General features: G+C 39.4%; 3 protein-coding genes across 8 annotated transcripts; all 3 read left to right on the top strand.

Moving 5' to 3' along the window:
* Positions 1–22,576: 22,576 nt before the first annotated feature.
* On the top strand, positions 22,577–29,412 carry LOC107759368 (uncharacterized). 5 transcript variants are annotated; one of them, XM_075247240.1, is made up of 5 exons: positions 22,588–22,778; positions 26,085–26,137; positions 26,586–26,792; positions 27,563–27,658; positions 28,536–29,412. In XM_075247240.1, the coding sequence occupies exons 3-5, from the start codon at positions 26,668–26,670 to the stop codon at positions 29,149–29,151; spliced, it is 837 nt and encodes a 278-aa protein (XP_075103341.1). In that variant the 5' UTR covers positions 22,588–22,778; positions 26,085–26,137; positions 26,586–26,667; the 3' UTR covers positions 29,152–29,412. The 5 variants fall into 5 exon arrangements, with proteins under 5 accessions (XP_075103342.1, XP_075103339.1, XP_075103341.1 ...); XM_075247242.1 differs by having other exon boundaries at positions 22,589–22,778; positions 27,566–27,658; XM_075247241.1 differs by lacking the exon at positions 26,085–26,137 and having other exon boundaries at positions 22,577–22,778; positions 27,566–27,658.
* A 12,556-nt stretch (positions 29,413–41,968) lies between these two features.
* On the top strand, positions 41,969–45,175 carry LOC107759369 (fructose-bisphosphate aldolase 1, chloroplastic). Its single transcript, XM_016577298.2, has 5 exons — positions 41,969–42,412; positions 42,716–42,985; positions 43,239–43,348; positions 43,437–43,797; positions 44,661–45,175. Exons 1-5 carry the CDS (start codon positions 42,239–42,241, stop codon positions 44,937–44,939), a joined length of 1,194 nt encoding a protein of 397 aa, XP_016432784.2. The 5' UTR covers positions 41,969–42,238; the 3' UTR covers positions 44,940–45,175.
* A 793-nt stretch (positions 45,176–45,968) lies between these two features.
* LOC107759370 (NADH dehydrogenase [ubiquinone] 1 beta subcomplex subunit 9-like) lies at positions 45,969–51,005 on the top strand. 2 transcript variants are annotated; one of them, XR_001642169.2, is made up of 7 exons: positions 45,969–46,190; positions 46,280–46,321; positions 47,691–47,772; positions 48,498–48,553; positions 50,139–50,212; positions 50,554–50,651; positions 50,913–51,005. XR_001642169.2 is itself a non-coding variant. In XM_016577299.2 (6 exons), exons 1-5 carry the CDS (start codon positions 46,059–46,061, stop codon positions 50,184–50,186), a joined length of 360 nt encoding a protein of 119 aa, XP_016432785.1. In that variant the 5' UTR covers positions 45,969–46,058; the 3' UTR covers positions 50,187–50,212; positions 50,554–50,829. The 2 variants fall into 2 exon arrangements, 1 of the variants encoding a protein (XP_016432785.1); XM_016577299.2 differs by lacking the exon at positions 50,913–51,005 and having other exon boundaries at positions 50,554–50,829.
* Positions 51,006–72,089: the final 21,084 nt, after the last annotated feature.

The following is a 72,089-nucleotide window of genomic DNA, read 5'->3' as shown; positions in this document are numbered from 1 at the left end:
ATAACCTAAGTTAAGTAACTGACAATAATTAAGACATTGAATAAATTTGTCGCATCTATTATTACTAATAGGGTTGTCTCCAAATTTCTCTATTGCTCATACGACTTCATTAAAATCGCCTCCAATGAACCAAGGCATGTTAATAGTGTCATGTAAGGTCATTAGGTTAGACCACAAATTTGAACGTGTCATTTTTTGCATATACTACTGAAAGCAGCCAAGTAGTAGGGTTTGGAGGTACCTGGACTATGGAATGAATTGCTTGAGATGTGACCGCAATTTGATCTAGTTGTAAGAGGTCATCATGCCAAAGTAATGCAATGCCTCCCGACTGTCCTTCCGCAGGTGCATGAGCCATGTTAGTAAAACCAAATTCATCTTTCAAATGAGCATGACATTGAAGATGAGTTTCCAGCAGTGCCACGAGTGCAAGCTGATGATAGCTGAGCAGAGATCTAAAATTTCTCCTAAAGTCTGGCGATTGTGCTCCTGTGCAATTCTAGATGATGAACTGCATTTGTTTATTGTTGGAGTATGGTGGTGTCAGGTTCAGAGTCCCATCCACCTGTGTTGCCATCATTTGTGTCATTGATGGAATCATCACTATCCTATACTCCCATATCTCTTGATAGTTGGTTGGTCGAATATTTAGGGAACAACTTCTTAGTTCCTTGGGGCAGATTATTGCTACTTTTCTTGGATACTGCTCTTTGAGGATGTAGGATTTGTTCTCGTTGAGCAGGCATAGTATTGTCCTTGTTTCCCTTATGTCCGCCATTGTTGCTGCCACTTTGAGTTGTTCTATTTCATCTAGTTCATTGGGATTGTCCTGAGGTGGGGGTATTGGGTTCATTGGTGGAGTTACTGGTTGGTAAGGTGATGCTTGGGCATGTAATGGTGTTGGAATAGCTAGTATCGACCTGGGTTGTATCCATGGAACTATGGAATGATGTGGCATTTGGGGTGGGTAAAAGGAAGCTTTGTGGTTTATGGTAGTGGGTGATAGTTATTGTGTTGGTAACTGTTCTCCTGGCGGTGGTACTATGGTGGAACTGGTGTGTGGTAAGGATAGTTGTGCAGTATCGAAGATGGGTGCATGGCCCATAAATATTGATTGTAAATGTCTACCCCATCCTCATACCCTCCGTCACTATTTGCGCGATGTATGTTGGGTTCTGGATCATGATGATCACGTCCTAGCCGTCGATCTCCATTATGAATGTCAGTGTATGTTCCTAAAGACTCATTTCTAACCATGATTGAGTGTAAGTTTGTACTTGGGAGGGGGGGTACTAAGAGATGTATTCTGGTGGATGGTGTTGTTAAGGTTGGTTGGATGGTTGCATGATCAGTGTGTTCAAGATGATGGGGTGTTGGAGCATGTGAGTGTTCATGAAGGATATTGTCCTTCTGTGTTGGAGATTTAATGGTAATCAGTTTATTGATGTAGAGTGGAAGTGTAGTAGTATCTTTACTTGTAGTAGAGATGTTAGTGTTGAAAATAGGATTTAATGATGAAGCGGCAGAAAAAGGGTTTATTTGAGTCGGTAATTGGTGTGGTTGATTAGATGGGGGCGGTAATTGGTGTGGTTGATTAGATGGGGGTGGAGATGATGTAGCTATTTTAGTAGGGAGATCACGTGTCGTCTCTGCATGTATAGTGATGGATGTGGGATGGGCTATTAAAGGTAAAAGGTTTGGATTGGAAGAGTTATGTGTGTGTATTGGGCCTGACACAGTAGGGTATATAGGCATGTTAGCATGAGGGAGATTGGGTTGTGTAGTATCGTGTAGAATAGTTTTTTGTGGCAAGTTGGCTGAGGTGTCATCGAGTTGTGAGATGTCAGTTGTCTGTGCCACGTGGATTGTAGCCGTGATTAAATGATTCAACATGGAGGAGGAGATTGATCATGGTGTATAAATAGATTATGAGGTAAGGCTATGCCTAGTTGGGGTAACCCAATCTTTGTGGTGGCTAGTGGTGTGGTATATGGATTGGGCTGGTTGTATTGTGCCTTTGGGCTGAAGGTCGTTGGGTTTGAGTCCAGCATGTGGGTATCCTCAAATTCCTCTATTAATTCTAATGTAGAATTATTAAATTATTTAGGGGGGGTTAGCAGTGTCTTTTCCTTTGGGTAGGGGAGCATGGTTTGGGAGTTGCTCATTTGAGGACGTACTTGTGGGGTCCAGCGTAGTAGCCGCCATAGCATTGATATGTGTAGAATAGACTGTGATTAATGGTCCTCTTGTACGTGAAAACATGGGGCCTTTCCCTCTAGGCGGGCTTTTGTATTTGTCTTTTGGTGGAAAACTTACTGTTTTCCATTCGCCTGTGGATGGTTATGGCTGATGAGGGTGTTCATTTGCTTGAACTAACTGAGTAACAGTGTTGGAGCCCGTGGTTGAAGATGGGTGAGCGTGGAGTGTACTTGGTTCTCCAGTTATTGTTTTAAACGTGCATAGTGTTTTGTTGTGACCAAACCTTCCACACATGGTGCAGAGCATGTTGAGACCTTTATATAATATTTGTTGTAGATGCATACCAATGAAAACATGTGTTTTCAGTGGTTATTCCAACGGTACTTTAATGCATATTCTTGCATATCCTCCCCTAGTGGTAGCAGATGTACAAGTATCAAGCTTTAGAAGAGTGCCAATTTTGGAGCCAACTCTTTGTAGTATGTCCAAATCAAAAACACTCGGTGGGTAACTCAGGTAATCGTATCCAAATTGTTGAATAAGTGAGTTGTATATTGGAGGCGATGAATTGAGGTTCCCATTTGCGTACTGAAAGGAAATGATTAAATATAAACCAAGGTCCTTCATGGAGTGCTTTATTCATGTTGTTTTCTTTTTGGAATTTTATAAGGAAGAAGTCCGATCCCAAATCGATTAGTGGTAATTCTTCTGTAGGTTGCCATGGTGTACGTAGTTTGGTACGTAATGTTTGGTGTCCCACTTTTCTACCAAATACTTTAACTATAACTGAACATTTTATGAAGTTGTCATATTGATAATCGTTGGTGATTTTATCAGAGAAATCAATGTGTGAGTGAGCTATGTGACAAGTGATCTAGAGATGGTGGAATTGGTTGTGTGAAAGCAGTGTGTGCTTGAATGATTGTTTCGTGTCTATGGAGGCATTATTGTGTATTATGGGTGGATCAATATATGAGTAGCCGGAACACAGATATAAAGGATACACTACTGGACACAACTTCATAGACTCCCTAAGACTCTTGAACCTAGTGGCTCTGATACCAAGCTTTGTCACGCCATGAATCTGGGTCTGGACGTAACACAGAACTCAGAGCATGACTACATGTGACCGAGTGAACCAACTGGCTGGCTAAATCAACATGTGATATCATAACATACTGAATGCGGAAGATAAACTAGCACATGCTGATATACTGAAAGTCTGAATGATATAAATCAAAAGGCGGAAACACTAATGTAATTCTGGAACATATCTGTAGCAAACATTGCTTAACATGAAAAGCTTGCGACTCTGTCTAACTGTTACTCTAGTCTATGAAGCCTCTAATGAAGTACTGAAAACACTGACTGTCTCAAAATACTGAAAGACTCTAAAGTAATGATAATGCCCCGAAAGAACTAAGGCTCACCAAATAGCTGATACAAGAATCCTAGGACTCTGAATCGTCAACCTGTAAATCTTTACCTGCATCGTGAGATGCAAGCCCCGGGCAAAAGGGACGTCAGTACATTTGAATTGCACTGGTATGTAAAGCAACTGGAAGAAAGAACTGTAAATGCTGAAACTGAAACTGACCTAATAATAGAGAACAGATAACTAACTGAAATGATAAGTGTAGAAGCTAAAACTGCAAAGATAACTGATAACTGAAATGATAATTGATAACTCATAACTGAACAAAGTAAGTAAGGATATGAATACTCCCTCTTCTGAATGATGAACAACCTGTTTATCTGAATAAATAAACTGCGGCCTCAGGCCCAATATATATGTGCACAAACTGCGGCATCGGGCCTAAGTATACGTATACATAACTGCGGCCTCAGGCCCAAAGATGTATAAAGCATTAACTGCGGCCTCGGGACCAAACATGCATAAAGCATAAACTACGGCCTTAAGCCCAATTACATGTGTTCAACATTCAGGGATTTAAATTCTGGAACTGAAAATCATACTGCAATATGTGATTCAAAAGGATTCAAAGGGAATCCAAATTAGCAATAATACTCATGTTTTGGTCACTTATGTATTTTATCAAACACTTGGTGGGTATAAAGCTCCATAGCCCTCATTAATGGTGTTTCTACACCCAACAACCTATTCTCTTGCTCCTAGATAAATTCTAAAACCTCAAATTGTTATAATCAATATCATTGTTCATCACCCATAAGATAAACAACACCCTTAATCAATAATCAATAACCAACAACCCAAATCCATAATCGTTCATGCTTTTCTATCAAACTCATCAACTCATATCTCATGAACTAGAGTCTATAGTCATTAATCCAATACTATAATCAAGTAGAGGGTGAAGATATTACATTTTTGACGTTCAAATCCTCTTGAATTCGAGTTCTAGGGTTTCTTTTCTCAAACATGATGCTCCAATCGAATATATAATGATTTGAAGGGTTTACCCATGTTAAATAGGTATTGGAGAATTGAAATCAACTTAGAATCACCATTAGAACTTACCTTAGATGGTGGAGGGACGTTGGGGGAGGGTAGGTTCTTGAGAGCTTCCCTTTCTAGAGTAAGTTTTTGTGTTTTGGGGGTGTGAGGGACGAAGTAGGGCATTAAAAATGACCCCCTGGGAGCGCTCCTGCGCACCTGAAGGCCCAACCGCGCACCTAAAGGCCCAACCATGCACCTAACACACAGAAAGGCAATAACACTGCCACAAGTGCACGGCCGCGCACGGGACCATCCGGGCGTGCACCTGGCATACATATTGTGCATTGCTCTGTAAAACGTACATAACGTTTTGCACAGAGATCCGCTAGGGCTCCACAATATATCGTTGGAAAGCTATTTCAAAGGGCTACAACTTTAGTGTTTTGAGTTTTCCCAAATTCCTCACATATTTTCACTACATTCTGCTGCAATACAGACCTTTTATAAACTTAGTCGATTTTATCAAATCTTATACACCTCACTCCCCGTCTTGATTCTAAAATAACTATTTCCACCCATACGCATACCGATAGAACTTCACATGTCCAAAATATAATATTACTACTCATTTAATACATTCATACCTAAGCCGAATTTATGGGGTGTTACATTATTTCCCCCTTGGGATCACTCGTCCTCGAATGATTGTCTTGGTTGTAACTATTACTAACTATGGGCGTTAAACGGGTCTGATGGAAACATGTGAATACTGAACTGAATGACTGCTGAATTGATTGAATATTAAGCTGACTGAATAGTGAAAGACACGGAGATTATAATATAAGGTCTAAATGAAAGGTTAGTTACCTTCAATATTTCTCCGAAACACCCTCCAGCTATCATAGCATATCACAAGCCTCACAAGGGCATTATAATACACATAACATGAAACATATACGTGAATACTGGTCTGCCATGGTGTCACGGCCCAATTCTCCTATAGGTCGTGATGGCGCCCAACGCTACCGCTAGGCAAGCCAACAGTGAATTAAACCATGTTATGTCTCTTTTAATAAGTTTTCAAGTAATTAAATTTCAATAATTAAAAGGTTAAGAAACATCAAATTTAAATCAATAGACAAAAGCAGCCGTGTGCAATCATAACAATAGAATAATCCAAAACCATATGACTGCTAGTGTGTGTGCCAAGACCTAATGTCACAAGTGTATGAGCACTAAGAGATTATACAAAAACTCTAGCTACTGTCTGAAATGAAAATAGACAGAAATAAATGCAAAGGAAAGATTCGATGTGTTGCGGAATGTCTCAGGAAGCAGCTCACCATTAGGCTTCGGGATATCTAGGATGCGCACCGGTAGGACCACCAGATGCACCTGCCTCAGATACTGCACGATTAGTGCAGACGTGTAGCGTGAGTACATAAACAACATGTACCCAGTAAGTATCTAGTCTAACCTCGAAAAAGTAGTGACGAGGGGTCGACTTCGACACTTACTAAGGGCTAACGATATGAATAAAGAAATTCTAAATAAGCATGAGTTATGTAAATAATTATAGTAACTCATTAACAAGTAGGAGCAAATAATTCTTTCACATCTTAATAAATCCCGAATAAATTCTCGTCATTTAATAAGTGTAACCTCATAAGCCACAAAATAGTATCAAGTATGATTAGACTCCGAATTTTATTAAGCACGATTTATGTTGAGGTCGTATGACCCGATCTAGAATAACGTGTACACTGCCGAGGGATGTGTGTCACGATCCATAGATGCATCTATCTATTGCCTAAGCACAAGAAGAGAGGATACTTTATAAGCATTTGACTTAAACGTTACAACAAGTCTAATACATAATGTAATAAAATTTCTGTTAACGGTCAAGTAATCTGCTAATAAATTTAAGTAGGTGAAATTCGGTCTTTTACAATCCCTCTAACTAATTCTAATATAATTTAGGCACTTAAATTGACAAGTAGGGTGCAAATATTACAAGTAATTCATGATTTGGGTCTTAAACTACCCGTACATAAGCATAAATAGTAGCTACGCACGGACTCTCGTCACCCCGTGAGTACGTAGCCTCCACAATTAGAAGCAATTATTAATTTAAATCACCTATGGGGAAAATTCCCTCTTACAAGGTTAGACAAGAGACTTACCTCATCTCAAGGCTTACTTTCCGGTCACAATTTCGCTCTAAAGCCTCAACTCGGTGTCGAACAATCCAAAACTAGTCAAATATTATATAAATTAATCAATACGTGTTCAAAAGTTCATATTCTAACTATTAGAGTGATTACCCAACCCCAATTGAAGGATTCCTAAAATTCATCCCCGGGCACACATACCCGGATTCAGAAATGTTCGAAAAACATTGTTACCCATAACCTCACGAACTCAAATATATAATTTTTACTCAATTCCCTAACCGTTTTCGTGGTTAAATTCCATTTTTATCAAAACCTAGGTTTCTCATCTAAACCCATGATTTTCACAATTTTACATGTTAAAATATACCCATAATCTATGTATTTAACTCACATTGTATAGAAATAACTTACCTCAAAGTTCTAGGTGAAAACCCTTCTCCAAGAGCTCCAAAATCGCCCAAGAGGTGAAAGAAAATGAGTTAAAATTGTCTAAGTCCCGTATTAAATGGACCATTCTGCCTCTAGGACTTCCGCATCTGCGGTCCCTGGGCTGCATCTGTGGTCCCTGGGCCGCATCTGTGGAAGGTTCATCGCAGATGCGGTCCTCTCTTGGTTGGCCTAAGTTCGCATCTCCGGAATGAGGGCTCGCTTCTGCGATGCCGCTCATGCGGCAGAAGAGCCGCACCTGCGCAAGTCCCGCTTCTGCGGTCGCCTTATCCGCATCGTTGATTTTTGGCTGCCCATACTGGGCCGCTTCTATGGATGATGGCTCACTTCTGTGAGCTCGCACCTGCGGCTGGCCCTCCGCAGGTGCGATTACACCAGAAGCTGGGTGATTCAGATGTTCACCCATGGCTAAACGACCTCCGCGCATCGTCCAAATGGCATCCAGGGCCCCCGAGGCCCCGTCCAAACATGCAAACAAGTTTAAAATCATAATACGGACTCGCTCGCACCTTCAGAATGCGGAAAACAACATCAAAACTAAGAATCGCAATGCAAAACTAATGGAATCAACTTATGAACTTCAAGTTCTTCCAAATTACTCCGAACGCGCCGAGACATACTTAAACTACTCAGAATGACTCCAAAATTTGCGTGCAAGACTTAAATCGCCATACGTGACTATTCATAGGCTCGAAATCCCAAACAGACCTCGATAGCATCAAAACCCACTCCAAACTAAATTTAAAGAACTTTAAAACCTTCAAGGTGCCCACTATCAATATTAAGCGCCGAAACGCTCCCGGTTCATCCAAAACCCGATCCGAATATACGCCCAAGTATAAAATCATCATTCAAACCTATTGGGACCGTCAAATCTCGGTTCTAAGGTCGTTTACTCAAAATGTTGACCAAAATCAAACTTAGCCCTCTTTTAGCCAACCTTAAGGAACCAAGTGTTCCGATTTCAACCTGAACTCTTCCAAATCCCGAACTAACCATCCCCGCTAGTCATAAAATAGTAAAAGCACATACGGGGAGTCTTATTTAAGACTGGGAGGCAAGGCAAGCTCATAAGCAACCTTCCCAACTCGTCTCAACACCTCAAATGGGATTATAAACCTTTGGCTCAACTTGACCTTCTTCCCGAACCTCATGATTCCCTTCATCGACGAGACTTTCAAGAGAACCTCCTCACCCACCATAAATGATAAATCACGTGCCTTCTGATCCGCGTAACTCTTATGTCTGGACTGTGTTGTGTGAAGCCGCTCCTGAATCAACTTTACCTTTTCCAAGGCATCCTTCACCAGATCAGTACCATATAACTTAGACTCGCCGGGATCAAACCATCCGATAGGAGAACGGTATCGCCGAACATATAAAGCCTCGAATGGAGCCATCTCAATGCTGGACTGATAACTGTTGTTGTAAGCAAACTCGGCCAAAGGAAAGAATCGATCCCACTACCCTCCGAAGTCAATCACACATGCTCTGAGCATATCTTCCAAGAGCTGAACTGTCCACTCCGACTGCCCTTCGGTCTGTGGATAAAAGGTTGTGCTGAGCTCTACCCGGGTCCCCAATTCACTCTGTACTGCCCTCTAGAAATGTGAAGTAAACTGAGGGCCTCTATCTGATATGATGAATACAGGCACACCATGCAACCGAACAGTCTCCTAAATATAAATTTGGGCGACCTTCTCTGAAGAATATGTGGTCACAACCAGAATGAAGTGTGCCGACTTGGTCAACCTATCGACAATGACCCAAACCGCGTCAAACTTCCGTAAGGTCTGCGGCAACTCAACTACGAAGTCCATAGTAATGCGCACCCATTTCCACTCAGGTATAGTCATCTGCTAGAGTAGGCCACCTGGCCTCTGATGCTCATACTTAACCTGCTGACAATTTAGACACCTCGCAACATACTCAACTATGTCCTTCTTTATCCGTCGCCACCAATAAATGTTGCCTCAGGTCATGATACATCTTTGTAGCACCTGGATGAATAGAATACCGAGAGTTGTGTGCCTCCTCTAGGATCTTCTCCCTCAAGCCATCAACATTAGGAACACATAGGCGTCCCTGGATTCGCAAAACACCATCCTCACTAAGAGTAACCTCCTTGGCACCACCCTGTAGTACCGTCTCTCTGAGAACCAACAAGTGAGGATCACTAAACTGGCGAGCCTTCATCTGCTCAAATAGTGAAGACTGAGCGAGGACGCATGCAAGAACTCGGCTGGGCTTTGAAATATCCAACCTCACAAGTCTGTTAGCCAAGGATTGAATGTCCAAATCTACTAGCCTCTCCTCTGCTGAAATGAATGCCAAACTACCCATACTCTATGCCTTTCTGCTCAAGGCATCCGCAACTACATTAGCCTTGCCCGGATGATAAAGGATGATAATATCATAATCTTTTAGTAACTCAAGCCACTTGCACTGCCTCAAATTGAGATCCCTCTGCTTGAATAAATGCTGCAAGCTGCGATGATCGGTGTAAACCTCACAGGACACCCCATAAAGATAATGCCTCCAGATCTTAAGTGCATGGACGATTGCAACCAACTCCAAATCATGTACCGGGTAATTATTCTCGTAAGGCTTCAGCTAACGTGAAGCATATGAAATAACTAGCCCCTACTGCATCAATACACAACCCAAAACAACGTGCAAAGCATCACAATACACAGTGTACATCCTCGAATCGAAAGGCAGCACTAACACCGGTGTTGAAGTCAATGCCGTCTTGAGCTTCTGAAAGCTCGCCTCGCAATCATTGGACCATCGGAACGGAGCACCCTTCTGGGTCAATCTAGTCAAAGGTGCTGCAATAGATGAGAAGCCCTTCACAAACCGACGATAATAACCTGCTAACCCCAGGAAGCTCCCGATCTCAGTCGTTGTGGTAGGACGAGGCCAACTCTGAACCGCCTTGATCTTTTTGGGGTCTACCTTAATACCCTCACCTGATACAACATTTTCCAAGAATGCCACAGAATCTAACCAGAACTCACACTTGGAGAACTTATCATATAGCTTCTGTTCCTGCAAGGTCTGAAGCACCACTCTCAAATGCTGCTCATGCTCCTCCATGCTACGTGAGTAGATCAAAATGTCATCAATAAAGACAATGACAAATGAATCAATATATGGCATGAACACCCGGTTCATCAAATCCATAAACGCCGCTGGGGCATTGGTCAAGCCAAAGGGCATCACTAGAAACTCATAATGTCCATATCTAGTCCGAAAAGCCGTTTTCGGAACATACAAATCCCGAATCTTCAATTGATGGTACCATAATCTCAAGTCGATCTTAGAGAACACCCTGTCACCCTACAACTGGTCAAACAAATCATTAATACATGGCAACAAGTACTTGTTCTTGATGGTAGCCTTGTTTAACTGGCGGTAATCAATGCACATCCGCATAGTCCCATCTTTCTTCTTCACAAATAACACCGCGCACCCCAAGGATATACACTCGGTCTGACGAACCCCTTTGCTAGCAACTCCTCAAGTTGTTCCTTCAACTCTTTCGGAGCCATGCGATACGGTGGAATAGATATAGGTTGGGTACCTGGAGCCAAGTCAATACAGAAATCAATATCACGATCTGGTGGCATGCCTGGAAGATCAAAATGAAACACATCGGAGAACTCCCGGACTACGGGCACTGAATCAATCGCCAGAGTCTCTGCGGTAGTATCTCAAACATAAGCTAGATAAGCCAAACAACCCTTCTCGATCATGTGTCGAGCCTTCAGAAAAGAGATAACCCGGTTAGATGCACTAATAGACGAACCCTTCCACTCCAACCTAGGCAACTCTGGCATCGCCAAGGTAACAATCTTGGCATGACAATCAAGGATGGCATGATATGGAGATAACCAGTCCATGCCCAGGATGACCTCAAAGTCGGTCATATCGAGCAATAGAAGATCGGCTCTAGTCTCATAACCACAGAATGTAACAATGCATGACCGGTAGATTCAATCCACAATAACAGAATCGCCCACCGGAGTGAACACATAGACAAGAGTACCCAAGGACTCACAAGGAACACCCAGGAAACGAGCAAACAGAGATGAAACATATGAATATGTAGATCCTTGGTCAAATAGTATGGAAACATCCCTACCGCAGACAGAAATAATACCTGTGATCACGGCATCTGAGGCCACTACATCTGGTCTGGCAGGAAAAGCATAGAACCTAGCTGGAGCGCCACCTGACTAGACTACACCCGACTGGCCTCCACCTCTAGGACGACCCCTACCTACCTGCCCTCCGCCTCTGGGCGGCCGGACGGCTGGTGGGGCAGCTTTTGCTGTAATCATAGGTTGCTGACCCTGCTGCACTGCCTTGCCCTGAAGCCTGGGGCAAAATCTCCACACATGACTGAGATCCCCACACTCGAAACAACCTCTCGGTACGGTGGGTTGCTGACCTAAAGTCTGACCCTGATAGCCTGAATACCCACTGGAGGAACCCTGAATAGGTGGTAGAAGGTAGGAACTCTCTAGCATGGCGCTAAAATAAGGTCACACTGGAGCACCCCAATGAGGTGGCGGTGCTGGATATGTGGGCCTGCTAGACTGACCCCTCACAAACTGGCCTCTGCCCCCAGCTGGGGCACCTCTAAACTCTCCAAAATACCGAAATCGCTTATCCCCCATAGCCTGCTCCCAGTTAGGCTGACGTACACTCTCGATCCTCTGAGCTATCTCTACAACTAGCTCATAAGAAGTCCCCATCTCAACCTCTCAGGCTATGGTGGCATGAATGCCAGTGTGCAAACCTACAACAAACCTCCGCACTCTCTCTGCATCGATGGGAATGATTATAAGTGCATGGCGAGATAACTCACAGAACCTCGCCTCATAGTCGGTTACTGACATCTGACCCTACTGGAGCTTCTTGAACTTAAACCGTAACTCTTCCCTCTGAGAGGGCGGGATATACCTATCTAGGAAAATACCGGTGAACCGGTCCCAAGTCATGGGAGGTTAATCTGCTGGTCTGCCGCGGAGATATGACTGCCACCACCTACGGGCCCCTTCCCTCCAGCTGGAAAGTAGAAAAATCCACCCCATGGGACTCCAATATCCTCATGTTGTTTTGCATGTCCCTGCATCGATCAATAAAGTCCTGGGGGTCCTCATGTCGCTCACCTCCAAAGACAAGAGGATGAAGCCTGGTCCATCTGTCCAATAGCTTCTGCGGATCGCCGGCCGTAACTGGTCTGGGCTCAGGTATAGCTGCTGCAACTGGTTGAGCTCTGCCCATAGGTAATGCACCTGGGGTCTAATATACGGTAGCAGCATGCCTTGGAGCCTGAGTGGTAGGGGTCTGTGCTCCCCCTCCCGCCTGAGATGTGGCTGGGTCTGCTGGAAATAAACCAACCAGGGTCATAGTATCCATGAACCGTAGCATACGGCCCATGACCTCTTGGAAACCTGGTGCAAATATGCAATCCCCCGGGGCTGGCTCTGCTGCAAGCACCTTGCCCTGCTCCTCAATAATAGAATCCTCTATTGGATCTACTGGTGGAATAGCTGGAGCAACTCTGGGATGTCCTCGTCCTCTACCACGGGCTGGAGCTCTCTCTCGGCCTCTAGCAACCGGAGGAGCAGCTCCTCCATGCTTTGGAACATCTGTTGCGTGTGTTCTCACCATTTGAGAGAGAATAAGAGAAAGATACTTAGTACCACATCGACTGCACGATAGAAGAGAAAGAAAGAGTAGTTTCCTAACACCCTATAGCCTCTCGAAGATAAGTACGAACGTCTCCGCACCGATCCGCAAGACTCTATTAGGCCTGCTCATAACTTGTGAGACCTACGTGAACCTAGTACTCTAATACCATGTTGTCACGACCCAATTCTCCTATAGGCCGTTATGGCGCCCAACGTTACCTCTAGGCAAGCCAACAGTGAACTAAACCATGTTATGTCTCTTTTAATAAGTTTTCAAGTAATTAAATTTCATTAATTAAAAGGTTAAGAAATAGAAAATTTAAATAAATAGACGAAAGCAGCTGAGTGCAATCATAACAATAGAATAATCCAAAATCATATGATTGCTAGTGTGTGAGCCAAGACTTGGTGTCACAAGTGTATGAGTACTAATAGATTATACAAAACCTTAGCTACTGTCTGAAATGAAAATAGACAGAAATAAATGCAAAGGTGAGACTCTAGGTGCTGCGAAACGGATCAGGAAGCAGTTCACCACTAGGCCTTGAGATATTTAGGATGCGCGCCGCTAGGACCGCCAGATGCACCCGCCTCAGATCCTGCACGATTAGTGCAAAAGTGTATCGTGAGTACATAAACAACATGTACCCGGTAAGTATCTAGTCTAACCTCGAAGAAGTAGTGACGAGGGGTCGTCTTCGACACTTACTAAGGGCTAACAATATGAATACATAAATTCTAAATAAGCATGAGTTATGTAAATAATTATAGTAACTCATTAACAAGCAGGAGCAAATAATTATTTCACATTTTAATAAATTCAAAATAAATTCTCGTCATTTAATAAGTGCAACCTCATAAGCCATAAAATAGTATCAAGTATGATTAGGCTCCGAGTATTATTAAGCACGATTTATGCCGAGGTCGTACGGCCTGATCCAGAATAACGTGTACACTGCCGAGGGACATGCAGTATGATCCATAGATGCTACTGTTGAGGCGTTCGGGCCGCTCCACAAGAAGAGAGGATACTTTATAAGCATTTAACTTAAACGTTACAACAAGGCTAATATAAAATGTAATAAAATTTTCGTTAACGGTTAAGTAATCGCTAAAAAATTCAAGTAGGTGAAATTCGGTCTTTTACAATTCCTCTAACTAATTCTAATATAATTTAGGCACTTAAATTGACAAGTAGGGTGCAAATATTACAAGTAATTCATGTTTGGGTCCTAAACTACCCGGACATAAGCATAAATAGTAGCTACGTACAGACTTTCATCACCTCGTGCGTACGTAGCCCCCACAATTAGAAGCAATTATTAATTTAAATCACATATGGGGCAAATTCCCTCATACATGGTTAGATAGGATACTTACTTCGTCTCAAGGCTCACTTTCTGGTCACAATTTTGCTCTAAAGCCTCAAATCGGTGCCGAACAATCCAAAACTAGTCAAATATTATATAAATTAATCAATATGTGTTCAAACGTTAATATTCTAACTATTAGAGTGATTACCCAACCCCAATTGAAGGATTCCTAAAATTCATCCCCGGGCCCACGTGCCCGGATTCCGAAATCTTTTTAAGAAAGTTGTTACCCATAACCTCACAAACTCAAATATATAATTTTTACTCAATTCCCTAACCATTTTCGTGGTTAAATCCCATTTTTATCAAAACCTAGGTTTTTCATCTAAACCCATAATTTTCACAATTTTACATGTTAAAATCTACCCATAATCTAAGTATTTAACTCACATTGTGTAGAAATTGCTAACCTCAAAGTGCTAGGTTAAAACCCCTCTCCAAGAGCTCCAAAATCGCCCAAGAGGTAAAAGAAAATGAGTCAAAATCGTCTAAGTCCCGCATTAAATGGACCATTCTACCACCAGGACTTCCACATATGTGGTCCCTAGGCCACATCTGCGACTCCGCATCTACGGAAGGTTCATCGCAGATGCAGTCCTCTCTTGGCTGGCCTAAGTCCACATCTACGGAATGAGGGCTCGCTTCTGCGATGCCGCTCCTGAGGCAGAAGAGTCGCACTTGCACAAGTCCCGCTTCTGCGGTCGCGCATCTGCGGTCGCCTTGTCCGCATCTGCGGTTTTTGGCTGCCCATGCTAGGCCATTTCTATGGCTGATGGCTCGCTTCTACGAGGTTGCACCTGTGGCTGGCCCTCCGCGGGTGCGATTAAACCAGAAGCTGGGTGCTTTAGCTGTTCACCCATGGCTAAACGACCTCCGCGCATCGTCTGAATGGCATACGGGGTCCTTGAAGCCCCGTCTAAACATGTCAAAAAGTTTGAAATCATAAAACAGACTTGCTCGCACCCTCAGAACGTGGAAAACACGTCAAAATTAAGAATCGTAACCCAAAACCAATGGAATCAACTTATGAACTTCAAGTTCTTCCAAATTACTCTGAACGTACCGAGACATACCTAAACTACTCAGAATGACTCCAAAATTTACGTGCAAGTCTTAAATCGCCACACGAGACTATTCCCAAGCTTGGAATCCCAAACAAACTTCGATAGCATCAAAACCCACTCCAAACCAAATTTAAAGAACTTTAAAACCTTCAAGGTGCCAACTATCAATATTAAGTGTTGAAACGCTTTCTGGTCATCCAAAACCTGATTCGACTAATGCCCAAGTCCAAAATCATCATTCAAACCTATTGGGACCGTCAAATCCCGGTTCCGAGGTTGTTTACTCAAAATGTTGACCAAAGTCAAACTTAGCCCTCTTTTAGCCAACCTTAAGGAACCAAGTGTTCCGATTTCAACCCGAACTCTTCCAAATCCCGAACTAACCATTCCCGCTAGTCATAAATTAGTAAAAGCATATATGGAGAGTCTTATTTAGGGTAACAAGTAACATGAAGTATATAATTAAATACTGGTCTGCCATGGATACGTGAATACTAAACTAACATGGATATATGAATATTGAATTGGCACGAATATTTGAGTACTGAACTGACATCAATATCTGAGTACTAAGTTGGTAACAATGTCTGAGTATTGGACTGACATGAGTATCTGAGTATTGAACTGATACGAGTAAATGGGTACTAAACCGACATGAGTATCTGAGTACTGGAAACTTGAATGTCATAACATGACACGTGAAATACTAGGTGTACCACCGCTAGTTCTGGTGGAAACTCCAACTCATAAGCTATTTGTCCGATCTTTTATAGGATCATATACGGCGTGATATATCTGGGACTAAGCTTTTCTTTCTTCCCAAATATTATAACACCTTTCATATGTGAAACTTTCAGAAACACCCAATCATCAACTTAAAACTCTAGGTCTTTATGTCGCACATCTGAAATAGGACTTTTGGTGGCTCTGAGCCGTCTTCATACGCTCTTGAATCAACTTGACTTTATCCATAGCCTAATAGACCAAATTTGGTCCCACAAACTCTGTTTCACCAACTTTGAACCAACCAATTGGAGATCTATACCTTCGCCCATACAGAGTCTCGCATGGTGCCATATTGATACTAGAATGGTAGGTGTTATTATTAGCAACCTCAATGAGAGGTATATGATCATCCCAACTACCTTTAAAATCAAGGATATATCCTTAAGTGTCTAAATAGTGCGCTCTGCCTGGACATCTTTCTGAGGATGAAAAACTTATGCCTAATCCTTTCTGAAAGAACTTCTAAAAGTTCATTTTAAACTAAGCACCACGGTCCAAAATGACAGACAACTGGGTCCCATGCAATCAGACAATTTCCTGAATATACAACTTGGCATAATCTTCTGCTGAATCCGTGGTCTTACCGGCAAGAAGTGCATTGACTTGGTAAGTCGATCTATAATCACCCACTCATAATCCTGTTATAAATTCCATATTTACCATCTCCACTCAAGAATATCGTGTATTCTATGGTAAAACACTAGGCTTTCTGTTCCTCGACTTTTACTTGCTGATAATTCGGACACTTGGCCACAAAGTCTGTGACTTTCTTTTTCAAGTCGTTCCACCAATAAATCTCCTTAAGACCATGACACATATTTGTAGAACCTGAGTAAATAGAATACCTGAAATTCTGGGCTTCAGACATAATCCGCTCTTTAAGCCCATCTATGTCTGGAACGCATAATCTGCCTTGGTACCTCAAAGTACCATAATCTCCCCCTTGTTCAAAAGCCATCGTCTTATGCTTGTGTGTCCCCTCTTTCAACTGCGACAATTAGGGATCATCAAACTATTTCTCCTTCACTTCGGCTACTAAGGAGGAACAAGTCTTGTTCTGGACAACAACTCCACCATCTTCGATGTCTGAAAGTCGAAATCCTAGCTTGGCTAAGTGTTGAACTTCTTTCACTGTAGTTCTCTTGTCTGCCTCAGTCATGAGCTATACTTCCCATACTTGATTATCTTTTTAAGGTACTTCCTGAAAACACTTATAGAATTGTTGTGAACTAACTCTTTGACCAGTACTCTGAAGATTAGAGTCTCGTGCAATGGCACTACTCTCGTGATACAAAACTACGTATGATTTTATAGTTTTTTTATATCCCATGCTAACTATGCGGGTTTCAAATCTCTAACTAGACTTACTGACGATTTTCACATCTCCCCCTTAGACCAAGGGTTAAGGTCTTGTACTTGTAGATCCTTCTCTTATGTTGGGATCCAAACAACTTTTCTTATGTTCTGCAATTCTTGCACTTTATGTCAATGACGACTCATCTTCCGACTTTCTTCTGAGCAATCTTTCTTACTAGGAAAAACTAAATTACTTACATAAACGGAAAGCTGATGTATTCACAAGTATCAAATACAATCTTAATGATTTAACTATGCTCACACTATTAATCTTGGGGAAACCCCGTTTCGATAACTCTTAAAGGCTATTCTTCTGTAGTTTGCTCTCTTACTGCCTAACTGGGTTTTTTTCCCAATGTCATTGTACTTCAGATTTAACTTAAACTCTTTGGGTTCTAACATACATTTGGTGTTTTAAACTATTAACCACTCACTATTGTTGACCTGCCTAAGTAAATCAAATCGTACATCTACTAGCTCTGCTGAAATTGCTAATTTACTGTATCTACTCAAACCTTACTTACTATTCTTTTACTAACCACCTGCTAGCATCATGTTTTCTAATTCTGCTTTGAATAACTAAAGTGAAGCAGAAGGTTATTCCTAACTTCCCTCACCATCCGACCCTATTCTACGGTCGCATACTATCTTTTGTTTTTTTCTAAATTATGTGCATGGATCACACTTAGGGAATTCATCTGTCTTAAACGAAATTGAAATATCTAACCCCAAACTTTCTATACACTTCAAAATTATATCAGACTATAAACATCCGGGGTAAACACTTAGTCACATAATCTAAGGGAGAACTGTCATATCTTTTATCTCATAATAATAGCTTCTTCATATAGTAACTTACTAACGTGGTACTTTCTCGTTCTGATTTGAATAAATCTGAACAACTTAAAATCATTCCCTGAAATTCAATATCGGCTGCTCTTGGTTCTCATTTCGTATATCATATCTTCTTAGTCATATGCATGAGTCGAACGTAAAACACACATTTCCGACTCCTAGGTATTTTGCCCTTAGGCTCTATTCTGTCCAAAACTATAGTAATCAATTTTGTGCATGATGCGGTTAAATCTTTAACACGTTACACCATGGGGTTTGACATCTAAACTATCATTCTCTAACATGTGGCTCCATTTCCAAGAATTAAAAATGAAATTGTTTCATAAGGTAAAACACATATGGTTACACTACCATACACAAACTCGTCCTTCAGAGTATACCATTATCTGATAAATCACTTCATGCACCGTCCGGTGAGTCTTGGGTCTTAATCCAGACCGGAAATATGCGAAGATTTCGCAATAATCACTATTACATGCATTTTCTTTTAGCACCCATATGAATCACTATATACTCACAAGTCACCGGAATTTGGACGCACTGAAAATTGGAGATCTGGTAACTAAATAACTGAATACTGGCGTACTGAATAATCATAAACCTGCTAACTGAAAGGTTGTATAACTGGTAGCTGAGGTAAGCTGATAACCATAAAACATAATAACTGTTTTTGTACTTTCTGATAAGGTTATGTTCTAATATGTACTACTACCCATTGCATTCCACTTTTAACATCCTCTCAAGTCTCATTTGTTACCAACCTATACTCCATAATTATACCCAAATGGGCAATCATTCCCTCTAGGACCTTGAGTTTTTCCTGCCCGTCGCTTAGGCATTCGATACGTCTGGAATTTGATAGGAAGAGAAGGTTACCTATTGCTCTAAGCTTCATGGCACGATCTAGAGTAGAAAGAAATGAGACAATCCTGAATGTCTTGGTAGTTAACCATTTATATACGTGGCCGGCACACACATATAAAAGAAACTCCACTGGACACAGATTCATAAACTCCCTAGGACACTTGAACCTAGTACTCTGATACCAAACTTTGTCATGCCCCGAACCTAGGCCTGGACGTAACACGGCACCCGGTGCCTGACTACATGTGACTAAGCAAACTAACTGGCTGGCTGAATCAACATGTGATATCATAACATACTGAATGCGGAAGATAAACTAGCACATGCTGATATACTGAAAGTTTGAATGATATAAATCAAAAGGCGAAACACTAATATAATTCTGGAACATATCTGTAGCAAATATTGCTTAACATGAAAAGCTTGCGACTCTGTCTAACTGTTACTCTAGTCTAGAAGCCTCTAATGAAGTACTAAAAACACTGACTGTCTGAAAATACTGAAAGACTCTAAAGTAATGATAATGCCCCAAAAGAACTAAGGCGCATCAAATAGCTGATACGAGAATCCTAGCGCTCTGAATCGTCAACCTGTAAATCACTACTTGTATCGTTAGATGCAGGCCCCAGGCAAAAGGGACGTCAGTACATTTGAATTGCACTAGTATGTAAAGCAACTAGAAGAAAGAACTGTAAATGCTGAAACTGAAACTGAGCTGATAATAGAGAACAGATAACTAACTGAAATGATAAGTGCAGAAGCTGAAACTACAAAGATAACTGATAACTGAAATGATAATTGATAACTCATAACTGAACAAAGTAAGTAAGGATATGAATACTCCCTCTTCTGAATGATGAACAACATGTTTATCTGAATAAATAAACTGCGGCCTCAGGCCCAATATATATGTGCACAAACTGCGGTCTCAGGCCTAAGTATACGTATACATAACTGCGGCCTCAGGCCCAAAGATGTATAAAGCATTAACCGCGGCCTCGGGACCAAACATGCATAAAACATAAACTACGGCCTTAGGCCCAATTACATGTGTTCAACATTCAGGGATTTAAATTCTGGAACTGAAAATCATACTGCAATATGTGATACTGAAATACTGAATCATATTGAGTTACATGATACTGGAATTCTAAATAGGACTAGACTGAGACATGTATTCTTGAACAGATTATGAAATCTGAAACTTCAATTGTTTATTACATGCTGAGTAATCTAGACTAAGACTCATGGGCATCAAACCAAGTCTATATTTATTACACACTGAGCTCACAACCTTCAGAATGAAAGTCATGAACGAGTTGCGAAGCTAGAGAATAGAAGTTCTACAACTATTCAAGGAACTCAGCTTAACTATATTTCTGAGACAATTAGTAACGTTGTAAAAGAAACGTAATGTAGGGAGAATCATTAATATTCCCAAAGATAGAGAGTTAGCCTTACATACCTTAACTTCCTGCTCTTGAGCATAATACAACATTCGCCAACCCTTTCAACTTTAATCTATATCAATTCAAGTCAAAGGGATTCCATATTAGCAATAATACTCATGTTTTGGTCACTTAGGCATTTTATCAAACACTTGGTGAGTATAAAGCTTCATAGCCCTCATTAATGGTATTTCTATACCCAACAACCCATTCTCTTGCTCCTAGGTAAATTCTAAAATCTCAAATCAATATCATTGTTCATCACCCATAAGATAAACAACACCCATAATCAATAATCAACAACCAACAACCCAAATTCATAACCGTTCATGCTTTTCTATCAAACTCATCAACTCATATCTCATGAACTAGATTCTATAGTCATTAATCCAATACTATAATCAAGTAAAGGGTGAAGATATTACCTTTTTTGACGTTCAAAATCCTCTTGAATTCGAGTTCTAGGGTTTCTTTCTCAACCACGATGTTCCAATCGAATATCTAATGATTTGAAGGTTTTACCCATGTTAATAAGGTATTGGAGAATTGAAATCAACTTAGAATCACTATTAGAACTTACCTTGGATGGTGGAGGGACCTTGGGGGAGGGTAGGTTCTTGAGAGCTTCCTTTTCTAGAGCAAGTTTTTGTGTTTTGGGGTGTGGGGGACGAAGTAGGGCTTTAAAAATGACCTCCCGGGTGTGCTCCCGCGCACTTGAAGGCCCAACCACGCACCTAACGCGCAAAAAGGAAGTAACACTTCCACAAGTGCGCGGCCGCGCACGGGACCATCCGGGCGCGCATATTACGCATTGCTCTGTAAAACATACATAACTTTTTGTACAGAGATCCGCTAGGGCTCCACAATATATCGTTGGAAAGCTATTTCAAAGGGCTACAACTTTAGTGTTTGAGTTTTTCCAAATTCCTCACACATTTTTACTACATCCTACTGCAAGACAGACCTTTTATAAACTTTGTCGATTTTATCGAATCTTATACACCTCACTCCTAGTCTTGATTCTAAAATAACTATTTCCACCCATACTCATACTGATAGAACTTCACATGTCCAAAATATAATATTACTACTCATTTAACACATTCATACCTAAGCCGAATATACGGAGGTTACGGGAGAGTTTCTCACTCTAACCTATTTCAATAATTCCTAAAAGAAATTTTAAGTCATAAAACTGTTAAGTTATAGTGTTTGGGGCCTCAAATTTTATGGTGAGAAAATAAAACATTCGGCTTTGTTTGGTTGGGCCTTGAGCCGCCCATGCTAGTTGTGGTGGTTTATACCCTTTTATGAGCCACGCAAGCAAATCATTTGCTAATAAAATTGTATTACTAATATTATTGGCACTTCATTTTATCGTTATTGAATCTTAGAAGTGCGTACCGTGCACACTAGGCAAATTCCTATTCAGATTTCAGAGTCCAAAGGACGTTCATAAATATCCTATTAAAATAACCATATTTATCACATAATATTGAAATATAAAACAAAAGTATCTCCTGAAAGGATGAGGGTGCAAATCATTTTTCGAAAATTTCGAATCAAATGCCAAATCTCGCATCAAAGCCAGCCAAAGCATACGATAAAAACTTATTGGTATCAAATATTTATATCAGTTTAATAAATAAGTAACTTAATCATAAAAATTAGTATGATCTGAAGCGTTACATATTATAACAATTTATTGGTAATCTTTGAAATATCTATTCCTGAAATAATATTAAGGTGTATGATTATGTCATTTAAAAACTAGGCATTAGAAAAAATATTTATTTATTTACTTAATTATATGTTCATTTGAGTCTTATTCTTTTTCATTGATTATTAACACATAAAAATGATAATGGAACCTAACACCTCTACCTGTATGAGACCTAATTTTAGGGGGTGCACTACTTGTATTCAGCCAACACCTATTTCTCCGTCTCGCCTTATCTATTGCTTCTTTCTTGTAATTCTCATCCTTTGCCCTCGTGCTCTATTTCTCTCTCTCTATATCTATTTGCAGCATCCCTAAACCTACACCTAAGCGCCGGATCTATCACTAACAAGCGTTCGCTGTTTCAGGTTCATTCTTCTCTCTATCTATCGTATTTCTACGCAATTAATTTTGGGCTTATTTTTACTTCTTAGTGAATGACCTTGTACTATATCTTCTCTGCTAAAGTTCTTTACCATCATTTTCAATTTCATTTGGCAGTTACGTCTTTGTGTGTTTCTAGTTTTTTTTTTTTTGGTTATTTACCAGTACTGGAATGAAATGGGCGAGAAAAAGTGGAATTTATATAGAGGATTCATAGTTGGGGGATTAAAGCTTAGTTGGTTGATTGATTTAGGTTTCATTGGTTATTGTAGCTGGAGACGTTCTTAATTCAGATTTTTTTCGTTCATGTTGGGACATAAATATTGACTTGAATACTTAGCACTTGGAAGTAGATCTTTATTCGGAATTATTGTTCATTTTTTACTACAAGAAGTGAACACCCTCCACTTCCAACCAGGAGGTTGTGAGTTGGAGTACCCCAAGAGCAAGGTGGAGTTCTTGGAGGGAAGGAGCCGAGGGTCTATCGGAAACAGCCTCTCTACCTCAGGCTAGGGGTAAGGTCTATGTACACACTACACTCCTCAGACCCCACTAGTGGGATTATACTGAGTTGTTGTTGTTGTTGTTTTACGACAGTGGTGTCCGGGCCAGCTCATACGCAGGTACCGAGTAATTCTGTCTACCAAGGCTTAGGAAGATGGGAGGAAATCACCTAGTATCATTTTTGTTTCGGCTAGGATTTGAACCTGAGACCTCACGGTTCTCTTCCCACTTCATTGATCAGTAAGCTACACCCTTGGATGCAGCAAACTTTCCCCCCACATTTTCTTCATCCATTCCTAATAGTTCTACAGTTTTGTGGGTTTCTAATGATTTGTCTTGCATAGTGGTTTCCTGTCCAAAATTTTTTGGAGCAAGAAGAAGTGAACTTCGTTGTTACTTTTGAATAGGTAGAAAGTACTAATGGTTAATTGAGAAGCTGAGAGAATTTTGTGTTCTAATGCGTGGATCATTGCTCTCTGACTGTGAAGCATCGGTGGGTGGATATGAGCTGTTTTACGATTCTGCTTATGGATTCCAATTAATTTTTTGGTGAATGAATTGAAGATATCTGAATATATTGAAGGTCTTTATCTCTTCCTCCAACAACAACAACATACCCGGTCTTATCCCACTCTTTATCTCTTCCCCCCCAACAAAAAAAGATAAAATAATAAAAGAGGACTTTTGAAGCTAAAGGTGAAGGCTGAAGTTGAATCTGAAATCCTGTTTAACATCTCCGGCCTGGCATACGCACAAGGCAAAGAACTTTTTTTTTCTGTTGCTCTTCATTTTCCGAGGAAGGAGTGTTGAATGAAATTGCAGAGTATATTTAATTCTTTAGACCAATGGGTTATGGTGTTGATCCCAACTTGTTTAGGATTGAGGCGTAGTTGTTATTGGCCAGTGGGTTATGGTGATCATATACCTTGTGGGTGCGATTCATGTGAAGATATTGATAGACTAGAGTAAGGAGGAATTGTGATACGAATATTGAAGATGATAGGATTGGGAAAGGATGTAAATGGGGATGCATTGGGAAGTTATCGGTTAGCTGCATGATGAAAATGCTTACTACTTGTAGCTGGGAACATGACTTGAATCTGTACCATGAAGCTTCCTCCTGAATTCTGAATTCAGAAAAGTCCCTTTTTAAGTTAAAGTATATGTATTTACTCAGTAATATTGAACATTTTCCTGCGGTCCAACAAAGTCATATTTTGCTTAAGACTTTTGTATTCGTTTTATTTTATTATTGTTTCAATAAACTTGAAATGCAGAACTTTGTAGTTTGTGTGTTATTTTTTCAGGTACGTCTAAATTTTTAACTTCTATATTTGGGAAGCAAATTATTTACTGCCAGTCACACTCTGATAATTGACCATTAGAAATTGAATGGGACTATCAGATTGAAGATAGAGAGAGTGACTTTTTTCTTCGGCAAGAAAAGGAAAAAAGTAGTGAGATATATATAATTATCCGAAATAGAAAGGGTCATGTGCTGACCCGGTATCTTCAACTTTTCAAAACAGAAACAAACAAAAAGAAATAGAAAGGGAACTCTGCAAACCGATATATGATTGATGTAATGGATCCATTCTATATCTCATTTAAAAAGAAAAAAGAATAAAGAAGAATAAGAGCAATGGGTTCAGTCAGATAGCCTTTCAAGTTAAGAGAAGATATAGTTGCCTTTCAAGTTAAGAGAAGATATAGTTGCGGAGAGCTTTGTTATTAAAGAATGTACGCAGTGGTAGCAGCAGATATCCAAGGGTAGGAATCTGGTGCCTTACACTATCTCCATTCTGTATGCGCTTGTGCTGATGTTAAGTCAAGGTGTTGTCTGATGTCTCTTTGAAGTGAGAGGGCTAGGGTGTATGGAAAGTTTTATAAAACTGTGGCAACCTTTGTATAGCATCATTAGAAGAAAAGTACGTGGGTGAGAATGGTGCTGTTGCGGATAGTTGATTTATGAGCTGTTATATGTTAAGATGTGGATAGAGTTACCTGGTACCTGTTGCTGGTGGGAGGTGGCAGGTATCCGTGGAATTAGTCGAGGTGCGCGCAAGCTGGCCCGGACACCACGGTTATTAAAAAAAAAATGGGGATCCACAAACTTCTGTGATGCCTCTATGGTAAATCGTGCTGAATTTCTTGATGCTTGCTTTTAGTAGTGGTTTCATTTCCTTTCTATCAGTAGCTCTCCATGAATGGTATCAGCTTAACTCGGGCTGATATCCTTTGAATTTAATGATACCTGGTGAGCAAGGCAAACACTATCAGGTGCTAATCTCCAAAAATAAAGGGCATAGACTAGCAGATCAAAACTTGTAACCCGTTTCAATTTATGTGTTTTGCTTTCCCTTTTAATATGTTTAAAAGAGTTTCACCTTTCTATATTTAACGTTTTTAATTTCAGCATTCCCATTTTACCCTCAATGATGCTCCCTTATAGGAAAGGCACGGGAAGTTTAAGGCCATATTCAAGGGTATTTTTAGCATGTTATACACACCTTTAGTTTAAGACCACAAGATTCAAAAGTCTTTACATTCTTAAACTTGTACCCAGTCAAACTAAGACACATAAAATGAAACGGAGAGAGTAGTAGCATTATCACATGGGATTAGGGTTAATGGAAAATAAAGGAATTTCAGGAGCTATTCATTGAGACTGGGTTTTGGCTGGACACCGAAGTTTTTAGTTATTATTACCAATCTGAAGGGCCCATATGTGGCAAATATGCTTCTGTTTTAATTCTTGTGACCATGTTGTTGTTTGTGTATTGCAGCTGGACCAGAAGGAAAATGGCATTTGATTTATAAAAGAAAAGGAAGGATAATGGTATTTTATTGAGAAAATAAAAAGTTTAGTTTCACAACTCTAATTTCCATGACATATTATTGATCTTAACTTGTTTATACTCCAAAAATACTTGCTGTTTCTGGTAAAAGGTTTTGCTTCTATCAACACTCATTTGAGCTTTCTGTCAGCTAAGGAAACCATCTCCATATGTCTTTGAGTTGGGAATCAATTGTCAGCTGTTGTATGACAAGTAGTAGTTAATGATTGTGTGGTGGTGCTGGCATGTGTTTGTCACAAGAGATATGCTCTATATTTAGGAGGATGTAGCTGGAGATGATGTTTCCTGAATCAACAAGCTTTTGATGCTTGTATATTGAATAATATCTCTGTAGTGGTGTTGGAATTTGGTATTTAAAATGAAAGAAAGGAGTACAGTTAAGGTTTATTTGGACTGATGTGGTCTTGGATGTGTGGTTGTGGTGGACAGGGAGGAGGCAGCAGCTGGGTGGTGGAGTGGTGATATTTTAGCTGGTCGTTAATTGGTGGTTCTGTTTGTGTTGGTTTTGAATATGAGATCTGGCAGCAGAAGCCGAAGCAGGAGCCGAAGCAGGAGCCCAGTGGATCGCAAAATCCGTACACAACGGTTCTCCCACCGTGATGCACCATATAGACGGGAGTCACGTCGGGGTTTCAGGTTCTCTGGTTTTAATCATTTGTATGTTTAGCTATTCTCATTCTAGCACCTGTTGGTGGGAGCAAAGAGATCTGGGTCTGTTCGACTTGGATGGAGGCTAATTATTATATGGGTGTTTTGATATGCATGTTTGGAGTGTTGAACTGAATTTACACTTATGCTCAAGATATTTCCCTGTACGTGTGTAATGCTGTTCTGTAATTGTTAGACTAATAATTAGACTACGCTTTGACGTGGCTGTTTGGAAACTGATTTGGCAGTCCAATGTTAGACTTCCATAAGACTCAAATGCTCAAGTGTGAAATTGGGATGATCAGTATCCCTACTGATTAGTGCCTTTTATGTTAAATACCTGGACTTATTAAGCTCAAATCTTTTATACCTTGAACTGTTACATTTTCTGATCAGTTGAAATGGATTTTGTTCAATAATGAGGTTTCTCATTTAAAAAAAAAATTGTTCTTTGTTAAAGCACTATTTTGCTTTGTTTTGCTAGTGAAGTTATGGATCTTATGCAGCCAGAGTCTAATAAAATCTAGCCTATCTATTTTGACCTCATACCTCACGTTTCATTTGCATACATTCCTCAATGAGTTCAGAAGGAATGTGGAAACAAAAAGAATTATTTTAATACACAGATTTCTTGGAGTATGCTATTTTACCTGCTCTTTGACTCTCTCTAACATCCGGAGTGTACAATTTTTGGCTCTTTGGTGGAAAGGTTTCTTCTTTTTCTCATGGTTTCTGTTATTACTTGTTTATGTTTTAAGCAGTGAGAGTGGTCTCTGCAAGAACTGCAAGCGCCCCGGCCATTTTGCTCGGGAGTGCCCTAATGTTGCCATATGTCACAACTGTGGTCTCCCAGGGTAAGTATTACAATATTCTGTGTTAATTAACTACTTGTTTCCCGTCCAACCGGAAAGCATAAGCATTACTATTGCATTTACTTACTCGGAGAAACAGTTGTGCAACAGATTAAAGTTGAATCACAGAAGTTGCTAATGGCGCTGCTATATTGTCATTCTTTATTGTTTGCATGTTTCATTTATTTGCATCACTTTCTTCCAGTATACAACGCACGGAACTTAATATTTGATATAGGTACTAAGGGGCAAGATACCCTGATATCCCTTAACTTAAGTGCAGCACACTGAATAGTTTTTAGCTTACAGGTAACTAAGGGGGATATCCTGAAACCTAGTACACAGAACCGAACATGCTTTGCTGAAAACTGAAGACACTCACATCGCAAGGAAGCAACATATTGAAATGAAATACTAATAATATGTAATTTTTAGTACTTAGCTTCTAAAAGTACCCAAACAATCAAACAATCAAATTTAGCAAGTATATTAGAACTGCCAGTATATAGTAGTTGCTTACACAGGATCACTAATATAAACATTAAACAGTAAACAAATACAAGTTAGTTTACTTGGTAACTGGCAATGTCCAGACTCGAGCTTGAGTGTTGTCTTAAAGAGTGTTGTCTTAAAGGGAAGTGTATGTGCAACATGCTGCTGGTGTTTACAAGTTGCTTGATAAAATGACTTCCTTCTTTGGCTTTCCTAATACATGTATTACTTATTCTTTCATGTATCTTTTGTTGAGAAGGTGTAGTTGTTCTATTCTATCAGTGCTTTCACGCATGTTTGTGCCCGAAATTTAGGGTCAGTAATGTTGGTAGAACAAGTTATATTTATTACTTCTTTAATTTTGACTTTGCCTCCAAAACTTAAACAGGCATATTGCTTCCGAGTGTACCACAAAATCTCTTTGTTGGAATTGCCGAGAGCCAGGCCACATGGCTGGAGATTGTCCAAATGAAGGAATCTGCCACACTTGTGGAAAGGCAGGACACCGTGCTAGAGACTGCGCGGCTCCTCCACTGCCTCCTGGTGACCTGAAGCTGTGCAATAACTGCTTCAAGCAAGGCCATATTGCAGTCGACTGCACCAATGACAAGGCATGCAAAAATTGTAGGAAGACTGGTCACCTGGCACGTGATTGTCAAAATGATCCTGTGTGCAACCTATGTAATATATCCGGTCATATGGCGAGAGGTTGCCCCAAGGCCGGTGCTCTTGAAGAGAGGGGTGGTGGAGCTCGCCCTGTTGGTGGGGGAGGAGGATATAGGGACATTGTATGTCGAAACTGCCAGCAAGTGGGCCACATGAGTCGAGATTGCATGCCATTGATGATCTGTCACAACTGTGGGGGAAGAGGACACCTAGCTTATGAGTGCCCCTCTGGAAGGTTTATGGACCACCCCTCGGGAAGGTTTATGGACCGCCCTTCGGGAAGGTTTATGGACCACCCCTCTGGAAGGTTTATGGACCGTTTTCCTAGGAGGTACTGACGGATAAAAGACATGCCATATCAATAGGGGGACTATTGATGATATCTTCTTCTTCTTTCCTCTTTGAATTGGGATTGACATTTACTTTAGAATATCGGAATTTTGGAACTAGTTATTTTGATTTGCGTCTTTATATCTTTTGACTGGATATGATGAAACTATTATTTAGAACATGGATTGATGTAAACTATAGCGAGGCACATTTTTATTTGGTGATTCTGCTAGCTAATGGAAAGATGAGGGCATTGGTTTTTCTTGGTATTTGTGCTGTTAATTTTTATGTCAGACAGCCCTGGGTTTAGGCTCTTGCTTGTTATTTTTGGTTAGGATATCATTAACTCTTGAGTGATTTGCTGGTCTGACCTTGTTGGAGGTTATTGCTTATTCACCTAGGAGTGCACTGTTGAGTCAATGCTAGAATCTGTTTGAGGTAATTTCTCAAAAATAGCTGCTTCTTGTTGCTAATATAAGCATTACAAATATGATAGCTGGGGACACGAATTGGTGCGATATACCGTAGTATCTTCTAACTGTCAATACTCTGTTTCGAGTGGTCATTCCTAGGGCACGAACTTCTGCTATGAGTTTTGGGACTAAGATTAAATACCCAACAAAAAATTAACAGTTTCTGTTTATTTGCCACTCTTTGCTCTCAGTAAGTTAACTTACCAGCAACCAGGACTAGAGTAAAATACAAGGGAAATGGAATTTTCTTCTTCCCCTTCTATCAGTCTATGGGAGATTATCTTGCTAGTGTTTCAGGCGAAGGCGGTTATGTTGCTGTTGACAGTTATTTCCTTTTTTGTTTTCGGAGAAACGAATTGGTTAAGCAAGCTAAGAAGAAATAGTATTATTTTTCGCATAAGTTTAGGTGTTTGTACTACAAGTATGAGCTGTAACTGGATGTAACATGGGAATTAACGTCAACCCATCTCCAGAAATTTAACGGCGGATCTAGAATTTAGACACATGAATTCTTAGTTGAGAGAGTTCAATAATGTATATTTCTACCTACACTTGTTTTTTCTCTCATGTAACTACAACATTTCCATCGAACTCGCGAACCCTTAATTGGATCAGCCACTGCTGAAACAGAACCATGACCATTAATTACAGGAGACGCCAACAAACATAGAGATGTTACCAAGCCACACAACGTAGGGTGGCCTCAATCAGCAGTGAAGTCAGAAATTTCATAAAAATTATGCGGGGTGCCTTATTTGGTCGCCCCCATTAAGCCGTACCCACTTTTTAAATTTTTTTAACTAGTACCCAAAGTTAAACAACTTCAGGCATTTTTATCCTCCTCCTCCTCCTCCTCCTCCTTCTTCTTCTTCTTTTCTTCGGGTGACAGTGATTTTATATGGTATTTGTGAACATATTTAAATGTAGTTTATGATATTTTACAGTAGTGAGCTGTTGTAGCGCTTTATTTTTTACCATTGCTTAGGGTTTCTTCTTCTTCTTTTTCTTAATTGCAAAATGAGTTCGTTAGATTTATTATTGTTTTGACAAATTGATGATTGAAGTTTGTTCTTGATGATATTTGGAAGTTATGTTTCAAATTTGAGCTCATTTAGAGTAGATTTAGGTGTTAAATCATATATTGGATTGTTAAAATTCGAAAAATAAATTTTTATTTCTAGGCAATTTGTACTTCAGGTCTATTTGGCCTTAAGTACATGAAAACGTTTGTTGCACTTCAGTCCTATTTGGCCTTAAGTGCATCTGAACTGCAATTTTTTCACTTCACACTTATTTGGCCTTAAGTGCATGAAACCATTGGTTGCACTTCAGACCTATTTGGCCTTAAGTGCATCTGAAGTGTAATTTTTTTAGTTCAGACCTATCTGACCGTAAGTGCATCTGAAGTGCAATTTTTTCACTTCAGACCTCTCCGACCTTAAGTGCATGAAAATATTTATTACTTCAGACCTATTTGGCCTTTAGTGCATCTTAAGTGCAATTTTTACACTTTAGACTTAATTGGCCTTAAGTGCATTGCACTTCAGACTAATTTTTTTTAACTTCAGACCCGATAAGTCTGAAGTTGATCGTAAAGTGGGTAGGCTTGCAAACTTTTTTACAAAGTGGGTGATAGAAACTTAGGGTCCACCAAACTGTATAGAGAATCGGGTTCTCTATCAGTTCCCACAGAACACACATAAAGAGATAAGTAAATGACACATTGGAGTTTTACGTAGAAAACTCCCAACTCACGGGGATTAAAAACCATGACCTATACTCGTAGGATTTCAACTTCAATAACCGAGCAAGTTCAGATTACAACCTACTGTAACCTAGGAATTAAACCCTTAACCCCTCACTCACTTGTAATAACTCTATTACAAGCCTCTTTGTAATAACTCTATTACAAAGCTCACAACTCGACTAGCTCTAGTCAGGATACAAACACGAGGTTTATGATTTTACAAAAGGTTTCCCACACAATGCGTCTAGCTAAGCTAAGTAGGAATTACAAGCAAATCACTTTAACAAAGGTACAACATAACTAGGGCCATGTAATAACTCAATGTAGGAAAATGGTCCTTCGTTATGATGTTTCTCTGTTCTTGAAGCCCTGAATGTCACTTGCAATTTGGAAACACACTTGAGAGAAAGCTTGATCAATTCTTGAATGTGCAAGTGTGTTGTTTTCACTTTGCTTCATGTTAATATTACACAAGTGATATCACTTGGATGATGAAAGTAATATCCGATACAAGTCATGTCCTAGGAGGTGGCTACTGCACTGGTCACACTGTTGCGAGTGTGTGCAGAGGAACAGTTACAGCAACTTTACAGCTGTGAACAGTTGATTGGTACAGTCAGCAAGGGAACTGATGTCCATTTGTTCCTCCTGTCATCTCTTTGACTCTGATTGTTGGAACTTGTGTCTGATTTGATACTTGTTGTTCTTGAGCACTTTGAGGATGTGTAACAGGTTCCCCATCTGGTTCTCATCATTAAGTTTGTTAGATCATCAAAACATAACAATGCACATAACTTATCAATTTCTCCCTTTTTGATGATGACAAACTTGTAATAGAAGTTCCCCCCGAGAGCCAAAGAACCGATGTACCACAATATGTCCTGTATTCCCCCTGAACTTGTTCCCCCTTGTCTAGCATGGTTAACTCATGCCACATGTGTGCGCACAAACATGGATAAAAACAGAGCATAAGAGTATAGCATGCATAGTACCATTTGTTACACAGTCATTCACAAAATAAAATAACTTAAAAAGTACCAATCACTGAACACAGTAAAATAAAAGGACCAAAACAGATGGCAGACAACTTGAACTGGACACTGGGAAGGGAACGATTTTAAGGAGCACTGGATGAGGGAGGCAGCGATGAAGAGGCAAGGGCTCTAACAAGGATATCCATTCGAGCATTTGCTGACACTTACTCATTAAGAAACCTCTCCTTCAGGTCCTCGACCTGTTTCCTGAGATCAACATTTTCCTTGGTCAGACGGGTAACCTCTGCGCCTTGTGAACTGCTGGAACTAGGTGACTCCTGGGCCTGATTAAGCTGTCCCTCAAGAATGACATTCCATGCCATCAACTTCCTTATCTCTTCATTGGCAATGTTCTGAGCTTCAATCAGTTGAGAGATAGTGAAATTGATGCCAACCCCTCCTTTCTTATCGATACACTCACACTCTTCTAAGTTAGTCTTGGAGAAGGTCTACTTGCGAGTACCACTGTAGCCTTTCCAAAAGGCACTTTGAAGAACTCAAATACCTTAATGAGTAAGAACTCGCAAGGCAGCCCATGATTACTATCCTTAAAATCTGTCATTTTCTTCATGTGCTCAATCATGATACCCGACAGATTGATAGTGGAGTAGGTATCCAGTGCTTCTATGAGGAACAAGTCTGCTCGTGACGTAATAGAATGCCTTTCTGCGCGTGAGAGCAAAATCTTGTTCACCATCTCGAACAACAATTGGTACACTAGAAGGAGGGCCTTCTTTTGTACCCGTCCCCCCATGCTGTACTGAATCACCTTCAAAATGGCATTTCTAAAGTTTGAAGAGCAAGTCCCCTCAATGGATGATATGAAGCCAGTAGGCACTCCCAAAATTGTTTCCAGCACAACCTCATCCATCACAAAATCAACACCATGCACCTTCAGGCATGTGTTGTCATCTTCTACAGTGAACATATCAGCATAGAAACTGCGCACCTCCGCATCATACACCTTAGGGCTCTCAGTAGTGAACAAATGTGTCCACTGTTGAAATTCACAAATATTAACCAGTTGACACATCCCTGTCATGTCAAGAATATCAGGGGCAATTGTTCTGCCCCACAGCACCTTCTGGTGTCTCAGGTTTACTCCTCCTTCATCCTTGGCCACACCCACCCTGGTTTTCTTGGAGGAACCAGGTTTCTCATTGACACCTGCCTTCCTTTTCATAGATTTTCTCACACTCTTCCCTTTCTCTGCAGATTTCTCAGACAATTTCTCAGGCACCTTGTCACCAGACTTTTCAGACACTTTCTCACCAGAATCTTCAGCTACCTTCTCCCCAAACTTTTCTACTTCAACATTGCTAGCCTCCATCATGCTCACAGATGATTCTCTCCTAGGTTTTGGAACTGTAGGTTTCTTCGAGGACTTACGAGTTAAGGAACCGGGTTCCTCAGTCACCTCGTCATCAATATCAATAATAAGTGCCGTAGGCACTTCCTCTTCATTCACCAGCTTTCCCCCTTTCACTAACCTCCTCATTTTATTCTCTTCTCTGCTTTTCTTTAGCAGACTCAAGAGCCTCCCTCTTTTACAACCTAGTAGTGGGTCTTTTAAGAGTAGGTGCACCGGGAACTCCTTTCTTACTTCGAGCAGCAATGAAGCTTGCTACATGCATATCATCATAGTCTTCCTTACTATTTTCCTCTTCAGATAGAGATCTCATCTCAAGAATGACAAAGTTTAGTGGCTCAGCATCAAAGTGAGGGGAGGGAGCAGGATCAGTACTGACATGGGGCTCTTTTGTAGAGCAGGGAGTTTCATCCCAAGTAGGAGCAGAGGGCTCCTCTTGAGAAGAGGGCTCCTCTTGAGCAGAGGGAACATGTCCCTCATGAGTTTCCCCAGTAGTACTATCAGGTGCTATATTTTCAAAGGGCACCAGTTCCCTACTCTCTTCCGGATAGCCTTCACCTTCCCCCTGACACCCAACAGTATCATTAACCTCCTCACAACCGCCGACCACGACTCCCTCAGCGGCTATTAATAATATATCTTCTATGGATTTTTGTTCATTTAACCCTAAGGTAGACTCAGGAGAGATATTATATGTAGGGTTGGCAACATTCAAATCAAGGCTTGGTGCTGATTCTTTACAATCACGAACCACACTCTGTTGGGCCTCAGAGCTCTCTTCTATTTGCAGACTGGAGACTTCTTGAGTTTCTTCTCCCTCTACTGTGTCACATTTAGCCATTGTTTCTGACAAGGCAGAAGGAGAGGTTACAACCACAAACCTCTTTGGGTTCGGAGGTTTGCGACTCCGATGAGAACCTGAACTTGATTAGGCTGGAGAAAAAGTAGAGGGTGGTTGAGAATCTTGTATGGGGTTTGGACTTGGTGGCATGTGGGACTTAGACTTTGTCGCCTATGCTTCGTGAGATGAAGACACAGTGGGGACGACACCTGGAATATTTGAGGCTTCTAGATTCTCAGACATGGTAGGGATTTGTAGTAAGAACATAAAGAAATGAAGTATTTGGTTGTTGAGAGAAAAAGGGAGATTTTGGATTTTGATATGAACAATGGTTATAGAGACATCGTTTGGGTTTATTTAAACAGGGTGAGGAACCGGTTGGAAATGGGTATTAATTTTCTGGGTAGACGGGTCGATTAGTAATGGGTACGACGTTTGGATTCTAAAGAAGGGTAAAAAGAGAAACTCAAATTTTAATGACGTGGCACTTTCTCAGCTGTTAAAGAGTTGTGTATGAGAGTACAAAGAAACTACTAACCTGTGTCAAGGGAACCAGGTTCCCTGACAAGTTTTGTAAATGTGAGCCTCATCCTTTTACCAACACGCAGTGCCACTAGCTTCTTGGTTGCTCTGTAATTGCCATGTGTGTGTACCTATAACGGTATAGAAATGAGTTAGAACTTGCCAGAAAATACTTTTTAGCTGTTTTACCTGTTCATTTATTTCATAGCCAATCATTGAGGGACAAGGTGATCAACTTGACTTTATCAACCCTAGTCCCAGTTGATTCTTTTCGAATTGCTCTCTACTCAGTGCTTTGGTGAAGATATCTACCATTTGGTCTTATGTGCTGCAAAACTTCATGCAGATAAGACCCTTTTCAACATTGTCTCTGAGAAAATGATGTCGTACATTAATGTGCTTCGTTCTCTTGTGCTGGACTGGATTATTTGCCATGTTGAGAGCACTAGTCTTATCACATAGTAATGACACGCAATACTGCTGCTTGATCCACAGCAATTAAATACAGCAAGAAGCAACTGCCACATATTCAGCTTCTACAGTTGAAAGAGCCATTGAGTTTTATTTCCTCGTACCCCATAAAATTAGGCATGGTCCTAGAAAATGTGCCATGCCAGAGGTATTTTTTCTATCCACCAGATAACCAGCATAATCAGCGTCAGCATATCCAATCAAGTCAAAATTGTCTCCTGAAGGGTAGTAGAGAACCAGGTCCTGTGTTCCTTTGAGATATCTTAGAATTCTCTTGACAGCCTTCAGATGAGATTCCTTTGGATTGAAACCTACCACATAATCCTATGCTGAATACGATATTTGTTCTACTTGCTGTGAGATACATGAGTGACCCAATGATACCTCTGTACATGGTCTCATTCACAGGAGAACCCGGTTCATCCATGTCAAGACGAGTGGCGGTAGCAATAGGAGTATCAATGATTTTTGAACTTTCCATCTCAAATCTCTTTAGAAGCTCTTTGATATACTTCTGCTGACTTATCATTGTCCCTTTAGGAGTTTGCTTAACTTGCAGACTCAAGAAGAAATTCAATTCCCCCATCATACTCATTTCAAACTCGCTGCCCATGAGCTTTGCAAATTCTTTACACATAGAGTCATTTGTTGCACCAAAGATGATGTCGTCAACATATAATTGCACAATGAGCAGGTTCCTCCCCCGTTTCTTCATAAATAGGGTATTGTCGATTTTTCCTCTTGTAAATCCATTTTCTAGGAGGAATTTGGATAACCTTTCATACCAAGCACGAGGAGCCTGCTTCAGCCCATACAAAGCTTTGTCAAGTTTGAATATATGCTCAGGATACTCATGACATTCGAATTCAGGTGGTTGCTTGTCGAAGACTTCTTCTTTTAGAAAGCCATTCAGAAATGCATTTTTGACATCCATTTGGAACAATTTGAATTCCATATGAGATGCAAAGGCAATGGGGATTCTGATGGCTTCCATTCGAGCAACTGGAGAAAAAGTTTCATCATAGTCAATCCCTTCTTCTTGATTGTAGCCTTGAACTAGTAGCCTTGCCTTGTTCCTTGTTGTATTTCCAAACTCATCAAGTTTGTCTCTGAATACCCACCTAGTTCCTATAACAGTTCTGTTAGCAGGTTGAGGAACCAGGTGCCATACGTTGTTCCTCTCAAATTGATGGAGTTCATCTTTCATAGCAGTAATCCAGTCAGCATCTTTCAATGCTTCCTTGATATTTTTAGGCTCAATTTGAGAAAGAAAGGCCGAGAAGGCAAGTGTGTTTCTTGACTTTGATCTAGTTTGAATCCCTGAGTCGAGAGGAGTGATCATATTTTGAAGAGGGTGTGAACTTTTGTGCTTCCAGTTAGATACCTGAATCTCATTGTGAGAGGATCCAGGTTCTTCTGAATGTGATCCATTGTTAACATGAGTCCCGCTTCTCAGCTCAGCATCTGGGGTTCCTTGCACATCATCAACAACTCTATTCTCAGCTTCAGTTATTGTGATTGAGGGACCAGGTTCCTCTGCATCAGTTTGAGATACAGCTGCACCATCTTCATTTGATTCCTTGACGTGACACATCATGTCGGCATTTCCATTTGCCATATCAATGACTTCACCAGGAACCATTGACTGCTCTCCGTCTTGATCGATCTTATCATGTGAATCTTTCCCACATAAGTGGTGTGATTCATTAAAGATCACATGTATGCTTTCCTCAACACATTGAGTTCTTTTGTTGTAGACTTTGTGGGCTTTGCTTTGTGATGAATAGCCCAGAAAGATTCGTTCATCATTTTTGGCATCAAATTTTCCAAGTGCTTCTTTGCCATTGTTGAGAACAAAGCATTTGCATCCAAATGTTCTTAAATGTGTTAGCTTGGGTTTCCTCCCTTTCAACAGTTCATATGGGGTTTTGTTCAGGAGGGACCTGATCATGCACCTGTTCACCAAGTAGCATGCAGTGTTAACTGCTTATGCCCAGAAGCTTTTTGCAATGCCACTGTCAATTAACATTGTCCTTGCCATGTCTTCAAGAGTCCTATTTTTCCTCTCCACAACACCATTTTGTTGAGGTGTTCTTGGAGCTGAAAAATTATGACTTATGCCATTTTCAGCAAAGAATTTATCGAATTTTGCATTGTCAAACTTTGTGACATGATCAGATCTTATACACACAACATTATGGCTCATCTTCACTTGGATCTTCTTTACAAAAGCAGCAAACACGAAAAAAGTTTCATCCTTGGTTCTGAGGAACAAGGTCCAGCTAAATCTAGAATAGTCATCTACTATAACAAATATGTACTTCTTTCCTCCTTTACTTGGCACCCTCATAGGTCCACAAAGAGCCATATGGAGAAGATCAAGAGTCCTTGAGGTGCTGACTTCCTTTCTGGGCTTGAAGGAGGACCTGGATTGCTTTTCTTTTACTCATGCATCACACACCTTGTGATTTTTGAAGCTTGACTTAGGCAGGCCACGAACCAGGTCCTTCTTGACCAATTTGTTCAGCAAAGTAAAACTTGCATAACCCAATATTCTGTGCCATAATTCAGTATCATCATCAACAACACTTAGACATGTGAGATCCCCATTTTGCAAGGACTCAAAATCAGCAACATAAATATTTTTGTATCTTTTTGCCACCAGGACCACTTCACGAGTCACACGATTTGTGATTGTGTAGACTTTTGACACAAATTCCACTTTGTTTACTTTTTCGCAGATTTGGGAAACACTCAGTAGGCTATATTTCAAGTCGTTCACATAGTACACATTTTTAATTGAGTGAGTGAGTGACTTCCCAATTCTTCCTACTCCCAGAATGTATCCCTTTTTGCCATTGCCAAAGGACACACTCCCTCCTTGCAAGGCTTTGAGTGAAAGGAAATCATCGATGCTTCCAGTCACGTGCTTAGAACAACTACTATCCATATACCATTTTTGGCTACTTCCTTTTACTGCTCCCTGCACAAGAGAATCAAGGATTAAACTTAGGAACCCAAACAAGTTTAGATCCCTTGTAGTGAGGAAAAGGGAATTAAACTTCTTTTTGTCCAGGCATGCAATGTACGTTTTTTAATGGAGGAACCAGGTTCCTTAACAGCAGTTACCTTTTCAATAGAAACCTTGTTTTTCTGTTGGGACTGAATTCTAGCCTTATAACTTTCTTTAAAGTGAGCAGTGTTGCCACAGTGAGTGCAAAGTCAGTTATCAGGGATGGTAACATACTTGCTATGTGAATTGTAGAGAGTCTTTTCCTTTTGGAACCCGACTCCCTGCCTGTTCCCACCACTGCTTGTATATATGGCAGCAATTGTATCAGAGGACCAGGTCCACTTTAGAGATTTTTCTAGGTCATTTTTAACTCTGCCTAGGTCTTCTTGAAGCTGTCTGTTTCTTTCAAGTTCAGCACACAGACTAGATTTCACAGATTTGAGTTTATTTTCAAGCTTAATGTGTGTCTCACTTGCAACTTTATTTCCCTTTTGGACAGTCCCAGAACTGTTTCCCCTTTTTAATTTCTCTATTGTTTCTTTTAGGTCCATGACGACTACCAACAAGTCATCTCTCTCATATTCTACGTCTTCAACCTTTTTAATCATAACACTCTTTTCTTTCATCAAATCCTTGATGGTTTCTTTTAGGCCAACCACTACGATTACCAAATCATCTCTCTCATTTTCTACCTCTCCTAGCTCTATAGTTAAAGCATTTTTATCATTTATAAGATTGTGATAAGCACCAATTAAAATATTTACCAAAGATATAAGCTTTTTCTGAGAGTAAGACTTTATATTTCTTTGAACGTCTAGAAAGTTTACCTCATCATCATCATTATTTTCATCATCGTCAGATTTTGCCATCAAGGCAAAGATAAAATCATAATCAGCTGTTTTACTTTCAACTACCATCACGGAGGTATCACCTTGTGCATCATCTTCTCCAGATTCGCTGGAAGAATCTCCCCATGCAGCAAGAGCTTGTTTCACAACATTATTAGCGATTTCTTTTCTCTTGAATCTTTTGTCAGGAACCGGGTTCTTCTTGGCTGCTTTGTCTGTGTTGTGATTGTACTGATCTTACTTAAGGAGAGGACAGTCCTTAATAAAGTGTCCTGGCTTTCCACATTTATGACATAAGTCATACCCTCTTGGCTTGCTGGAGCTTCCCCTTTTTGCAATACCTCCATTCCTGCGAACCATTTTCTGAAATCACTTTGTCAGGTAAGCCATATTAGCATCCTCACCACTTGAGTCATTGTTGTCTGTCTTGAGGACGAGGTTATTCTTCCTTTTGGGCTCTTTTCTCTCATGATCCTTCTTCTTCTTTATTTCATAAGTTTTCATATTACTACTAAGTTAATCAAGTGGTTAGTTTTTGTAGATCCTTTGCCCATGTGATAGCATTTACTTTGCTTTCCTAGGAACTAGGTAATACGCTGAGTATTTTCCTGAAAAATTTGTTCCTTGGAATGATTTCTCCTAGGGAATGGAGCTCATTGATGATAGAGGTGAAGCGAGTGTGCATGTCCTGAATGGACTCATCATCTTTCATCCTGAAGAGTTCATACTCAGTGGTTAGCATATCAATCTTCGACTACTTGATTTGAATTGTCCCTTCGTGTGCTATTGGAGAGCTTCCCAGACCTCCTTGGCAGATTGACATGCAAAAATCCCGTTGTATTCGTCTAGTCTGATACCACAGATGAGGATCTTGTTTGCTCGAAAGTTCTTTTCTATAGCCTTGCAATCAACATCGTTGTACTCCTTCCTTGTCTTAGGAACTGTCATTGCTGGTTCACCAATGGTCTTCATAGGAACGAAAGGACCATCGCAGATAACATCCCAGAGCTCTGAATCTTCAGCCATGATGAAATCATCCATCCTTGTCTTCTACCATCCGTAGTATTGGCCATTGAATCTTGGCGGTCTGTAGGTAGATTGACATTTTTTAAAGTTTGGTGAAGCAGCCATTAGGATCCTTTCTAGGTGTTAGCCTCATAGAAAGAACCTGCTCTGATACCAATTGATAGAAACTTAGGGTCCACCAAACTGTATAGAAAACAAGGTTCTTTATCAGTTCCCACAGAACGCACACAAAGAGATAAGTAAATGACACAACAGAGTTTTACGTGGAAAACTCCCAGCTCATGGGATTAAAAATCACGACCTACACTCGTAGGATTTCAACTTCACTAAACGAGCAAGTTCAAATTACAACTTATTGTAACCTAGGAATTAAAACCTTAACCCTTCACTCACTTGTAATAACTCTATTACAAGCCTCTTTGTAAGAACTCTATTACAAAGCTCACAACTCGACTAGCTCTAGTCAAGACACAAACACGAGGTTTATGATTTTACAAAAGGTTTCCCACACAATGATTCTAGCTAAGCTAAGTAAGAATTACAAGTAAATCACTTTAACAAAGGTACAACATAACTAGGGACATGTAATAACTCAATGCAGGAAACTGGTCTTTCGTTATGATGTTTCTCTATTCTTGAAGCCTTGAATGTCACTTGCAAGTTGGCAACACTTGAGAGAAAGCTTGATCAATTCTTGAATGTGCAAGTGTGTTGTTTTCCCTTTGCTTCATATTAATATTACACAAGTGGCATCACTTGGATAATGCAAGCAATATCCGGTACAAGGCATGTCCTAGGAGGTGGCTGCTGCACTGGTCACACTGTTGCGTGTGTGCAGAGGAACAGTTGCAGCAACTTTATAGTTGTGAGCAGTTGACTGGTACAGTCAGCAAGGGAACTTATGTCCATCTGTTCTCCTGTCGTCTCTTTGACTCTGATTGTTGGAACTTGTGTCTGACTTGATACTTGTTGTTCTTGAGCACTTTGAACATGTGTAACAGGTTCCCCATCTGGTTTTCATCATTAAGTTTGTTAGATCATCAAAACATAACAGGACACATAACCTAGCAGTGGGTGTAGCTTCAATTGTGACCCCAAAAATTGGGTATAGATGCAAAAGTCCCTAAGAGTATTCAAACTTAAAAGAAGTAAAAATAATTACCCGACAAAGGGTGTTCAATTTATGTTATAATATTTCTAAAACCTAATATTTTACCTATATATACACAGTATAATTTTTCGACGAAAGACCACCCTTAGGACAATGTAGCTTCGCCCCTGGCCTCAATAGAGGACTGCTAATCAGAGCCTCACGTTTGGGCACTGGTGTTGCTTTGAGCAAGCCAACTTAATTGTACTCTAGTATATCGTGATTGTAATGTCGCTTTCAATTGTCAAATAACTCCAAGAAAACAAAGATTTTTTTTCCAGTTTTAATGACTTAAAAAGTCCATATGATAACATAGTGGAAATTCTTTTGCAAGGTGGAAATAATTCCATATATTTTAACCACTTGTACTACACCAAAAAGAAAAATTATGTCTACATGGCAAGTGGACATTGTTTAGAGCATGACAACCTCAAATGAGATATCTTCATTTTGGTGAAACAATTGCTGTCTTGACACAGTTATAAATTTGGAACTGCTTGAGAACTTTGTTTGTGGCAAGGAGAGACTTGAGGAGAAAGCTGAGATAAGGTATTTGTAGTAAGAGTACTCTTACTTTGAGGAAAAAGAAAAAAACAAGAAAATGGCCTCAGCATCTCTGCTAAAGTCATCTCCAGTTTTTGACAAATCTGAGTTCGTTAAGGGACAAACTCTTCGCCAACCTTCCGTCTCAGTTATCCGCTGCCACCCTACAACCGCCCCTTGTCTTACTGTCCGCGCCGCTTGTTCCTATGCTGATGAGCTCGTCAAGACCGCTGTAAGTTTCATTAGTCTATTAATAATGAGTTTAACTTTTGTGCACTGATAGCGTATAATTAATATAAATTGCCATGTTAATATGACCTACAATATCATGTAGCTGCCGATAAAGTAAATAGCCTGCTATAACCAGTTAAAACAGATATAATGATAGTGTAGAAATTCATTTCAGTGTCAGTGTATATAAGTTAAATCTATTAATAATTGGCCCGTTTAATGCTTCATTAATAAATTTAGCAGATCGAGCAAGAGGCAAATAAAAGACCAATGTGATAATGAAGTGTTTATGGTAACTGTGCAGAAAACAATTGCATCACCAGGGCGTGGAATATTGGCGATGGACGAGTCAAATGCCACTTGCGGAAAGCGTTTGGCTTCCATTGGGTTAGAGAACACTGAGGCTAACCGCCAAGCTTATAGAACTTTGCTTATAACAGCTCCAGGTCTTGGACAGTACGTCTCTGGTGCCATTCTCTTCGAGGAGACCCTCTACCAATCCACGACTGATGGCCGCAAAATGGTTGATGTCCTTGTTGAACAAAATATTGTTCCTGGTATCAAAGTTGACAAGGTATATTTAAAATGCAACACTTTTGGGAATTATATATTTATTGTAAGTTGTTGTCACTACAACGGAAAAGTAGTCGATGCAAAGGATACTTTGCACCTGATGATTTAAGATTCTGAATCCGCCTTTGGTTGGGGGCCAGACGAATAAAATGCCAGGGTGTTCAACTCTATTTTAGTTTGATTCTCAAACATATTTGGTTCAAAGTACCTCTGTTATCTAACTAAAGATCATCTTTTGACTTGATTGAAAACAGGGTTTAGTGCCGCTTGCTGGTTCAAATGATGAGTCATGGTGCCAAGGTCTAGACGGCCTTGCCTCTCGCACTGCTGCATACTACCAACAAGGAGCTCGCTTTGCCAAATGGTAAATTTTAGGAAATCCGACTTACTTCAATAAAAAAGGCAACCAGGTGCACTATAATGATATATACTTAATGTTTTTGGTATTTCAGGCGTACAGTCGTGAGCATTCCCAACGGACCATCTGCATTGGCAGTGAAGGAAGCAGCGTGGGGTTTGGCTCGCTATGCTGCCATTGCTCAGGACAGTGGTTTGGTCCCAATTGTGGAGCCGGAAATATTGTTGGATGGTGAACATGGCATTGACAGGACTTTTGAGGTTGCACAGCAGGTTTGGGCCGAGGTCTTTTTTTACCTCGCCGAGAACAATGTCATGTTTGAGGGTATTCTCCTCAAGCCGAGTATGGTCACTCCTGGTGCTGAATGCAAAGACAGGGCTACTCCCGAGCAAGTTGCTGATTATACTCTCAAGCTTCTCCGCCGAAGAATTCCCCCTGCTGTCCCTGGAATCATGGCAAGTTTCCTCCTCATTTTTACCGTTTCACTAAATCTCAAATTCTATATGAGTTGCTAAAGACATAAAGATATATTGATTTTGCAGTTGTTAATACTTATAACAAGAAAAGAAAAGCTTGTCAACTAGCAGAAGACTTTCTGAATATAGGATACATGCATTGAGTTTAACTTATATATATATATACACACTGAGGGTAGTAGAACTTTATACTATGAGTGTAACTTAATATGTTATAGCAAGTTGTCTGCCTTGTTTTAAGGTAACTAGTTCCACTAATTATGACCAGTTACATGTAGTTATATTTTAAGTAGATGACTTGGTAGCAAAAAATATTTTACACAGTCGGTATATATAGAAGTTAAACTCGTAAAAGTTACCAAAATGGCAAAAAGCATATAAAAATTACATTAAGAACCATTGAAACCTATGCTTTGGGATGTCTAATTGAGCCAGCTCTTCACAACTCTTAGCGACTATCACTAGAAAGTTGATGTCATGTGTATGGATACTTGTATGGACTTTTTGGCTTATGTTTTGAGTGTACAAATGTTCATTTCGGCCTTATAGACCCATATGTCACATGTATAAGTTTCTATATCATGTTGGGGAGCCTTGGCGTAACTGGTAAAGCAGGAGGTCACGCGTTTGAGCCGTGGAAACAGCCTCTTGCAGAAATGCAGGGTAAGGCCGCGCATATCGGGAGCTTAATGTACCGGGCTGCCCTTTTTTATCACTAGAAAGTTTCAACATACTATTAGTGCATATTGTATAGGCTGTAAATATTTGAGGTGAGAAACAGCATACATTTTAAAACAAAGGTAGGAGATTACTCAACTCAATGTTGTTTGGGATTTGAACAGTTCTTATCTGGTGGACAATCAGAAGTTGAGGCTACATTGAACTTGAATGCCATGAACCAAGCTCCAAACCCGTGGCACGTATCTTTCTCATACGCGAGGGCTCTTCAAAACACTTGCTTGAAGACATGGGGCGGACTCCCTGAGAACGTGAAGGCTGCTCAGGACGCGTTGCTAGTCAGAGCTAAGGCCAACTCTCTTGCTCAACTTGGAAAGTACACTGGCGAGGGTGAATCAGACGAAGCTAAAAAAGGAATGTTTGTTAAGGGCTACGTTTACTAAGGGCATCAAAGTCTTGAACACGAACAAGTGAAAATAAGCTGGTTGATTATACACTATAGTGTAGCAGAGGAATGCAAAATGTAATCAGTATATAGCTATGGAGAAGAGTATTTTTGATATGATTGATTATTTGTACTATTTAACTACCTTACTATTTTCTTGCTGATTAAAATTACTAGTACTAAGTAGTATTTTATTAATGAATCAAACACTACTGGTGGAACAGTTTCCTACAATGTTTGAGCCCGAATCAGTTTTCTAGTTGTGCTAAGATAACCTTGGTTGGTTTAATTTCTGAACTAATAATACCTTTTTCATTGAATACAAAGCTTGAAGAAGAGTTCAATGAACAAGAGTCATATAACGGACAACTTATCATTTACTACAAAATAGGGGAACTATATTATATTCCGGGCAAAAATTTATGTGCACATGTTGTTTATCTCAAACCAAGCAAATATAAATAAATTTTTACCCCTATTATGCGTTTAGTGAAAGGACCGATCGAGAGACAAAAAATAATCGCTCAAAGGCACTTCATAAAACGGGAAAAAACAATTAAACCTAAAGCTACAATTTAACGGCATGCCTCTACGGTGCTCCCTCAATCTCAATTTATGTGTTATTCTTTCCTTTTTAGTTACCGCAAAAAGAATTATAATTTTTTATATTTAAAATAATTTAACTTTAAGCTTTCAATTTCATATTTAACGAGAATACACAAATATCTATGACTTATTTCAACCACAAGTTTTAAAAGTTTTGATTTCTTTTTAAATTCACATAAATTGTGACAGGGGAATAATTTGAATCTTAATAAAGTAGGAGCCCGGTGCACAAAGTATCATGTATTCACATGGGGTCCGAAAAATAATCGTACCCCAAAGGGCAAAATATATAGACAACCTAACTTGACACAAGCATGTTTTAACAGAACATATAAAAAAAGGTAATTTTTTGTTGTTTTTTTTTGCAAAATTGACTCACTTATGAAAAAGAAAAACTAGGATCAAAACGACGTCGTAAGCCCAAGCTTACATGATTTGGGGAAATTCAAAGCAAAGAGAAGAAACGGAGAGCAGGCTGTGAACAGGGGGAGATTTAGGAGAGAGAGAAGCGATGAGCGGAGTAGCAGCAGCTTGGTACGTAGCGCGAAGAGCAGCACAGAAGGAGAGAGTTCGGATCCTCTACAGGCGTGCTCTCAGAGACACTCTCAATTGGGCCGTTCATCGTCACCTCTTTTATTCTGATGTAATCTCTATCATTGATTCGATCTCCACATTTCTTCATATCATCGCCTTTCTAATTAAGGTGTTAATTTTCTCTGCCTTTTGTTTTAGGCCGATGCGCTCAGGGAGAGGTTCGAGGCCAACAAACACGTGGTTTGACCTCATTCTCCTTCATATTTTTAAAATTTATTTTTCCAGTAAATCGATGTTTTATGATTTTTGACATGTTATACAAACACGTGGTTTGAGCTCATTCTCCTTCATTTTTTTAAATTTATTTTTCCAGTAAATCGATGTTTTATGATTTTTCACATGTTATATTACCATTTATATGGCAAAAGTTGTAATTTTTTGTTAGAAATAAATTTGTTTAAGCTCATTGTAGGAAGTAAGGTCTATATCTTTAATTTTTTACATATCAAAGAAGAAAGACGGACCCATAGAATTTGGAATGGAGTAAAATGTTTACCTTGAAAAATCATTTTCCGCGTTATTTTTCGGGGTTTGATTGGGTATAAACTATGAAGTAAGTTGACAGTTGATTCTCAGAGTAAGTGCCATTTGATACTCATACAAGGTGAACGGAAAGAGTACGAGGATAGTTATTTGCTTAATTTCTTGAGTATAAAAGATTACAAATATGTCTTAGTGTTGTTTGAAACAAGTGATATGGAGAGTTGGGATATTCTTGAAGGGAAATGTTCTGCGAAAGTTATTTTCTGCTATTGGTGGAAAATATTTTCTGGTAGTAAATCAGTAGAAAATGAGAATATCTTGCTTCTATCAAACACACTTATGTCCTTATTGTCATATAATGTGACCAGTCCATGTGAAAAAATCTTGTCTATCAGCTTGTTAGTTCTCTTTTTACGCGTTTGTGTGCTAAAAATACCGGGTTTTGGTGGTAAGCAACTTGCTTCAGCTCAATGTAGGAATTAAGGCTATAGCTTCTTTTTACTTATTTAAATGGAAAAAATGTATATGTCCTTATTGTTATATGAACTGATTTCTCCATGTGAAGTATGACATAATGAAAAGAAATCAGTCATCTGCTTTAGTTTTACTATTTTCAAATCTTTATTCAGAATGACAAGAGTGGACTGCTCTAGTGGTAAGCACCCTCCACTTCCAACCAAGAGGTTGTGAGTTCGAGTCACCCCAAGAGCATGGTGGGGAGTTCTTGGAGGGAGGGAGCCGAGGGTCTATCGGAAACAGCCTCTCTACCCCAGGGTAGGGGTAAGGTCTGCGTACACACTACCCTCCCCAGACCCCACTAGTGGGATTATACTGGGTTGTTGTTGTTGTTGTTGTTGTTGTATTCAGAAACTTTTATAATGAAAGAAAATGTTGTCCAGGACGGAAACAAATGAATCTACTTGCTTGTCTTAATATTAGCTGATTTCATGGTCAAACGGATAAGCAAGAGTGGCATTCATTAGTGCAACTGAAAGACTTTACTATTCTGACGGCACTTGTATCTATAATTTGATATTCTCTTTTTGTTCACTCTGTTGACATCCAGGAAGATGTTGAAACTATTGATAGACTTATAGCTGATGGCGATGCAAGCTATAATAAGTGGCGGCACCCTGATCCCTACATTGGTAAATTCCTTTGCGAGCTCTTAATTCGTGTCGCAAGTTGGATTTTTTCCCTATGAAGTAAATTCCATAGATATATGGCATCTAAGAGACTGAGAGTATATGGGGAATAAGTTTTCAACTCGAATCATTTCCTTAAGTTTGTGCTTGCATAGGACTGTCCAAATCTGCTTGTTTGCCCTTTTTATGTGACATGCTTCCAACAGTTGGAGGTCGTTGATGTTTGGTTACTGGGAGGATAACTTTTCTAAATTATGAGGAAAAGACTGCAATTTTTTTTATAACCAAGACTATATTTCTGGCAGAAAGTTATATGTTTAGAAGTGGATAGTTTTTAAGATTTCTGCTTATAAGATGCTAACTAATTAGAGGTTTCCTAAATTCTTGTCTTGCTTGCAATGTACTTTTCCTTGATGGACTATCTGATTTTCTTCCTTATTACAATGTTTTATTTGTTAACAGCCGTAAAACTATCTTTACACATTTACTAGTATATCGATACTAAAGGAAGAGAAGCATAAAGTCAGATATTGTTGGGTTAGATTATATTTTAAACCGAAAAAAGTAACTTTAATTTGTTGACGCTCACATGTTCATTTCGATTGTCTTGGACAGAAACTTCTTTGTCTTTTTATCAAGTAAAATTGGACGGAGAAAATCTCTCAGCAACTCTTACTACTATTCTGGACTTTTAACAGTATCTTGTTCTTCTTTGCTTTGATGAGCAGTTCCATGGGCTCCTGGTGGTTCCAAGTTCAACAGAAACCCTGTACCGCCAGAAGGGGTAATCTGTTTAGAAGTTTATTTGCATTGTGCACCCTCTCTCATTTATTAATTAACCGGTTGCTTGAGTTGTTTCCTGCTATCCTCCTTGTAAATTTCTACCAATACCATATTTTTCAACTTCTATTTAGTACTGTGAGCTAGGCGTGTTCGTCGGTCTGTACGGTACGGTATTTAGATATTTCGGTTCGGTATTTTCGTTATTCGGTTTCTTAAAATGCAATACCAATACCCTACCTAATTAAATTCGGTATGGTTCGGTTTTTCTCCTTTCGGTTTCGGTTTATTCGTTTTGGTAATTTCGGTTTATTCGGTTTGAATACTAACTAGTGCATAGAGTTATAGACTGTAATATTCTAAATTAAAGTACTCAAAAGTACAAAAGTAAAAATATTTCTTGACAAAAGTTTTGTCCAAAACTAGCAAATATCAACCCAGAGAGAGAAAAATGTATATAAAAGAATAGATTTGATCATTAGAAATGTCTTGTTACTTGCTTAGAGTTAATTGATGAACTTAGAAAATAAAGGAAAGTAAAATTTTAGATTTTTATATTTATGTTATAATTAATAATATATGTATTGTGTAATATAATATATATTTCGGTATGGTATCGGTATTTCGGTATTTCATTTTAAAATACCAAATGCCATACCTAATACCAATATTTTTTAAAACTTAAACCAAATACCAAAATATCGAATACCTAATGCCAAAATATCAAAATTTTCGGTTTGGTATGGTAATTCGGTATTTACCAAATTATGCACAGCCCTACTGTGAGCTGAATATGGATACCAACAGTACATCAATATCTTTTTAATTTTCTTTCTTGCCATGGTGCGTATTGAAGTTGAGTGATTGGCTGTTTATTTGCTCATTATGTGTACTGTCTATATTGTAGCTTCACTTTTCTAGGTTCATGCATCAACTGTGAAGGTTGGTGGTGTAGGATTTCAATTTTTTGTTTATGGGAGTAGGCATGATGTTATGCGGACTTTTAGGGGTCGTTCAGTTGGGAAACAAGTCCGGTAACTTAACCTTTGTCTTTGACACACTTGCATTTTAATGTTGTTATTCTCTGACTGGGTACACCAATGATGACTGTTAATAGAATTCATGGGAAAAAGGAAAAGATTCGATTAAAGAAGATGGCAATGTAGTCAATACATTGCCTTACACTTATAGTTGATCGAGAAAGAGAAATTTTTCATGAATTTAGTTTTTCCATTTCAAGTTTGAGCTTTATATTAATTGGCAAAACTCTATTATGAATGTATTATGAGAATATATCATGTAGAAAATTGATAAGAGTATTCTGCCTTAGTGTTTACTGCATTTCACATCAATTGCAATGATATACTAGTGTTATTTCGTACGGGGCATGACAATTATTTACAAGAAGCACTGGGCTTTTGTTTTGGTACTTCTATGTTGCCTCTTCATGCTTGAGTTGCTACCATATGTTTGTTAATAGACATGTACTAGGTGCCACATCCACTCAATATCTTGTATTGAGTGGATGCTATCACAATGCCCTCGCTTATCGTTTCTCCATATGTCTAATTCATAAGTTCTTGATGCAGATTGAGATAGTGTATGACTATGGCAAGGAAGAGGCTGAATTAGTATGATCCTGTCTCGTGGTTATAAAATAAAGGTAGAATCAAGTCTGTGTATCTTCATATTTGCTGCTCAAATGGTTCTGTACTTTTGTTAGAAATGCAAGTTACTTTACTCGTACTGTCTGATGATGGTTATATCAACAACAACAAACCCAATGTAATCCCACAGGTGGGGTTTGGGGAGGGTAATGTGTAGCAGACCTTACCCCCTACCTTGTGAAAGTAGAGGCTCAGATGATGGTTATATCACTCATTATAAATTGTCAACAGTGTAATGGAAATATAATCATTCTTTATCATTCTAGTTATTAGAATGTATACTTAGTTGCTTACCAATTCTCCCTTTTGATTTTACATGTTATATTTTTGGGTGCAGCAAATTCAGAAGTTGCAGGCATGTGAGAACATTCAAATCATGTCTCTTTCTTTTCCGAGTGATACCATCTGCTTCACAGACTTCTCAATGCGAAGTTGGTATGATTTTTAGTTTTATGTTTCGAAATGTGAATTGGCACCATACTATGGTTACCTTAATTTTCCTGTTTAGTAATTGTCAGCTGCAAACAGCAAAATTTCAAAAATAAACGTCAAAACATGGAGATCAAGTCAAACTCAGTGAAGTGCGAGGATTATGTGGCTTTTCACTTTCTCATATTTTGATTATCATTGGTACACTTCTGTCGTTGGTTTAGACAAATTTTCAATTAAAATTTGATGTTTGTCTTGTATGTATAGGATTGATGACGGCGACAAACATGGAACCATACTCAAACCAAGATTAAATTGATACAACTTCTAGCCTGTTTGGCCAAGCTTTTTTCTTGGCCAGAAGTGTTTTTTTGTCAAAAATACTTTTTTTCAAAGTTAATTGTTTGACCAAGCTTTTTGAAGCAAAACAAAAGTGTTTTTGAGTAGAAGCAGAAACAGAAAAAAGTAGCTTCTCCCCGGAAGCATTTATTTGAAAAACACTTTTCAGAAAAAATATACTTCGACAATACTTTTTAAAAGTTTGGCCAAACACTAATTGTTATTCAAATGCTTTTTAAATTGATTATTTAAACACAAATTTCGTTTTACACAAACACGTCTCAAATCTCTGTTTCATTTATTATTACAAAAAACTTTTCATAATAAAGATAATAGATTAAAGTACATGATAGGACAATAATTAGTGGTGGCAAAATGGATAAAACAAATAGTTATGCATCCATATAATTCATTAAAAAATAAATTGGATAATGAATTTTTAAGAATTGATCAAATATGGATAAGATCTATATTATCCACTTTAAAAAATGGATAACTTTTACATTTGCAAAGATCAAATTGGGGGTTCCTTAATTTTAACTTTTACATTTGAAAAGACCAAATAGAGGATTCCTCAAATTTGGGAGACTGGAATTTCTCTTAAAAGTGATCATATTTAAGAAATCATGAATAATATGAATATTCATATTATCTGTTGTCGACTAACATATTTTCTATCTGTATTAAATATAGAAAAAACCCGACCTGCCCGTTTGCCGCCAAATAATAAGAGGGGGCACTATTTCTTGGAGAGGAGGTTGGGTAGGAGGGAGACAGAAAGAAGAACTGAAAGGAAGTCAAAATCAACGTTTTTGGTAATTGAGAGATTTGGTCAACATTTTTGAAACTAGGAATACGGGCGAATTGTCAAAATCAATCAACTTGCTATAACATGACCCAAAAGCATAATCAACGTTTATTTCATCAAACAATCAGTCAAATACATAACTCAATTCTTCTCCAAATTGTCTTCTTAATATTCTCCCTACCTAAAACCACCTACTCTTATCCACCTCCTCTATCTAAAATTCGTCTTTTCCGTGGGAATCATTGGTCGGTTTGTTGATAAAATAGTTGAGTTGAAATCGATTAAAAATAATCTTGAAAAAACCCTTGCTTTTATGAAGAAATATAGAGAGAAAATACCTTGAACCAAATGTAGGTCGTATATTCAACCAATTGAAAAAGAAAAGAAAAAAAGCTACTATTCCCTACTCTACACCAACTTGTCATTTTCATTTTGAAAATTATTACTACCTCTATCTCAAAAAAATTGACACTATTTTCTTATTAGTCCGTTTCAAAAAGATTGACATCTTTCAATATTTTCTTAATAAAAAGTATTTATAGTCATACATGATACAAGTGATATGTCAAGTTTCAGACCACAAATTTTAAAAGTTTTACAGCCACACAAATGCTATGGCTTAGGGAAAATGACATTATATAGCCGCTCTCAAAATAATATCATATTTTTGTATATATACACATTATGTATGTTATAAACAAAAATTATATTATGTACACTTTTTCGGCTACCGAATGTAAATAGTTTTTGGTGCGGGTTAAAAGTAATAATACCCCTATGACTTATTTAAGATCACATATTTTAAAAGTCTTTTTTTTTTTATTAAAGTTTGTGCAGATAACTTTTTTTAAAACGGAGGGAGTACATATTTACTTCTTGACAATTGGGTCTCTTCAGTATCCATGAGTTGCCAAATACCGTGTTTCAACAAGTTCTAGATTAGATAGAATCAGAACACAACCTTTTCACTTGCATAAGCATAGCAAATCGAATAGAAAGTTTATCTTGGACTTTTGTGCCAGTTGTTTCTTGTTTTGGCTTCTCTCTTCCAACTAGAAGACAAAATAAAATATTCCACAAAAACTAAAAACTTCTCAACATTCACCTTATTTAGCATTATATTATCAAGTTGTGAGACCCCAAGTTGCAATAACTCAACATGAGCAACTGCCCTTTAGCCCGGAAGGGTCGGCTGAATCGGTTAGATGAGTGGTTTTTCACATGGGAAATTTGGGATCGATTTCCCTCATCAACAACCTTCTCAGTCAGAGCTCGTTGTACCGAGCTGTTAATTTCCTGTGTAATTTGCAAGCTATTGCACAGTAAATATGTTATCCAATGTGCACCCGAAGAACAGCGACCGCGGGTTTGATCGGAAAATTTCCAAAAAAACTGCCCTTTAGCTACTTGAAAAGCAAACTTCCTAATCATACCACCACCAGCACCTTCTCATCTGTAATTCCTTGTATTTTGGATCTGACCTATTTAGTCCTTTCCTCAAAAGAGCTGGCATTCCCACCAGCCAAATCCATCTTAAAGAATGGCATTTTTATGCACAATCACACATTTAAATTGCAACAATCTCCAGCTGCCACATATTCTCAACAATATTTGATTTAAGAAAAGGTGATGACAAGAACCACAACCTTATATGGAATCTTATCTTATACTCTCTACACACGTATACATACAACAACAATAACAACAAGAAACCCAGTTAAATCTCACATGTGAGATCTAGGTGTGCATATACCTTACCCTTACCTAGTATAAGAAAATAAAAAAAAAATTATTTATTAAACAGTTTGATACATAAAGGAACAATGGGCGAAAATCTCACCCACTGCCAAACTAAAAAGGCCCATAAATCTAGAGGCCGACTTATATTGTAAAGTTCGACAAAATTTATATATATATATATATATATATACAAAGTAAATTTTGGTAGAATGAAAAAGTACACGTACAACATTTAAATCCTAGGTTCACCCATGTATAAATCTTGTCCAGAAGATCTTTAGGATTCGATGACATGATAACTCTAAATCATTTTATTGATTTGTGGACAAACAAGAAAAAGGTAAAAAGAAAGAAGAAAGGCCAAGTACAATGGGGCAGTTAGTTGGATGTATTCGTTTTGGAAAAGACTTCCCTTTAGTTGGAGGTATTTGTTTAAGAAACCATCACAATATGAAAAGATTTTCCTTCCCTTTTTTCTCTACCTGCTCTTTCTCAAAGGTCTCTAATATTTTTAATGGAATCTTTTATCGAAATATTGCATAAAAATACAAATTTGTTATTGTATCGTGTTTCATACAAGACAATAAAATAAACTTTGTTCAAGATTGGACAGATCAACACCACACAGCTTGTTAATCTTCCTTTTTCCCTACCACATGGTTTTCTTTTATTTTAATCACACAATTTTTCAAATTTACTAATCTACTAAGTGGAAAAATATTTTATCATGCAAAATTCAAAAGGAAATAGTTCAACGTCTTTTATATTTTATTTTCAGATCCCTTACCTATAAAAATAAAAATTAACAACAATAATAATAAATCAAATATAATTGTATAAGTGTGATCTGAGAAAGATAATAAATACACAGCCTTATTTTAAATTGTGTACGCATAATAATTATTTTTGATAGACTTCCGGCCGTAAACAAACATACAAAATCACAACAATATAGCAGAGAAGTAATGCAATAATGAAAAAGTGGGGGAGACGGAGACCATAACAACACCAAAATTGACGTACAAAATTAAAAATAAAAATAATTTTCTGACAATCTCACTACGCCCACATGATTATTATTGCAAAGCAGCCCCACACAAACATATGCTTTTTTGAATACCAACAGTGTTCACTGAACTATGATGAGATTCCAAGAAGATTCTGTAATGCTAACAGCCAAGTACTTCTAATCAATTGAACCCCACCACCCTAAAGAACCCTCCTCCCCACATTTAAAGTTTAGACCACAATCCTAGGTCCCAAAACGCTTTTTCGCATATTTTGGGTACACCATTCAACATTATCATAAACGAATTTAGCCCATAAAAGGCCCCACCGCCGCAAATTGCCATCAAACCATATTACGGGTAGTTCTTACAAAGGATCTAGACTAATACCGTATATAATACTTGAATTGTCGATATAGATACTGCATAGTTAGTTCTTATTCTTTAGAGACTACGAGTATAATAAGAGCATTCGTCGATAAAAAGATCACTCTTAGAGTCTCGTGGCTATTGAGAATTTGTATGGGTAAAAATCTGCCCTAAAATATTTAGGGTAATGCATTATTAGGGAGATAATCGTCGGGGTCGGGATAGCGAGGTTCGTGGTAAAGAAGGCAGTGATGGCCGAGGTTGAGCATCGTTAACAGGACAACATCGATTAGTTTTCGAAATTGGATATTAAAGAGAATATGCACTTGTACTATTAGGGTTTACTAGGGATATGCGTCAAATATATAAGGGAAAAAGAAAAGGAATAGGGGTATGTAATATTCATTTGATAAGAATACTTTTCAGATGAAGATTCTCTCTTTCGGGTAAAAATACAAAGATTACCTTTTTATCAAGATTCTTGCTCATATTATTCCACACCTTTCCACCGGATCCGAGGATTGATTAAGTAAATCTTAGATCTATCTGTCATTCATCATTGTCGGAGAAATATTCGTCCAATCCATCCATTATTGGGTGAATCATTCCTCATATTTGCTTAAATGTAATTTATTATTATTTATTGCTAGTTACATCTCCATTATTGCTCACACTTTAAGAATATTTTGTATTTATTGTTATCAACCATTTATGGGATCTACCCTCATATCCCACACGTTTTTAAGATTGGCATCTAGAGTTATTATGTTTAACTAGATTTAACCCATTATTACATAAATATAATAGTTTTGCCGAAAGTTACACTTTTTGGGCAAACAATTTGGCGCCGTCTGTGGGGATCTTCTAGTTAAGTCTTTTAGTTTCTTCTAGATCTACAATCGACACTAGTCACTAACGTAAAAAAAAAAAAAAACCAAAACGAGAACCTTTTTCTCTCTGCATACATAGATCTAATATGGCAGGTATTAGAGAAGAAAGAATGAGAATAATGAGTGACCTCCCAACCAACCTCATGAACATCATCCATGAAAGCTCTAAAGCAATGGACGAGGACCCGACGCCCAATGCCTCTCCTAGGCGAGGTGGATCACCTCCTCCCCACTGCAACATCACAATATCTCTTTGTAAGGCAGCCTCCACATCCATGGTAGATAAGGCACCACCAGCAGTAAAGAAGCTTCTTGAGGCCTGGCTAACTGATACATTGACCACCATCCTCCATAAGCCCGTTCGGGATGCAGCCGCAGAAAATGCGAGAACTTGCGTTATGCCACCAGTGGACGAGCAACATGATCAACCCCCTCCTCCTCCCACGACGACAGGTATTACTCACAATGTTGTTAATAATGCAGGTGACGACACTCTCACGGCCATTCTGAAAAGGATGGAGGAAATGGAAAACGAAAACAAGGTACTTCGGGACCAAATGAGAGACCCCGAAGAAAGGGTCGATAAAATATCGGGCGCCCTTAAGCTATTGCCGAAGGGAGATGCCAGTCGGTTCGTCGAGCAGCCGTACAGTGATAGTGCTTCCCCACATGCCATACCAAAGACCTTTAAGATGCTGTCATATCTGAAAATATACGGTGGCACAACCGACCCCGAAGATCATGTGACCCACTACGTTACCGCCGTGAAAGGCAATGACCTCGTCAAGGAACAAGTATCCTTCATTCTGCTAAAGAAATTCGGCGAAACCCACACGGGAGGCACATTAACCTGGTATTCGCAACTGCCTACACGTTTCATCGAAACCTTTGAGGAAATGACCGATAAGTTCGTAACGGCCCATGCCGGGGCCAAGAAGGCCGAGGCTAGAGTAAACGACATCTTTGCTATTAAACATTCTCCAAGAGAGGGGCGGAGGGATTTTCTCGCCCGTTTTAACCGAGTAAGGATGACCTTGCCACATGTATCGGAAGGAATGGCGGTAGCAGCTTTTTAAAACGGGTTGAGCAGAAATGGTTCAAGGGCGACAAAAAAATTATTAAGTTGACTTATGAAGTATCCCCCAACTACTTGGGACGAGATACATAACACTTATTGCGCCGAAGTTCGAGCAGATGAAGACGACCTCAATGGGCCGACCCATCGACAGACCTTGGTGCAAGCAGAATCCAAAAAAGATAGAAGAAATGATATCAGAAGAGATCCCGCGGCCACACGACCAAATCGAGAACGACATCTCCCATATGTTAGAACCACTGCAGTGTCATCATCCCGCCATAAAGAAGGCCCACCCCGATCAAGAATAGGGACTCATCGGAATGAGAGAGGTATGCCCCCTTTACTATCCGCTTATAATTTTTACGTGTCACCTACAGAGATAGTCTATGCCTTGGAGAAGTTCGGACCAAAGGTGAAGTGGCCACAAAAGAAGAGGTCATACCCGAATACTAGAAAATCAAATGCCCTCTGCGAGTTCCATCAAGAGCGAGGACACAAAATCGAAGATTACATCGCCCTAAGACAGGAGGTCGTAAACTTGCTGCGAGAGGGACACCTCAAAGAATTGCTGAACGATCGGGGAAGGACCAACTTTGCGAGGGGACGTGAACAATATCAAGGGCCGCCGAAACTGCCCTCGCCATCCCGCACCATCTACATGATGATTGGTGGCGGGGATGACTTTTCCATCAACAGTGTGAAGTTCACCACAACCCACAAGTTCAAACGGTCGATCACCCACGAACGGTATGATGAACTCGAAGAAACTATCATCTTCGATAAATCAGATACCAGCAGTTTGGCTTCCCTCACTATGATCGATAACTCGAGGACAAGATAGTGCCACGCTGCATCACACTAACCGGCTTTAACAATGCAGTTGAGTGAACATCCGATGAGATCACACTCCTCATCCTAGCAGGTGGCGTCACTCTAGAGACTACTTTCCACATCTTGGACCAGGACACATCATACAATGCCATAATAGGGCGACCATGGATACACACCATGAGAACTATCCCCTTCAGCTTGTACCAAATCATCATATTCCCAAACCCAAGGGGAATATTTAATATACGAGGGGAGAAACGCACATCCCAGAAATGCTCTCGCATTGCCCTAGACTGTACGGCCACCCAACAAACAAAGGATAAAGAAAAATAGGCATAGCAATCAACAGGGTCGAGGTCGGAATGCGATAACAGTGAAGACGTCATCAGAGACCCCGATATGGTCGAGGCCGCAGGATCGACCATAGAGGACCTCGACCCCGTTCAATTAGACAGCAACGACCACAACAAGAAAGCTTACATAGGCTACAAACTTTAGGAACCAGGTAAGTTTCGCGAATTTTTAACTGCTAACACAGACTTATTTTCTTTTAGCCATGCAGATATGCCAGGTTTCCCAAAGGAGATCGCCACACACAAATTGAACATCGATCCACTCTACCCCGTGGTAAGGCAGGTGTTGATACCTCATTTTTCTCTCATATTTTCTAAAAATGCATATATACTTTCAACATGGCATATTTGCATCATCATTTAGTTGACAAACCTATACAAGCATTTTCTATAATTTTTCATAATTTTTAGAGCTGTTAAATTGATTACTTGAATAATTATTAATTACTCCTTCAAAGTATTTGATGATGACTTAACTACTTAAAGTTACTATTTTCGCAATTTTGCAGTAATAACCTATATTTGTACATAAATGCTCTTTATTTATATTACTTGTGTCAAAAAAGTATTTTATATTTTTATAATACAAAGTTATTATTGTTAAGCACTTCAGTGTATAAATAATAATTTTACTTATTTGTCAAGCATTTTTATAAAGTATTTTCGTGTATTTAAATAATAGCCTAGCTTTAAACTAATTTTCTGAACCAAATTGGCCCAATATCTTTAGCCCAACCCTTGGCCCAAGACCAAACGACCCCTTAGTTATAACCCGGTCGGTACCCAGTCCGCAACCTGCCCGCTTCTCCTCTAATCCTGGCCGTTGATCTCAAATGATCAACGGCCCCTAGCCATTCCCCCGTTTTAATTAACTACCCATCACCCAAACCCTAACCCCATTTCCTAAACCCGTCGCCCCTAAACTCTCTCATCTCTCTTCTTCTCTGATTAAACCCTAGCCGTCGTAACCCTTAATGCTCTTCAATTCCGACTCAAACATGGAATCAATCCATGATCTACTTACCTATTTTGTGATACTCTATAATTATACGCATGTTTACGGTGTTACTTAGTTCTTGCCCGGTGTTTCTTAGTTCTTGCCCTTTTTTTTGCAAGAACTACTTCTCAAGAACGGACCGATTTACTTTGATTCTGTAAGGATCTGGATGATTTTTCGTCTATATGCATGTTATATTGAACGATTCTTGCATTATTGGTTCGATTCAAGTCGTCAGTCCCAACTAGGGTTTGAGACTTTTCTTTTTTTTTTCTTTACTGATTTTTCGATTGATTGATACTTTTCCTTTTCCGTGTTTGACTATTCTTTTCCTATTTTCTACTTTATTTTTCCCTAAATCTGACTCTAAATGATTTTTGGTATGATATTTTTCTTATTCTCTGTTTAATCTTCTGTATTTCTTTATTTTTAGTATTATTTGCGTGATAGTTGTTATTCCCGGTTGATTTACTAAACCCCTCTGTTCATGCCCTAAAAATAACCGATTCTAATTGACTATAGTATATCTTTCCTTATTTGCATTTGAATAATTTATTTTCCATGTTTACTTGGTTGATTTCTACACTATATAAACCCCTCCCCTAAAACCCCTTGAGGAGACCGGGGAATCTCCTAATCACTGCTATTATTCTCATTATTCTCCTCCTTTCAGTTACTCATTCACTCTGTTACACTTGAATATTCTGTGAAATTCTGGGCCGGCTGAAAGCCAAGACTATTAAACGACCTCCTTCGGTGCAAGCACTGCTCGGAGCCCTTCTCGAGGCTCTTGTGAACTCTGAAGCGTCGGAGCTGTTCGTATAATATTTGCTACTGGTTAGTGCTTTAACCCCTGCAATGTTAATTTTCTTTCTTTCCTTTTGCATACTTATATGTGTTCGAATTATATGAGTATGATTTATTTTGTGAATCCCTGATATAGCACTATTATGATAATGCTCGATACTCTTTTGTCATCCTATGATCGTTGAATGCATGAGATAGTTTACTGCTTTGTCCTTAGTTCGTGTTAGGCTGGTCTGCACTTCTATGTTGGTTTTTTGTTTTCTTCTGGAATCAGTCCTGTACCTCTAGCATCTGTATATGTTTTTGTTTTAAGATTCAATGCATGCCTATTTTGATCTAAATCTGAGTGTTGCGACTATATGTTGTTAGTTATAGAGTTTCTTCATACCTTGCTTTAGATACTACTACAACTCTATGGAAATCTCCCTCTATGAATCATTTAGTGCTGAGTTTTGTGTCTGATTGACTGTTCTTTGTGTACTAGCCACAACTATATAGAACACTGCTTTAAGGTCCACTCTAAACATGTTTTCCTTAGCATCACTTAGTATGTTAAGATAAACATTCATTTCTGCCTCAACTATGATCTTGCTCCCATGCTAATATGTTTTTCCAGTCTGTTTTTAATGTCTTGCCTCTTCAGTGTTTATCACAATGTCTAAATATTGATAAGTATGACCCTAAGATGCATGCTTAGCTTGATCCAAACTTCTTAGGTCTCAATTGGTTTAATGTCATGAATGATAATCTATGTATATCTTGCAAACTTGTTGCTTCCCCAATTTCTTTCAATATGAGACTATCTATGTGGTGCTTTGCTGTCTTGCTGAACCTGCTGGCCTGCGAGATTAGTTGCTCTATATGCTTAACTTGGTGTAGTACTTAATTTTTGTCCCTCTATCACTATCCACTCTCCTTATTTACCACTCATGCTATTCTGAATTCTCATTCTTAGCCGGCTGAAAGTCAAGGCTATCTAGGTTCTGTTGTCGACCTCCCTAGTGTGAGCACTGTTCGGGGTCCAATTGAGACTCTTGTGATCTCTGACACACTAGGGCTTGGTCCTTAGTCATTCCCTCAACCTCCAAAATTGTTGCTACTATTCTATTTCCCCCTGTCATGTACTGTGTGTCTGAATTTGGTTATTTCAAGTGGTGCAACACTTGGTGTTGTGGTTAAGTAAATTGGTTTGGATCCTTCTATGGACCCTTGAGTCATGTATTGAAACCGACTCTCTATTGAAGGCCTGGGTATGCTGTAGGAGATGTTGAAGGCCCAGGCAATGCTGGGTTTTTATTTAAGCCTACCGTGGGCCTGTTCACTGTTATGTGACATTGCTATTTTACACACTATTGGGCCTATAATAATCTTTGTACAAACAATTAGGGTTGATAGTAAAAGGGAATGAGGTAGATTTAATATTCATATGTGATGGGTAGATAACATGCCTATTGGACTTAATGATGTGTTTGCTATATGTGTCGTTCACTCTCTGTGTAGACTATTAGAAATTATGCCATTAGGAAAATCACACACTCACACAACTTGTATGCTATCAAAGCATAAGTGCTTTATTTATCCCATGTCTACTGCTATGTGTCGCTAAACAGCATGCCTATAGGAAATAAATGCCAATAATTGTCCTTCAATTTGTATAACTGCACCATGTTCATTTGATATCATGCCTATAGAAATTTTAATTATTTAATTCGCTATTGCACCTAGAAAACATGCCTATAGGAGGTAAATATAAAAAATCGGTTCCAATCGCCAATCTTTAGAAATCCTGCCTATAGGGTATTACTACTCGATCTAAAGTGCTGATACTGGACTCTTCAAACGTTGTTTACTGCTTAGCCATGCCACTATTAGAAAGCATGAGCAAATTCTGAGCATTTCCAATAATTTTTACTGTCCCTTACTGTATAAAACACTTAGAGATCATGCTATAGGTTTTATTAACTTACAATCTGCAATCTCAATAAATAACTTAGCAGTATCAGATACTCTCAAACTGATAATTTAGAAATCATAGGTCTAAAGTGGTGCCCTGCATCTGAGATTGTTTGCACATTTGGATCAGATCGTATAGAAACCATGTCTATAGAGCTTAATGACTTCAATCTTCCTAAATTCTGAAACTATCTAATGCCTAACGTAAAAATCTGTTTGCGTGCATTTGCTGTCTAACTGCGGAGGCTAACTTGAGCCTTTTAACTGTCCTTAAGTGCAGTCTTATTTGTTTTGAATTGTCGCCTAGTTTTAATATTTTTGAGCATCCTAAGTCAAGTCTAGAACCACCCAAAAATAGAGGTTCAAATGCCTCCTGGACCATAGGCATGGGACGGGTAGCGCACGCATAAGGCACGATTTAGAATCAACTAGTGCACTTTAGGTAATAACTTAAATATAGTAATCGGGTAGCAGGAGATGATATTCTGTGCCCGCGGAATAATACGAGTAACACCCCATCTTGAGGGAGTTACGAAGTATTATTTATGTTGCATGGGGTGATCCTTTAGGCTAAAAAACTTAGGATCCCCCATCTTATTCCCTTTTTATCTTTGAATCAAGTGTTTATATTTCCTCAAAGCCTTTTAATAATAAAATTTCTCAAACTTCTTGCTTTCTCTGTCTTTATCCGACTAATTTATATAATTCAAGTTCAGCTGGGACCCACAGTTGTGGACCTCGAAGAGTGCCTAACACCTTCTCTTCAAAGTAATTTTGAGCCCTTACCCGATCTCTGGTGATGCAAACTAGTCAAACCTGAGTTATATGCGAATAGGTGCCCTAACGCACCTTAAACCGTTAGGTGGCGAGTCTCCTCTTTTAATGCCTCCTTTAAAAGAGTTGTCACATGTCGAAACCTGATGAAGGTGTTGAACGAAGCCTATGTACCCAACAACATCACCAGTGGAGAGATGGCCAACATGGGAGGGCAAGTGTTGGAAATTCACAAGACCACTTTTCATGAGATTGAGCTGCCACCAGAAGGATTAAGTCACAACAGGGCACTGCATATCACAGTGCAGTTTGAAGACAAGTTCATTGCCAGAGTCCTGATAGATGGGGGTTCGAGTCTCAACATTTGTCCACTAACTACTTTGAAAAGATTGAGTAAAGGTCTGCACGAGATACGAGCAGGAAGTTTGAATGTGAAAGCATTTGATGGGTCTCAAAGGGCCACAATTGGGGAGACCAACCTCAGCCTATAGATGGGCCCAACCTGGTTTGATGTTGAGTTTCAAGTGTTGGACATATCTGCTACATATAACCTATTGTTGGGACGACCTTAGATACACGCCGCTGGAGCCGTAGCTTCTACTCTACATTAGGTCGTGAAGTTTGAGTGGAACCATCAGGAAGTGATAATCCATGGGTACGGGAGTAATCCCATTTACACCAATCAAACTGTTCCGGTCATTGAGAATAGCAGGAAGTTGGGGGGAGAAACATACCATCGTATCGAGCGCGTCAACCCAATTTAAGAAGACAAATGGTGGAGCAGTAAGATAGAAGGCATATTGGCATGGACAAGGTATGAACCTGGCAAAGGTCTCGGTAAGAATCTCCAGGGGATCACCAAACCGATACAGCTAAAACGTCACGGCACAACTTTTGGGCTTGGGTATGAATACACCTGGTACGAGTATCAGAATTGGTCGCCACCATGGCGTGGTCCTTATTACCCTCTAGAGCAACCAATACCACATTTGAGCCAGTCATTTCATCAAGCTGACATGATGTGGGAGTCCGAAGAAGATGAAGTTCTAGCTGGTATAAGGAATCTGTTTCTAGATGATGAAGACATGGATTGTTGTGCGATAGTTGAGGAGGAGGAGGAGGATGAAGCCTCATTATTCAGACCATGGAGAAGGGAGCTATTCTCAAGAACTGGAGTGCTGCACCATCAAGGGCCCGTCGAGTTCCTGGGTAGCTTGGCAATTAGCATCATTTATTTTAAAAGCAATTTTATGAGCATTTAAGACATTTTTAGTATTTTGTTATAAGCATGTTTTGTTTGAAAGAATTGCTCGGGTCATCGAGCCGTACTTGTTTGACATTTTCAATATTTATCTAATGCATTGTTATTTTTAGTATTTATTATTATTCTTTACGTTTTTCTCTACAGCATTATTATTACCTATCCCGATGAACTTACGACTGTGACATGTAATGAGACAACGCAACATAAGGATAATGATTCAGAGGATCTGGAAGAGGATATAGTACCCGAGGAAATTGTCAGAGAAGTGGAAAACTTTGAAAACAAGCCTAAGTCCAATTTGGATGAGACTGAAACAGTTAATTTGGGAGACTCCGAAACAACCAAGGAAACACGTGTAAGCATTCACCTATCTCCATCAGAGAAGGCATAGTATGTCTGGTTCTTGAAGGAGTATGAGGATATCTTTGCATGGTCCTATGATGATACGACCGTTTTGAGCACGTCCATAGTGGCTCATAAACTACCTACCAACCCTATGTGTTCGCCTGTAAAGCAGAGGCTCAGAAAATTCAAGCCAGATATGAGTCTGAAAATAAAGGAGGAAGTCACCAAGCAGATCAATGCCAAGGTTCTCAGAGTGGTTGAATATCCGACCTAGTTGGCTAACATTGTGCCTGTTCCAAAGAAAGATGGGAAGGTCATAGTGTGTGTCGACTATCGGGACTTAAACAGAGCAAGTCCCAAAAATAATTTCTCGTTGCCCAATATACACATACTGATCGATAACTGTGCCTAGCATGAACTCCAATCCTTTGTAGATTGCTTCGCGGGATATCATCAGATCTGGATGGAAGAAGAGGATGCCGAAAAGACAGCCTTTATTACACCATGGGGGGTATATTGCTACAAAATGATGTCGTCTGGCCTAAAGAATGCTGGAGCCACTTATATGAGGGCCATGACAACCATTTTTCACGACATGATACACAAGGAGATAGAGGTGTACGTGGATGACGTCATCATCAAATCCAAAAGAAGCACAGATCATATAGCATATTTGAGGAAATTCTTTGATCAACTTCGAAGGTACAACCTGAAACTGAACCTCGTAAAGTGTGCCTTCGAGGTCCCTGCTGGAAAGCTGCTAGGGTTCATCGTCAGCCGTCAAGGAATTGAGCTAGACCCATTAAAGGTCAAGGCTATCCAAGATTTGCCACCTCCACAGAACAAGAAAGATGTGATGAGTTTGTTGGAGCGTCTCAATTACATCACCCGTTTCATAGCACAATCAACTGTGATTTGTGAACCGATTTTCAAAATGTTAAAGAAAGACGCTGCAACAAGTTGGACTGAAGAATGCCAGAAAGCCTTGACAAGATCAGGGAATATTTATCCAAACCACCTGTTCTGGTCCCACCAGAACCTGGGAGACCTCTGCTACTCTATTTATCTATACTGGATGGGGCTTTCAGTTGTGTCTTGGGACAACACGACGAGACGGGAAGAAAGGAACATGCCATATACTATCTAAGTAAGAAGTTTACACCCTATGAAGCACGATACTCTTTGCTGGAGCGCACCTGGTGCACTTTAACGTGGATAGCTCATAAGTTGAGGCACTACTTCTGTGCCTACACCACATATCTCATATCAAGAATGGATCCGTTAAAATACATCTTCCAGAAACCCATGCCTACGGGAAAATTGGCAAAATGGCAGATACTACTGAGTGAGTTTGACATCATCTACGTAACTCAGAAAGCGGTAAAGGGACAAGCGTTGGCGGATAATCTGGCAGAAAATCCTATGGGCGGAGAATACGAACCATTGAAAATGTATTTTGCCGATGAAGAGGTATCATTCGTAGGATAAGGTATCACCTAAACATACGACGGTTGGAGAGTGTTTTTCGATGGAGGTGAAAACTTCAAATGTAGTAGGTATTGGAGCTATTTTGGTATCAGAGACGGGTTAACATTATTCGGTATCCGCAAAACTTAGATTTCTGTGTACCAATAATATGGTAGAATATGAGGCTTGCGTCTTGGGGCTCAAGTTGGCCATTGACATGAACGTTCAGGAATTGCTGGTAATTGGAGATTCAGACCTTTTGGTACATCAAGTTTTAGGAGAATGGGCTACAAAAGAATACCAAAATATTGCCGTATTTGTACTACGTACAGGAGTTGATGAAGAGGTTTACAAAAATAGAATTCAAACCTGTTCTGAGAATCCAGAATGAGTTCGCAGATGCATTGGCCACTCTATCTTACGTGATACAACAACCAGACAAGAATTTCATCGATCCTATTCCAGTAGGGATCCATAATCAGCCAACTTATTGTGCTCATATTGAAGAAGAAACTGATGGGAATCCGTGGTTTCATGACATCAAAGACTACTTGTCAAAAGGAGAGTACCCGGAGCATACAAATCATACTCAGAAATGCACATTTCGAAGATTGTCCAAATATTTCTTCCAAAGTGGAGGAATTTTGTACAGAATGACTCCAGATCTAAGATTATTACGGTGTGTCGATGCCAAGGAAGCATCTAAATTGTTCAAAGAGATACATGTCGGAACTTGCGGACCACACATGAATGGCTTTGTTTTAGCTAAGAAGATATTAAGAACAGGATATTTCTCGATGACTATGGAAACTGACTGCATCAAGTATGTCCAAAAGTGTCATCAATGCCAAGTACATGCGGATATGATATGAGTGCCACCCAATGAACTCAATGCAACAAGTGCACCTTGGCCTTTCTGCGCTTGAGGGATGAATGTCATCGGTCCAATCGAACCCGCCGCTTCAAATGGGCACAGGTTCATTCTAGTAGCCATAGACTATTTCACAAAATGGGTTGAAGCCGCATCTTACAAGGTTGTAACTAAAACGTTCGTCGCAGATTTCGTTAGGGATCGTATTGTCTGTCGATTCGGGGTGCTAGAATCCATCATCACCGACAACGCCGCCAACCTTAACAGTGACTTAATGAAATCTATGTGTGAAACCTTCAAGATCAAGCATAAGAATTCCACAGCATACATGCCTCAAAAGAATGGAGCTGTGGAGGCCGCCAATAAGAACATTAAGAAGATATTAAGAAAGATGGTAGATAATCACAAACAATGGCACGAGAAGTTACCATTTGGCCTACTTGGATATCGTACCATGGATCGCACATCGACCGGGGCAACTCCTTATTTGCTGGTCTATGGCACTGAAGCGGTTATTCCCGCCGAAGTAGAAATTCCTTCTTTGAGAATCATACAAGAGGCTGAACTCAGTGATGCAGAATGGATATGAAGTCGTTATGAGCAACTGGCTCTCATTGACGGAAAAGGAATGAACGTAGTATGTCACGGTCAACTTTACCAGAACTGAATGTCCAGAGCTTTCAACAAAAGGGTCAGGCCTAGACAATTCACACCGGGGCAGTTGGTGCTAAAGCGGATCTTCCCGCATCAAGATGAAGCCAAAGGGAAATTTTCACCCAATTGGAAAGGGCCCTATATGATTCACAGAGTGCTAACAGGAGGAGTGCTCATACTCGCAGAGATGGACGGAGAAGTTTGGCCAAAAACTATCAACTCAGCGCAGTCAAGATATACTATGTTTAGATTGTTTACATCTTTTCATTTGATGTAACTGAACTACGCTTGACCTGATTACCGTTTAAGAGGAGATACGTAGGTAGCCTTGTGGGTTCGGTTACAACTCAATAAAGTCTTCATTTTTGCCATGATCAGAAAACTGGGGTAGAATTTTGAGGAGGACCTCAAAATTCTAAAGCAAGTTCAGCCGACATCGTCATACACAGAACAGTCAAAGAATTGCTTTTAAACTGGGGCAGAATTTTGAGGAGGACCCTCAAAATTCTAAAGAAATGAGGTCGCAATGTCTCTAAAATATGTCATAGTCATTGGTTCATCTAACTTAGTCGATATTGCATACTACTATATCTCAAATAACTACATTCATCAAATGCACGCATTTCTTTCGAAAAACATTATTTTCTATAAACAGCCGGATGCTACCCAGGGTGACTCAAACAGGATCTCAAGACAGGAGCACAGGCAAAGCAAAAGACAAAAACGCGAACCAATTTTCCCCTGCAAAACTCACAATTTTTCTTTGGATGCAGGCACAGTAAGACAATAATATCTGCAGACACGTCAGGTCACTACCTTCAAGATAGCGGATTATCTATCCCAAGCATCTCCAGCTAAGAAACACTCTACTGTCACTCATAGTTTTACTTACATCGAGACTAAGCATTGTCTCATATTTTTGCATGAGACTAAGCATTGCCTCCCGAATTGCATAAGGCTAAGCATTGCCTTTCCTTGCATCGAGACTAAGCATTGTCTTCTATTTTGCATGAGGCTAAGCATTGCCCCCATAAATTGTATAAGGCTAAGCTCGGCCTTTCTTTGCATGGGACTAAGCACTGTCTCCTCTCCTTGCATAAGGCTAAGATCGGCCTTTCTTTGCATGAGACTAAGTAATGTCTCCTAATTGCATGAGACTAAGCACTGTCTACCTTTTCTTTGCATGAGACTAAGCATTGTCTCCTATTTTTCATGAGGCTAAGCATTGCCTCCATAAATTGCATAAGGCTAAGCTCGGCCTTTCTTTGCATGTGACTAAGCACTATCTCCTCTCCATGCATAAGGCTAAGCTCGGCCTTTCTTTGCATGAGACTAAGCACTGTCTCCTCTCCTTGCATAAGGCTAAGCATCGCCTTTCTTTGCATGAGACTAAGCATTGTCTCCTCTTTCGTATGAGGCTAAGCATTGCCTCCATAATCGCATAAGGCTAAGCTCTGTATTTCCTTGCATGAGACTAAGCAATGTCTCCTAATTGCATGAGACTAAGCATTGTCTCCTTTTCTTTGCATGAGACTAAACATTGTCTCCTATTTTTGCATGAGGCTAAGCATTGCCTCCATAAATTTTATAAGGCTAAGCATCGCCTTTATTTGCATGAGACTAAGCACTGTCTCCTCTTTCGCATGAGGCTAAGCATTGCCTCCCTAATCGCATAAGGCTAAGCTCTTCCTTTCCTTGCATCGAGACTCAGCACTGTCTCCTTTTCTTTGCAATGAGACTAAGCAGTGTCTCCTTTTTTTGTACGAGACTAAGCATTGTCTCCTATTCACACGAGGCTAAGCACCGCCTCCTTAACTGCACAAGGCTAAGCACTGCCTTCTTTGCATAAGACTAAGCATTATCTCCTATTTTGCATGAAGCTAAGCACCGCTTCCCTTACTCGCATGAGACTAAGCATTATCTTCTATTTTGCATAAGGCTAAGCCCTGCCCCTCTCTTGCATACGGCTAAGCACTGCCTTGTCCTCAGGATTAAATACTATCCCCACTATGCCACCTAAGACCTAGCACTATCCTCTGTTCACCTAGGGCTAAGCACTGCCCTTATCATATACAAGACTAAGCCTTGTCTTGTCTCATCTTCGCATGTGACCAAGCGTCACATATTTGCACTTCATAAGCTGAAATATCGTCATTTTTTCCAAAGGCGTCATAGTCCGAAGGCATCATCCTCATAGCCGGAAGACACCATTCCATGGCCTGGGGATCTCTCAGTATTGCACATCATTATTCAAAGGCGTCATGGTTCAGAGGCACCATTTTCATGGCCCGTGGACATCATTTCATAGCCTGCGAATCCCCTATCGCATGATTCATGGTCCAGGACATCATGGTCTAAAGACATCATCCCCACCGTCTAAAGACAACTTTCATGGTCCAAAGGGAATTTGCATCATGTTTAAATTCTCGCAATAATCCATATATACTTGCATCCATCGTGTTTAAGTTTTGCAGGTAATCCAGGAAGTAACCGTTCTCCTAACGGGAGCAATCTTCGCTCCAATTTCCGTTCAACGTTCACATCCTGCAATTATTTCAAACGCAACCAACCACCATCAGTTACCCACTTTTACTTGATAACCGTTCAGATACTCATTTTGAGATACAGCCATAACATTTCAGATTCACATTCGTGATTTCGCGCAAATTCATCTGATATGTCCTACCCAAAAGAGCCTTTCCGAAGTATACGACTATTCCTACAACAACTTCATCGGTTCAGTTCATCGTTGGATCTAGAACTACACACGGCTTGATTCCCGTAACATCAGGGATATGTAGGCAACTCAGAAACTAAGGTTCAGTCTCCTTTTTTTCAAATCACCCCATTCGGTCAAAATCGGTCATCATTTCTTTACCTGGCAACTCTTTTATCATTTCCGGGTAAAGAAGGGCAGCTGTTAATACCCAATTTTACCCTCATATTTTCTAAAAATACATATTTACTTTCAACATGGCATATTTGCATCATCATTTAGTTTACAAACCTATACATGTATTTTCTATAATTTTCCATAATTGATAGAGCTTTTAAATTGATTACTTGAATAATTATTAATTACTCCTTAAGTACTTAAAGTTACTATTTTCGCACCTATAATACATGTTTCAAATATTTTACTTTATTTTATGTAATTACATTAATATTGTTAAGTTACTTGCGCAATTTTGCAGTAATAGCATATATCTATACAGAAATGCTCTTTATTTATATTACTTGTGTCAAAATAGCATTTTATATTTTTATAATATAAAGTTATTATTGTTAAGAATTTTAGTGTATAAATAATATTTTTACTTATTTGTCAAGCATTTTTATAAATTATTTTCGTGTATTTAAATAATAGCCTAGCTTTAAACTAATTTTCTGAACCAAATTGGCCCAATATCTTTAGCCCAACCCTTGTCCCAAGACCAAACTACACCTTAGTTATAACCCGGTCGGAACCCGATCCGCGACCCGCCCGCTTCTCTTCTAATCCTGGTCGTTGATCTCAAATGATCAATGGCCCCTAGCCATTCCCCCGTTTTAATTAACTACCCATCACCCAAACCCTAACCCCATTTCCTAAACCTACCGCCCCTAAACTCTCGCATCGCTCTTCTTCTCTGATTAAACCCTAGCCATCGTAACCCTTAATCCTCTCTGATTCCAACTCAAATATGGAATCAATCCATGATCTACTTACCTATTTTGTGATACTCTATCATTATACGCATGTTTACGATGTTACTTAGTTCTTGCCCGGTGTTACTTAGTTTTTGCTCTATGCATGTTATATTGAACGATTCTTGCATTATTGGTTCGATTCAAGTCGTCAGTCCCAACTAGGGTTTGAGACTTTCCTTTTTTTTCCTTTACTGATTTTTCAATTGATTGATACTTTTTACTTTTCTGTGTTTTACTATTCTTTTCCTATTTTCTACGTTATTTTGCCCTAAATCTAACTCTAAATAATTTTTGGTATGATATTTTTCTTATTCTCTGTGAAATCTTCTGTATTCCTTTATTTTTAGTATTATTTGCGTGATAATTGTTATTCCCGGTTGATTTACTGAACCCCTTTGTTCACGCCCTAAAAATAACCGATTCTAATTGACTCTAGTATACCTTTCCTTATTTGTGTTTGAATAATTTGTTTTCCATGTTTACTTGGTTGATTTCTACACTATATAAACCCCTCCCCTAAAACCCCTTGAAGGGACCTCGGAATCTCCTAATTACTACTATTATTCTCATTATTTACCTCCTTTCACTTACTCATTCACTCTGTTACACTCGAATATTCTGTGAAATTCTGGGCCGGCTGAAAGCCAAGGCTATTAAACGACCTCCTTCGGTGCAAGCACTGCTCAGAGCCCTTCTCGAGGCTCTTGTTAACTCTAAAGCATCGGAGATCTAGGGTTCTTGCTATTAAGCTCTTTACTATCCTTCTGTAGATAACATACCTATTGGACTTAATGATGTGTTTGCTATATGTGTCGTTCACTCTCTGTGTAGACTATTAGAAATTATGCCATTAGGAAAATCACACACTCACACAACTTGTATGCTATCAAAGCATAAGTGCTTTATTTATCCCATGTCTACTGCTATGTGTCGCTAAACAGCATGCCTATAGGAAATAAATGCCAATAATTGTCCTTCAATTTGTATAACTGCACCATGTTCATTTGATATCATGCCTATAGAAATTTTAATTATTTAATTCGCTATTGCACCTAGAAAACATGCCTATAGGAGGTAAATATAAAAAATCGGTTCCAATCGCCAATCTTTAGAAATCCTGCCTATAGGGTATTACTACTCGATCTAAAGTGCTGATACTGGACTCTTCAAACGTTGTTTACTGCTTAGCCATGCCACTATTAGAAAG

Source organism: Nicotiana tabacum, chromosome 24, assembly GCF_000715075.1.
Source record: "Nicotiana tabacum cultivar K326 chromosome 24, ASM71507v2, whole genome shotgun sequence".
NCBI lineage: Eukaryota > Viridiplantae > Streptophyta > Magnoliopsida > Solanales > Solanaceae > Nicotiana > Nicotiana tabacum.
The sequence above is the reverse complement of the archived record's forward strand: the minus strand, read 5'-3'. Positions and strand labels throughout refer to the sequence as shown.

Excerpts from the sequence above, each read along its gene's own strand:
- LOC107759368 (XM_075247238.1), top strand. The coding sequence starts at position 26,668 with ATGAGATCTGGCAGCAGAAGCCGAAGCAGGAGCCGAAGCAGGAGCCCA. Across the intron at positions 26,793-27,562 it reads GAGTCACGTCGGGGTTTCAG|CAGTGAGAGTGGTCTCTGCA; the intron begins GTTCTCTGGTTT and ends TTATGTTTTAAG. Across the intron at positions 27,659-28,535 it reads CACAACTGTGGTCTCCCAGG|GCATATTGCTTCCGAGTGTA; the intron begins GTAAGTATTACA and ends AAACTTAAACAG.
- LOC107759369 (XM_016577298.2), top strand. The coding sequence starts at position 42,239 with ATGGCCTCAGCATCTCTGCTAAAGTCATCTCCAGTTTTTGACAAATCT. Across the intron at positions 42,413-42,715 it reads ATGAGCTCGTCAAGACCGCT|AAAACAATTGCATCACCAGG; the intron begins GTAAGTTTCATT and ends GTAACTGTGCAG. Across the intron at positions 42,986-43,238 it reads CTGGTATCAAAGTTGACAAG|GGTTTAGTGCCGCTTGCTGG; the intron begins GTATATTTAAAA and ends GATTGAAAACAG.
- LOC107759370 (XM_016577299.2), top strand. The coding sequence starts at position 46,059 with ATGAGCGGAGTAGCAGCAGCTTGGTACGTAGCGCGAAGAGCAGCACAG. Across the intron at positions 46,191-46,279 it reads GTCACCTCTTTTATTCTGAT|GCCGATGCGCTCAGGGAGAG; the intron begins GTAATCTCTATC and ends CTTTTGTTTTAG. Across the intron at positions 47,773-48,497 it reads GCACCCTGATCCCTACATTG|TTCCATGGGCTCCTGGTGGT; the intron begins GTAAATTCCTTT and ends TTTGATGAGCAG.